Source organism: Corvus cornix, chromosome 1A (assembly GCF_000738735.6).
Source record: "Corvus cornix cornix isolate S_Up_H32 chromosome 1A, ASM73873v5, whole genome shotgun sequence".
In the NCBI taxonomy this organism is placed as follows: domain Eukaryota; kingdom Metazoa; phylum Chordata; class Aves; order Passeriformes; family Corvidae; genus Corvus; species Corvus cornix.
This window is the reverse complement of record NC_047057.1, coordinates 63907256-63968203: the sequence shown is the minus strand read 5'-3', so window position 1 is coordinate 63968203 and position 60948 is coordinate 63907256. Positions and strand designations below refer to the sequence as shown.

Below are 60948 nucleotides of genomic sequence, written 5' to 3'. Positions count from 1 at the left end.
TAAAGTGAACACAAGCAGAATTTTAATGGCTGCATTCAGCTTGAGGAAAGGCACCAGAGAGTACAGACCTATTTCTTTGCAAAGTGTTTCTCTGAGTTTAGGTTTAGCCTTCTTAACTTTCAGTCATATAAAAAGGCAATGTTCTCTAAAGTGTGGGGTTTTTGGATGAGCCTTTCTTTGGAAGCAAACATGATCATTTTGACCACTTCAAACAAAAAGACCATTTCATAATTCACTTGTGTATTCCTGCATTCCATGGGATGTTTATTCATTTGGTAGCAAACAGACAAGCACAGAGATAACTACAGCAGGATTTCTCATCCAGTTAAATAATTCTCTGCCACATAGAGATACCAACACTGCACCTGCAGTGAACCTGGGGGAAAGTATTACAGTGTTTGTCAGACATTAATTGCATCAGATTATGAACCTAAATGTCTCAAACAGTGGGAGCTGTTAGTGGGTGCTTCTTACCTAAAGAGATGAGGAGTTGTGTTTCATCTGCTGAGAAATAAATCATAACCAAAATATGCTGAACTAAGTTATCACTGGTTCTGTGGGAGAAGTAAGCTGGCGCAGGGGGTGCATTTTTAAAATCCTGTTTGTTCCATAGCCAGGATGGTGTTTCACAGATTACCTTTGACAGGAGCATATTTTATGAGCTGTCTGGACATGGTTCTTGTCCTTACAGGTTTATAGTGACCCCTCCTGTAGCTGCAGCACCCGGCTGTGAGAGCAACAGTGCAACAGCACAGGCAGAGGAGAGAGGAGCAAAGGACAACAGGAATCAACCAGACCCCCAAAGCTGCAGCTTCCCAGGCAGCTGCCTCGTTATCCGATGTGGAATTCCTCCCGCTGTAGCCTTTGGTTTCATTGAGGTGCTGCTTGCTGCTGTTCAGGCGAGGAGGGGTGGCCACGTGGGATAACACCTTGGCGGGCCTGGGGCTCAGTGCTGAGTGTGCAGTTTTCTTGTCTGAGCTGGTGACTGACCTGCTGCTTGTCCTCTTAGCAAAATGCTCATCTGCTGGGGAAGTTTCTGCCCTGGGATAGGCAGTACCTTCAGTTCTCTGCACTGTCAGGCTCCAGCTCGGGGTGTGAGTATTTGCTGGTAAGCCATGGCTCGTGGCTGCAGATGGAGCTCGGAGCAGAGGAGAACCTGGCATGGTGGCATTGTGAGGTTGGCATCTTCCCCACTCAGGGGTCTTTGTGCTGTGCTGCCTCTCAGGTTTACTTGCTAAGGAGTGAGCATTTGGCTCTTGGGATTTCAGTTTCTCAAAAATGAGAAGATCTGGATCAATTCCTATTAAATTAGAATAATGTTAGTTTATTGATAGCTTGCCTGTACACCCACAAAAAGGATCCATGGAGACAGGGGCAGGGCAGGGAGCCCAAATAATTCCCTTTTGGATTGGAGGTGTCACTGCCTCAGGTTATGGGACACTTCATGGGATGCAAGGGATGTGCATTTTGGGATTACACACAACTTGCTATGGGATGCTTAGGGAAGGAGCCCAAGGTGCAGAAAGGGTGGGATCTAGGCTACTCAGGGTAGGGAGATCCAGGAAAGCTGTGTGTGTGACAGTTTGCACCAGCAACTGGAGGGAGGCTGCACCCTGGGGGCTCAAACATCCCAGTGACAGCAACTGGGGAGACTGAGGTCCAGACTGGGCAGCCTGAGCATCTCAGCCCAGCTGCTGGGGGACTTTGCATTCTATATATGTGTGTGTATATATACATATGTATTTATAAATATACTTATTTTGACCCACAGAAAAAGCAGGATGAGGCTTTTGGTGCTCCCTGTGTTGGTGCATCTGCTTTATGTGTTTGTCTGTGTTACCTGTGTGCTTGTGGTGCATGTGCCTAATGAAAATAAATGTTCAGCCTTGCTGCTGGTTAGGTCTGGGGATGTGGAGCAGTGGCAGCCTCCTCTCCATCTCTTAGAGCTGGGAGGGTATTTTGGCCAAGGACAGTATTGATGAGGTACTCAGAGCATGAGTCTTGAGAGCAGGGTGGATCTCTGAGCTCCTTTCTCACTGAGTGGAAGGGAGGGGGGAAGTATTTTCAGAAGTAGGTGTATTAATGAAAAATGAAAAAAGTTTTCATCTGTTTTAGGGTTGTGTGTCACTGCAGGAGATCATTTAGCACAGCAGCTGACCTGGTATCATTTTAACATTTCCCATAGTTGCTGTCTTTTCAGCCCTTATAAATGAATCGCTTAATTACCTGTTGTGATGTTGTACAAAATGACATCAACCCCAGCCTTTAGAATGCAGCTTTCCAAAGCTGGGCAGGACATGTGCAGGCAGTTCTTGTTCTCATGAATGGCTCCATGGTAGAACACTGCTAGATTGCAGGAGACTGGAACCCATAAAGAACAAAGTTGAGCTTCTCAGCAGAATGACCATTGCATTTTGCATGATGTTATCTAACATCAGAAGTTCATTATATCTGCCCAGATCCTGTGGGAAGAGAGACCAGATCCTGTGGTTCTCTCATTATCATACAAACTAATTGAGCACACAAAAGAGAACTTATATTCTTATTTTACATCTGGCCTAGAACAGCCATCTGAGTTCTACACGTGTATCTCATTAAATAATAACTGATTTAAAGTCCTTTGAAGTGCCCTCTAATGTCTCTGTTCTAGTTAAGATTGTAACAAAACTTGCTTGACTATATAAGAACACAAAAAGGAGATTTTGAGTTACCATTTATTATCTCTGTAAGTATCCAGTCCCATACGGGGGGATATGAGAAAAAAGTCTGTTGTCCAGATAGGAACAACCTTGCTGAAATGTTTTTCTCACATCACATTATTTAAGACAGAATTTGATTCTTCCCAGGACTGCTGCTGGGACTTACCTAACTTATGTCACTGTCAGGTTCTCAAGGTCATACTTTTGCTCATAATTCAAAATACCATCAAAATTTATACTGACTTTTTTTAGTAACTGGTGCCTCACTTTCATCGTCCAAAACCATATCCAAATCCCTTTCCAGTCCGGAGAGTTTTTAACAATTTAGGCACCAGGACACATGTACTTCATGTATCCTCCTAAAATACACTCCTGTAGAGTAGTACCAGTTCAGTGTGATACAGATAAAGTACAAGGCTTAGGACAAACAATGATCTTGCTTATTTTTGCTCTGAGCCTGAGTTTACCAGGCTGGGGAAAAGGGGTGGCCAGCTGAAAAACTGCTATCATTGATTGCTAGAGCTTTATTGTTCTGGTTTGCACCAGAAACATGATGTAAACATGGAATAAGAGAGTGCTCTTTCCAAGGACATGAATGTTCTTGTATTTCAGAGAAGGACAAACTGTGTGTCCTCTCCACTTTCCCTCTCACCATGTCCTAGTCTGATGCCATACTCCATGAAGAGACTGCTGCAGGAATCACTGTCACTGGTTGTTCTCTTCAGTAGATGGGGATGAATACTGAAGAGTTTCTCTCTTTGTAACAGAGATCCAAAATTTCAAAGCAGACCCTAAGATTTTAATGTGTTCCTAGTGTAGTCTTCTACAAAAATACAGATTATCAATTTCCTTTCTATGGGACTGAAGTTGGGGCAACAGTTACAATGTGCCTCTGCTTTCCTGCCTCAAAAAAATTTACAGATCCTCCTTCCACCCCCTCTATTTCTTCTTCAAGTGAAGGACTGTTTATATAAACGTTACCCAAAATGTGGGGTTCAGCGTGTGCCATGACCCTGCCAACAAGCACTCACCATTCCTCAGAAGGCAGCAGGCTCTGCTGCACTGTTGGGGTGAGATTTCTGCATAACCCTTCAGCAGCTGGGCTCCCCTCCTCTGGGATTCCCGCAGGTCGACCAGGAGGCCTGGGAAGCGCCGGATCCAGCAGTTCTTGTAAAAGGCAGTGGGCGAGCAGAGGCACTGGGACTCCCCAGCCAGACCCAGAAGCAGCAGCACTTCTGCCACTGCCACCAGCAGAGCCATGGCCCCGTGTCAGGGCTCAGGGAGCGCCCCTCTGCTCCAGGGGTGCACGGAAGGCTGCACCAGCACTGCAGAGACCATCCCTGGAGGGCTGAGGATGCTGCCAGGTCTGCCAGGGGCGTGAGCAGGGTCTCCTCCAGACAATGCCCATGGCGCTGTTTGGGCAGCTGCTGGATGGAAGAAAGCAGCCATTTAATGAGCTACAGAGGACTGTAACAGTTATTATTGTTGCTCTCTAACTTAATTATTTGGAGATGGTTTTTGAGACACAAAAGGGACAGGTTGGTTTTAGTTGTTCGGAGAATTTTCTTGTTTCTGTGGTCCCCTTTTTGGGTCTCTTGACCTTCTCAGACCAAACTAAGCAGGCAGTCTTGAGATTTGGTGAATAATAGCAAGCTCAGCACATTGTTCCACCTCATTTTGTTCAGGAGCACTGTTACACTCAGCACAGAGAAACAGCTCTGTTTAGGATCTGAACACTTTGAGTTATCTGGTGACTGCAGATATTTGCCTTCTTTGCTAACAAATGAACCTCCAGCCAGAGGTGGAGGTGGAGATCTGTTCCTCTTCCCTACACTGTTTTGATTTCAAGAATAATACAATTTTATTGGCAAAGATCTAGGACCAGATGAACTCTCTCTGACTGGAGAGGGCTGGAACCTCCATTCAAGCTATGAGAGAGTTCTGCCCCTACTAAGTTTAAGAATATTGAGCAGTCTATACAAGGTTTTCTGCTTGGGAAAGGCCTGTCAGAAAGAAAACACAGCTGACATACAGGGAGATGATTTTTCAAGCAGCTGGTCTGAAAACTGAAACTCCCATGCTTTGTTTCTTAATAGGAACAAGTCTGATCCCCGATTCCCACATTATGCCTGTCATACAGAAAGGCTTGAAAATATTACAATACACGAGTTCATTTAAACACAGTGGACTATATAGTGAGTTTGAGAGAGTTAGGTAGAAGTACGGTTGTCTGCAATAAAAATTGGGTGTTCAATATATAAGAATATTTTACACTGTGTTTTTATCCTTCAAGATTAGAATCAAGGGATTTCCCCCTTTCCACATGAAGTATAGATCAGTTACGTGGAGTGGGGAGAACCTCAAACTCGTTTTAATTCTTCATTCATTACAGATGATGTTTGTTTTTGCAGAACTAGTCCCCCAGTTTGGAAATGAACTGACAGGTGTAATATTTTGTTCCTTACACAGCTCACTGGAAGGTTATAAAGCCCAGAGCAAGTTAACCCCTGTTGATCCATCAGCAAGACCAAGGCATTATTTTATTCATTGGAACTATAATTAGGAGGATTCCAAAGAAATGTCTGTTGTGGGGAATATGAGAATTAAACTGTTAGAAAGAGGGTAAGCGGGTAATTCTTCAAGCCTCTGTCCTGAAAACCAGCTCTTGGCACTTGTGTTGTTTTATTTAGTTTTGGTAGCTGGATATTTTCATTTCTGTGATAATCAGCACTTACAACCTTAAATACATTTAAAAATACCTGACAGCTTGCACTCAGTGGACTGCACAGGGAAGCTTTTAGCCATTTATCTACCATTGCCACAAGCGCTATTGACAGTGTATTTTTAAAAATATTTGTTTCAGCTTTCCAAATATCCCAAGGTATCACTTGTTATAGAACACATTCAAAATTTGGAAAGATATGCCTGTATTTTGGCATTACGTCCTGTGTTTAGTATGAATTTCAGATCTGTTTTGTTCTGTTAGATTTGCATGCAAAAATGTTGGTTTCTGATTGCTTTCCTCGCTCCTACTCTTCCTGTATCTCCAAGAAGAGAAACCTGGAAGACTCTGAATAACTCTGAAGCACTTAACAAGGAGATTAGAAGTATTCTTTCCTCCTCCTCTGTCTCTGAATAAATGGTAAGGACAGAAACAGCTGCAGGGAAACTTTCTTGTTAATGAAAGATAAAGAAATTTAAATAAGTGAATAAATGGCTGCTTTAGGCAATTTCCTTTAAAAACAGAAAACTTCTGTCTATTAAATTTCACAGTCTTCTCCAGCTTCCCCTTAATTTCACTTTGACTTTTCAATGGGAAATGTAAATTAGTGCCGAAATTTTAATTCACAGACTTTTTGCAAGAAGAAATCCCCGAGTCTTACCTGCAAACCAGTGGCTGATTTTCCATGTGCTCTGCAAAGAGGGACCAAGAGGCTTTCACCGATACAGGGGAGTGTCCGGCCAGTACCAGACCAGCGCTTCATGTTATTTAGCAACTCCTTTCACCCGGCTCCTCACATTTCCTCCTGGAAAACAAAAAGGCAGGGGCCTGTTTCCTGTGAGAGCATGGATGTTTTTGCAGACCTTTCAGTAAAAGAGATTTAAATGGACCTGCCACGCTGGAACAAAATGATCTTTTTCATGATTCTTCTTACAATCAGAAGCAGTCCCTGAAGTTTCCCACCTGGGCTGGCAGTTCGAATGGCACAATCCAGGAGCTTCCCAGCACAAAGGATTCATCATCAGGTATTAACTCTTCTTTTGCCAAACAGAAGCAAAAGCAGACACTTTTCCCATATGAAGTAACAGATATGTCTTGAGTTTTGGAACTGTATTTAGCTTTTACATTCTATTACTCAGAATATGTAAAGACCAGAAAGGATGTGTTTAGTTGTAGAATCATGGAGTGGTTTGGGTTAGCAGGGACCTCAAAGCTCACCCATTTCTACCCTCCTACCACTATCCCAGGCTGCTCAGAGCCCCATCCCACCTGGCCTTGAACGCTTCCAGGGATGGGGCAGCCACAGCTTCTCTGGGCAACCTGTGCCAGGGCCTCAGCACCCTCACAGGGAACAACTTCTTCCCAATATCCCATCTAACTCTGCCCTCTCTGTCAGCGTGAGACATTGCCCCTTGTCCTGTCACTCCAGGCCCTTGTCAGTAGTCTCTCTCCATCTTTCCTGTGGGCTCCCTTCAGGCACCAGAAGGCCACAGCTGGGTTACACTGAGCTCTCCTCCAGGTATTGTGTGACAGCAGCTGGAAGGTGACAAACTGAGAAGTGAGACCAAGCAGTTTCCCCGGTGAGGTATGAACCTGCCCAAGTCCTCCTGTGAATGTCAGTAATGAATTTAATCAAATGTGCAGCATAATCCCATGTGACATCAGCATGAAGTGCCCTGCCTGTGTTGTGCTCCACATAAATAAACTGAATTTCAATCCTGTATTAAAATCATCTTTATCTCATTTTTCTGAGATATGCACATGTGTTTTCCCTTTATTATAGCAGTGGTAAGGACAAAATTTTAAGTAAACCAAGTATACTGATAATTTCAGAATATGTCACTGTAACTCTGTTAAGGTATAAAAGTTTAAAAAGACTAATTTAATGAATCATAAAATAATGAAATGTAAATACATGGAAAAAAATTAAACCAAGTCTTTTTGATGTTATTCAAATAATGTGCTTGCTTTCTTTCTCCTTTAAAATTTTCCTTGAAATCAAAACACTCTTGCAAAATATCTAAAGTCCAACAAAATAGCATTTTTGAGAGAACTGTTTTGTCAAAAACAGTTATTAGTGGTCAGGTTTGGGTTTGGAGCAATATATCACATTTTTAATGAATCTGACCTTCTCCGAGGTTAGGGACAAATGAATCTAAAGATTCTGGTTTCAGTCCCATCCCAGCAACATGGTAAAATGAGGTGAAATATTACAGTTTCTGTTTCTGGGGCTTCATGCAAACCATTTTTTAAGCCCTTGTTTCCAAGGGTTGCCAGGCCCTGCGATTCTCTCAGAGCTTGGCTTCCGACTAATTCTGGCCAAAGCTCTGCCCCAAGGCTGGGGACTGTGTGATCAAGCAAACAGCAGATTAGATTCATAGAAATATAAATCTGCTGGCATTGCAGATCAACTTGAGCCAAGTTCCATGACAAAAAGCACAATGTTTATCAAACACTGATGAACAGATGCTGATTTGTGGCAGAACTTGAACTAAGCAAAGGAGATGGAGTTTCAATCTTGTGGAGAATTTTTATAGAGCTGGATACTGAGCGGAAGTCTTCCATGTGGATTACCATCCATCTTACCTAGTTATTATGTACTAAAATTCAGCTCTGCCTGTCTGCACCAGGATTAAAAAATATCTGCTGTTTTAAAAGCACCCAGTTTAGTCTCCTCCAGGCACAGCTGCACAAGAAATTCCTGGCTGTGGATGCACAATACATTTGTGCAGAGCAAACATCCCTAAGAGGAGGTACAGCAGCAGGCAGAGTGCTCCAGCAGCCTGACCCCCGTTCAGGTTTTGTCAGGGAACACTCATTTCACCTGAGGGAGTTTCAAAGAAATTCCTTACTGGGTCTGTGGTGTAAAAAATGGGCCAGGTTGAAGGCCATTGTAAGGATTTATACTCTCCCACCTCCACTCTGCTGGCCGGTGCCTGGACTTCCTCATGATCCACAGAGAATGCCCACCACACACAGACTCTTGGGCCAGCCTTTTTCCTGCCCAGAGAGAGCTCAGGAGAACACACTTTAGTATTAATCACTCAGATGTGACTAATCAGTACTTGATAGTAAATAATCTGCTTTCAAAAAATATGCCACTCCAAGTACCCTTTCAGTAGTGCTGCAACATACCTTTATTGCAAGGAATAAATTAAACAGCACATTAAAAGCAGAAAAAAACTAACAAAAAATTTTAGGGAATAAAGTATAAACAAGTGCTATTAGAAGTAACAGTGCTTTCCTTCTTTTCTTTTTTTTCTGTTTTTGGAACAGCATTGCTAATGGCACTGGGTAAGAAGTGCTTTGTTTGGCTGGGAATCTGAAAAGAGAAATTACCCTCGTTTAGCAGGTCATCCTTCACAAATCACAGAGTTCAGCTGAAGGAAAATTATGCTCTGGTCAGTTCCTCTCAGGAATGCCAAGATCTTTTAGAACATGGATATTTTTAATGCTGAAATACTGCAGGGTAATTCCTGTGTTCCACAGATGCGTACTTTGTATCCTGGGACAGGGAAAATGGCAGCAGTTGGCAAATCCTTTCCAAAAGACCAATTCCTGTCTTGAGTAGTTCCACTATTACTCAATACACAGTTCCCTGGCAGTGCAGTACAATTCCCTGCCATCTCAGAGGGCAGAATGTGGCACTTTATATTTTATATCAGATAGCATGGATATTTTAAATATCCCCAGATTTGGTTCCAGTTCACACTTTACACTAATAAGGCTGAAAGGAATTCAAATCTTCCACTGTTTTTTTCACTCAGTGTGGTCCTTTCCTCAGAGCATTCAGGTCGGTTTTACTCTCTGGTTCTCAAGTATTATCCAGTGTCTCTCTGGCTTTACTCTTCTTGTCTTTGTAGCAATAACTCCTCCTGACTCTCTGTGATTCCTTGCTTTTGCTATGTTGGGAAAGTCAGAGGGCTATAGAAATGTGTGCCCAGGCAGAGATAGGCTCAGATTCTCTGTGTCATGGTTGAATGGTCTGTTACAAAGGAGTTGCTGTATGAAAAAAGCTTCTTCCATTTCCATGTCCTTTTAAAAGAAAAGAGTGATCTCTCTTCAGCCTTGGAAGTAATTCAGACATTAACTACAAGAAAATAGTTCAGGCATCAGACACAGAGAAAAATTATGTAGCACAAATGGCCAATGCAATCCTGGAGCAAGAGAGACCTTACTGACACTCTCTGATGTCTTCACAGTCCCTTTGTTGGCACTTGAGAACACCTTTCCTTGGTATCAATTTGTCTCTCAGGTACTGTAAAGGTAGACCTGAACTGTCTAAAACAGCTTGAAGATTTTGCCCCAGGAGCCAAAGTCTAGAAGACAAGTATTGTAATGCTGAGCACAGTTACCCTCGTCTTCCTCTCTGTTTAAGTGTCTTGTTCTTCAGGGCATCATAAACTCATTTAACATCTACCATGATTGTTTTCATGCTTGATGCTTCAGCATGTTCTTGAAGGATGACAGATGGTCTTTCATACTTGTTTCAAAGATCATGCAAATCCTTCATGGCTCTACACTACAGATTTTGGCTTTGTAGCTCTAGAAATAGAGTTCCCACTCTGAAAAATACATTTCCTATTCACTTAAGGTACAACCAAGATGACTGCCAGTGAAACAGCAAAGCCTTTTCTTTGATTCCAGTATAATAACATGTATTATTGATCTTAGAATAAACCAGTAGAGCAGTAGACTGGAAGACAGGTGACATTATCTCCACAAAAGTGGAACAAAAGAGTAGCCCCTGCCTTGGTGCATTTGCAGTGTAAGTAGTCTATAAGCACATCACACAGGCTGACTGATGAGTGTAATAAAAAACAAGGGACCTGCCCTGTCAGCACACTCTGGCTTAGCACAGAGAGATGACAATCAGCCCAGTAAAAACAACTGGGTAAGGAAACAGGCTTTTTGCAGAAGTGGCCACTCAGTAGTGCTGACCCCTTGGGCATGTGAGAGCTCCTGCTGAATGCAGTGGGTGCCCTCGAAAGTTTGCTGGCAGGAATAAAACACTTACTAGTACATGCCAGAACTGATCCAGCTCATTAACAAGCCTCATGGACTGTGAGGAAGGAGGACTGGAAATCCCAGGCTGAGTGGCAGGCGCAGGCACATCTGGCAACATATGGCCAGAGAAGAAATATTCCATCCACCCAGGCTGTGGTGTCAACACTTTGAGGCTGAACTTACCATAAGTGACTACATGGAAAAAGCATTCACCAATTAGGAGCTAACTTACAAATCCATGAAACATAAGGGACTCCCAGGCAGATGTCTAAAGATGGCAATCCTGCTGTATTCCAACACAACAGCTTCCTGGCCATGCCAAACACGAAATCTCTGTTTTCCTCAGAAGTACTAATGATTAAAATTGCTTGAACTGTCTGCCTGTGGGATTTAAAGAACAAGAAGGAATTAAGGGTTGGACTCCTACTGAGGTGGTGAGACATTTGGTGTGTGTGATGGTCTTTTGAAGGGTGAACCTGAAGCAGAGAAAAAAACAGCCCAGTGCTCATACTTCAGCTTCAACTCTGGAAGAAACCAAAAAGCAAAATGTGGTGCTTCATCAAGGACAGAAGACAGGAAAGTGGAATTTGAATATTAATTAAATAATGAGAAAGACTGAAAGAGGAACACAAACCAAGCAAATAGTGACACACAATTAGTAGGAAAGAGAAGGCGAGAGGTGATGGGGACCCAGCTAGTGAAGGCTGCTGAAATTACCTCTTTGGGTCTGGTTGAGATCCTATATAAAAGGATTTCAGAACATGAAATGGGCCCTGCAAAAGCAAGATGATGAAGATGCTTTGAAGTGAGGTGAAAAACAAAAATGTGCAGAAATCTACCTCACCTCAAAAAATGCTTTTATAAAAGTCAGCAGAAAAGAACACCTGTAACTGAGACTGACATTTGCGTTATCCCTATGGCCTAGAGTTATGAACCTGAAGATCAACAAAACAGTGAGAGAGGATCATTTCAGAGAGGAAATGGTAAAAGGTAAACAACCCTGTCTTCCTTAGAAGAGAGGGGGAAAAAAACCCACAGAACAGACTAATACCACTGAAATGTTTTAATAGTGGGGGGAAAGATCCTTTCTGAGCAGTGACAATAGGGAGTTGTCTGAAAACTAAGCAGTCTGCACTAACTGGACATGAGTCACACTACTGCTAAAGGGAAAGATTTTCTATGGTCTGCAATACCCGAAGAAAGTATCTTTGTAAAGAATGTGTTTTGAACATCTTCATAGTAAGTATCATCACATAGGAATATAGGCATGGCAGACTTCTCATCTGTTTCAGCAGGTGGTAGGGGTTTTTTTAAAAAAAGGACTGTCACTGTATTTCAAGAATATAGCAAGGCAAACAGCAAATCTGTCATTTTACCCCTGCCCAATATGCTCAGTTGTTAATTTGCTCTTTCCTTGTTCGTGTCAAACAAACTCAGGACCCTGGTACGCAGCTCACTCTCATGAGATGTCCTGTTCCAGGAACTTAGTTTAAATAGAAAAGATGGAGTAGCAGAACAGGTTATGCAGTGTCTTCACAGGGCAAACCAGGGGCTGAGACACGCAGGGAGTCGGGAGGGTCAGAGCAGAGTTACGCATCGCACTTGCCATTCCCGAGTCCCACTGCTGCACTGGCCGTGCAGTGTGAGCTCCGGGAGGCTTTTGCTCGGGAAGGGATGCGGCAGTGCCGGGGTGCAATGGCACCAGGCTGGCTGTGCCGCTCCTCCGCTCTGCCAGTGCGCGGATCCAGGCACACACACGCTGCTTTTTCCCTGCGTGTGTGGCTCGGGAATGTCGCCCCTCGCCAGGGATGCAGCGGTACATTTATGGCAAGGGGTTAGAGCTGCGGCTGGAACTGCGATCCCGGCCCAAATCAGGAGAGGGGAGCACCAGGGGGGACCGCTGCGCCTCTGGGCTGTCCCCTGGAGCCCAGCATTGGCCTTTCCACCGTGTCCCTGACACCCACCCTGGCTGGGCCCGGGGATGCCCTGACGGCCCCCCCGGCGGGCAGAGCCGGAGCGCTCAACATTGCCTTTTTCGGGCTTTTTTTCTCTTTCCTCCCTGTGTGCGGTTGTTTTTTTTTTTTTTCTTCCCCTTGTCACTCCTTGCAGGGCCGGAGCGGCGGCAGCGCCTCCCCGCACCCCGGGGCCGCTCCGCCCATCCCATCCCGGCCCGGCCCGGCCCGGCGCGGCCCGGCCCGGCCGGCGGAGGAGGAGCCGGCGCGGCGGCTGCGGCCGGGCTGAGGCGCGGCCAGGCCCGCGGTGAGCGATGTCCCTGGCGGAGCGGCGGCGGCGGCGGCGGCAGGAGGAGGAAGAGGAGGGGGAAGGGAAGCAGGGGATGGGGCCGGTGCCGGAGAAGAGGTGGTGCAGATCCGGCTGGGGGACAAGTGCTACCCGGTGTGCAAGAGGAAGCTGATCGAGCAGAGCGACTATTTCCGAGCGCTCTACCGCTCGGGAATGCGGGAGGCAGGGCAGGGCCAGGAGGAGCAGCTGCTGCGCGGGGGGCTGAGCGCCCTGGGGTTGGAGCTGGTGCTGGACTTCATCAACACGTCCTGCCTGGCCAGGCTGGAGCAGGAGGAGGGCGGCGAGGAGGAGCCCCCGCTGCTGGAGGAGCTGGTGGAGGCCGCGTCCTACCTGCAGGTCACGCCCCTGCTGCGCCTGCTGCTGTCCCAGGTGCGGCTGGGCAACTGCTTCGAGCTGCACCGCCTGGCGCAGGTGTACGGCCTGCAGGACCTGCACGACGCCTGCCTGGACTTCATGGCCGCGCACTACCACCAGGTGCTGCGCAGGCCCGACGCCCGCCCGCACCTCCTGCTGCCCCCGGCGCTGCAGCAGCAGCTGCGCGAGCGCCGCATGAGGGGCACGGCCAGCCTGGTGCTGCTCGGGGACTTGATGGGCGCCTGTCCGCCGGGGCTGCCCGCCGGCTGTCACCCGGCCGGCTGTCACCCCGCCGGGGACGCGCCCTGGGCCATGCTCAGGTACGACGAGGAGGCGCGGCGGTGGCTGCCGCTGGCCAACAACCTGCCCGCCGACCTGCTGAGCGTCCGCGGCTACGGCTCGGCCGTGCTGGACAATTACCTGTTCATCGTCGGCGGCTACCGTATCACGAGCCAGGAGATCTCGGCCGCGCACTGTTACAACCCGTGCCTGAACGAGTGGAGCCAGCTGGCCTCGATGAACCAGAAGAGGTAACCCCTGCTCCCTGGGATGCTCGCGTGTCCCTGCCTGGTGTTGAGATAGGTCCTGTTGGGTCACATGGCACTGGCTCAGCCTTAGGGATACGATACAGACCTGTCTGTGCTCTGAACCACCAAACAAACCCGATGAGAAAATTCCTTTCCTGCTTTCGTTGTGGTATATTATGACTCCAGTAAAGGAAGTGACAAGTTTTCCTGCTCTTAGTGGGGATATACAGGCTATACCAGGAACTGGAGATGGCAAAAAGAAATTATTTGGAGCAGTTATCCAGTGGTTTATACTTCCATAAAAATGCAGATGTTTTGTAGGCCTGCACTTCAGTGAAATACCAGAAAAATGTCAGGAAGATGGTGAGAAATTTCTCACTTTATGTGAATATTTGGATCTGGGAATCATTCATTGTTTGGACAATTTGTCTTTTTAACCTTTATCCTTTTGAACTGTTCATTACACGTTGATGTTGTAGTTGGTGTTCAGAAACATTTGTGTAATTTGTACTTGAAAGAGTAATGGAGACCTAGCCCTGAGGAGGACCCGAGAAGAGAGGCCTTCTCCCTGGCCAAGGTTGTAGCTGCTCTACCTTAACCACACTTTGGAGTTATAAAAACAAAGGCTTTCATTTCACTGAAACAAGCTGGCTTTGTTTCCAACATGAACTTCCTCTTTGTTTCCATTTTAATAAAATTGTTTTAAATTTTATCTTTTCTCTCTGAAAAAGTATGGAGGCCAACATTCACTCTAGAATGGAAATTTTCTCTATCCAGTGAACTGAAAGAGCATGCAGAGACCCAAACCATTGGCATAAATGCTTTGTATCCGGGTAGTCAAAGTGCAGTCTCTATTCCTGTCTCCATTTAGCTTTTGCCACCTAAACCCACTCAAAACAGGGATTTGACCTAAAATTAAGTCTTTCCTATCTCACCTTTTTTTTTTTCCCCCCCCCACTTCTTGTGTTGTCGAGAGAGTTTTACTAAAATAATCACCTCCGTAATCAGTCATCACAACTGGTCAGGAACTGTTTTTTCAGTGTTTCTGACTGCTTGGAACAGTGTTGGGAAAAGTTTCATCTGTAAAATGAGTGTTTGGCTTTTAAATACTGAAAACACCCTTTGTTACTGACCTGTTTTTTAGAAGCTGAGCCTGTAGCAGAGTTCCTTGAGATGCCTGGGGACCTGAGATGTTTTAGCTGGCTTCATTCTACAGCAGGACCTATGTGAAAGGGGTTGGGAGCACTTGGCCTCGCTAGAAAAGGAGGATGGGATCAGCCCATGCAGCATCTCCTATGGAAATTAACTTCCCCACAGAAGTCCCATGCTGACCACGTCACAAGGTTCTGTTTCTGTGATGTGTATAGCAAGAGAGCTGTTACTATGTCTGGTGACTGCAGCTTGGGTTTTTAAAAAATACCTTTTCAAGGCTGTTTTTGCACCTTGCAGTTTGTGTATTCAAACTCTAGATCACCCTTTTTTCCTCCACCCTTGCCCCTTTTTTTTTTTTTTTTGCTAGGATCTATAATCATTATACTTGAAATATGCACATGGATGTTTTCTGCTAACATTACTGTTTTCAATGGAATTGCCATGCTAACTTAATCTTCAAACCCATCTCAGGTGACAGCAAGGCGTTCCTTTGAATGGAATTTCACATTGGCCGTTCACTGCAGAAAAGCAGCATGCAAATGGATATTTTTGGAATAATCTCTAGTCTTATATTCCATGGTGGTTATTGCAGGCCAGAAAGTACCCAGAATTGCACCCGCAAAGTAGCAGGGAGGATGTTGCTCCCTGAGTAACTGGGGGAGCTTTTTTTCATGGAAGCTCATCTGACCCCTTCACAAAACACATTTCTGATTTTATGAGCTTCATGAAGTCTCATCTCTGCAGTTGTTAATTGTTATTTTTTCTGTATGACAAACCATTTCAGCTCCCTGATGACCTGCTTGGTGTTTTGTGGCAGGGAGGGATGGCTTATGCCCTAGGAGCCAAGAGCAGGGTCATTTTTAACATGAGGGGTTTGCATGCTACATGACCAGTTCCGATGCCTGTCTGCAACACATCTGTCCTGCAATTAGAGCTGCAGTTTGCTTGGCATTGTATTTTTAGTTTGTTATGCTGTAGTAAAATAAGCAGGGTGGTTGCCCAGCCTTCTGGTTAGGAATTACAGCCATGTGACTGTCTGGCAAATGAATTTATGCCAGCTGATATAATTACATCCCGTGGATGAAATTGGACATACCTTCAGGGAGGGCTCTAGTTTCCATTGAAGTTGGTTTGACTTCAGACAGCAGAGGATCTGGATTTGTCCTGCATGAGTGACTGCATGTGTTGGCCTCGAGGGAAGGCTGAGGAGTTATGGATGTAATTGTGCTGCCCTTCTGTTCATATGAGAGTTTTCTGCCCTAAACAAACCTTTGAAGTTCTATGGTATTTTTATTGTGAATTATTTCCATTGTCGTAATAGAGAATCCCAGGATGCTGGGATTCTCTGCACATGCTTAGATGAAGCAGTCCTAACCTACTTCTGAGTAGAAGACAAAAGCCACCTGAATATTTAGCAGCCGTTCTGGTTTGGGTCATCCCTGTTGGCTTTCTTTCTAGGTGTACAGTTCTTATTACTTTAATTTCAAACTTGTTCACAATAGACAGCTCCTGTGTGTTGTTCTTGTGATGCCCCCAGGAGCCCGAGAAAGTGTTATTCCCAATTTCTGCATACACAAGGGAGATAAAATGATTTGCTCAGGCTCACAAAGGAAGCCCGTGACTGAGCATGGCATTTCTCATCGTCTGAGTGCTAAATCCAGTGCTGGTCACAAATAGTCCACATCAGATCACAGTTTCTAGACCTTTTCATTCTAGAGGTGTTTCTGTACTTGGAATTCTCCAGAGAATGACCTGAACTTTTTAATGGAAGCAGCTCCATGTAAGTGTTGCCCGAGACCACTTGTGGTCTTTGGGGTCAAGAAGGTAACAAAGTGCATAGGGGACTGTTGCAGTAATGTCTTGGAATACCTTGCCAAACCTTTTTTTTTTTTTTTTTTTTTTAAGTGAACAGTGTCTGTTGAAATTTGCTACTTAAAAATAATATAGGATTTCTACTGCATGTGCCAGTTTGAGCTGTATATTCCACTTCTATTTTCCTTCAGAACCTTCCTACTCATGGCAGGTAAATCTTCCAGGCTTGGAAGACCATAGTAGGACCCTGGCTGGAGTTGGGCGCATGCACGTGGAACATGATTTTTGTGAGCAATCTGAGCCTGAACTGCCGCCACTCTGAGGACTCCTACAGGAATATAGGAGATGATGCTTCTAGAGAATGCTACTTGTTTAGGAGACCTTCTCTTTCCTCATTGTATACTTTTTTTTAAAATTCACTCAAATTTCTTCTGTGCTGGTGAAATATAGACTTCAGAAATTTTTCAGTTACAGCCATCCATACCTTATTTGTCAGAAATGTATCACACACATCCAAAGCCAAATGTTGGATGCAGAGTACTCTGCAGACTCATGTAAGTAACTCATTGAAAATATGTAAAACACTTTGGAATTGCTTTGTAACTGTGCTTTCATGATTCCTTGTCTCTGTTGTAAGTGCTTTAACTCTGGTACAAAGAAGTCATCTGATTTTTGAGAAATTTTAAGGTTAAATTGATTATTTGGCAGGAAAAAGCAATGCTGGTTAATCCAAGGCTCAGGTTCTGCAGCAGGACCAAGGCTACCTTGCAAACAAATTCACATTTAGCTTGCTCTTGAAATCCTCCAGCAATGTAGATCCCAGCCTGCCTTGGAATCCTCCTCCCAGATGTCTTGTTCCCATGTTTAGCCACCCCTCTGATCAGAAAGTCCTCTCCAGTATCTGGGCTAACTCTTTTTTGTTGTACACTAAGTGAGATTGTCAGTGAACAAAAACCATGTGTGCTGGTCCTTTATAGCCACTGCCCCCATGGCCTCCTGCAGATACACCTAACACAATCCAGAGCCATGGGGGGGGTTTGGGAAGCTGTGGAGTGTTGTCTTGTGTGCAGAAAGCCGCTCTGACCTCCAGCTCCTCTGCATTCCTGTGTTACATTTTCCTTCCTTTGTGCACGTAGTGCTTTGTACTTTATTGAGCGAAGGAACAGATTTTGAGCAATGGTAAAACCCCATGGCTCCGACTCGCTGGTGTTCCTGGGGTTCTGTTCAGAGTGAATGGCGGCAGCAGGAGGCAGCTCATACCTTGGCTTGTCCCAGCAAGAGGGGACCCACTAGGCCTGGTTTTTGGAAAGTACATCTTGATCCCTCATGTTTCGGCAAGTCGCAGGTGTGAGTGGAGTTCCGTTGTGGTTGAATCTGACAGATTCGGCCTCGCTGTTTCCAGGCTGTAGTCCATGGAACAGTTGTTGGTTGTGGAGAGCTGGCTCCCTGCTCAGTGTTTGCTTTCCTTGGTTCCAGCTGCTCCAATGCATTAAAAGAGTGTAAAAATGAACTGAGTATTTCCTAATGTTCAGTCTCCGTAAAGACACCTGCTGTTACTGGCATGTAGAGGAGAATGGTAGAAGTTTTTCATAACATGTTGAGCCATTGTCCAAACTTTCATATAAAGTGTGCTGATGGATATTTGCAGCTACTTTTGAGTAAAATGAACCTTATTGTTAATGAATTCCATAAATCTGAGATACCTCCACTCCATTTTAATGAGTGTTTGGAAGTGGTTAAATGGCTGACACAAAGGTTTTTGGCCTCCTTTTAGAATATTTAAAGCTGGAAGTTGTGCTGTTTGTGTTTCAATAAGATAATATTCCCTGTGGTTTTGCCCCTTTGTTAATTTTTGGGTTTTTTTTTTTTTCTGTCCTAACTTTTACAACAGGTATATTCCTTTGAAAATCATAATTTTTTGCAAGTAGTTATCCTCATTTCATACCTGCTATTGATTGCTATGGTATTCTGAATTCTCTAAAATGGAAAGCATAATTGCTATTGAGGGAATATGAACAGACTGACCTAATCGCTCATGTCAGGGGAAAAAAAGTGCATAAAAGCAATTAATTCCTTCAAAGGAGCATTTTAGTTTCCAAAGCTGTATCAGGATGACAAGAACAAAGTGATTCCATCTGGAAACAAATCCTTTTTCCAAATACATTTAATAAAAAGAAGTTGCAGGGCAGTCTGCCGCTAGGCAGGGTTCATTTTGTCCAGACAAAACCCTGCAAAAGTACTTAGCAGTAAGTTTTGAATGTTGGATTCCCACAGGGTGGAACTCCCTTTGCTGCCCAGCAGGCCAGTGCAGGTCTGAAACATCATGTCAGTGTTACAGACACAACACAGTTCCCTGTTTGGCTTTGTGCTGAGCTGGTGCACTCCAGGGACTGCCACACATCCAGTTAATTGTGATACTCATAGTAAAGTCTCAATTGTCTCAGCAGAAGAGAAGGAACAACCTTTTTGGGCAGTGAGGCTGTTCCTGGGGAGAGGAAAAGCTCATCCTTTGTTAGACCAGCTTCCCTAGCTGGAAGGAAGAGCTTGAGCATCCAAGAGTTCTGTCTTCACATCCTCCGGTTTCTTCCTCCAGACCTGCACCTTTAATACCCATGGACCATTTGTTCGTGTCTGTGTTACCTTCAGGGTGTGAGATAGGAGACTTCTTGTGCTTCAGGAATTAGGAAGTTGCCCTTTGCCGTGTGTGAATTTTGAGAGCATAATGGAACAGACTAAGAAATAAATGACCAGTTCGGAGGGCATTGGTCATGGAGTGCAATGTAATTTTTGTTCAGCTATGAGTAGGACATAATTTACAGATAGATCTTGCTTCAGAGGATGTATTTAGTGATTTATTGCTGAACAGGGTACAGAAGATTCTCTCTTCTTTCTTTTGCAGAACAGGATTCAATGTGTTCCACTTTAAATTGCTTTTTTATTAGGGTTATTAAAGAGAATCCATAATACAGCCTAAAACAAGTATGCATTCATAGGCATCCATCAAGTCTTGTTTGAAATTTCTGCAGTTTTAACTGAAATTATATCCTTCACTGTGTGTCCATGTAATGCATTTTTCTCTACCGATGGCACATTACTAAAAGCCTAATAAAAACGAGCTGTCTACTGAGCACATTGGTTAAACCGAACATTCAGAGCTGAACTGGCACAGATATAAAACAAAATATTCCTCAGCCTCTGCAGCATCATCAACAACATCCAGAATGTCACTGGGTACTGTCCTGAGTAATTCCAATGTAGTTACAGCATTTTGGCCTTGCACAGAAGAGTTCAGATGCTGCAGATACCTGAAGTGATGGTGCAAACTGTGAGTGGTGAAGCGTGTGTCAGAGCATCAGAACTTTCCTGTGTATTTCTGTACATGATGCAACTCATTTCTGTGCTGCAATCTGTTCTTTCAGATCCAACTTCAAGCTCCTGGCTGTCAGTGGAAAGCTCTATGCCATCGGTGGCCAGTCCCTTTCCAACGTGGAGTGCTACAACCCAGAAAATGACTGGTGGAATTTCGTGGCGTCCATGCCAAACCCTCTTGCAGAATTCTCAGCTTGTGAATGCAAGGGCAAGATCTACGTTATTGGAGGATACACTGCACGAGGTAACAAGTTTGCTGTTATTTCTTGTTGGTTTTTACCTGATTGTTTCCAAGGCTCGGATAATTTTCTCTTGTTTTTCAGGAAAGCTTTTGAACTTGTGTAGAAGGCTGCATAATGCTCATTAAAAGACATAGAAATAAATGGCTGCTAGAAAATAATTGACAAACAAAACAAAAAAAATAGCTCTGTCAGGGAAGAATCAGGTATTTATATTTTTTTTCAGAGCCTGTGTGGACCTGGGGCTCTGTTATTTGGAGAGAACAAACTAGTGGGTACTTCAGCACCCAGCTTAGCTGCTACCCCTTTTCTTAGATTTTGGTCACACAGTAAATAGAGGTCTCAACAGATATACTTTGTTTACTTTTTAAATACCTGGTTTAGACTGTCAGAAGGAAAAATGCCTAGAAGATACCTGCCTGCATTAGTATTTCTCATGTACTAATAGATGTCATGGTCTTTTCACTACAGTATTTAATTGTTTTCACAGGCAAATTCAAGCTATACCTTAATAACTTAATAGAATAATCAAAAGCTGAAGCAAGAACCCACACTTTTAGCTTACTTGATTTCTATACCAGATTTTCTGAGGACACTGAACAAAGGGAAACATTTGAAGTTTCATTCTTTTCTGACAATTACTTTTCTTTTATCCAGTGAGCAAACAAGTGCTGTTAGAAAGAGCTCCCATTTGTTCATTCTTTAAGTACATAGTGCCATTTTTTGGGAGGCAGACCATTTTCTCAAAGCTTTAGAAGTCAGTTTTTTAAACATGTCAAATATTCAGTATTTACCAGGATTTCGTAAGTTTGAATTTGGCCTTTGCCCACTTCAGTTGACCACAGTAGTTTTAAGGGTTTTCTTTCCAAACAGAAAATGAAGTTAGAAGACAGATCAGCTTTTGCAGACAGTACTGCAAGCAAAGCTAAACTGATGTTAGAACAAGCTGTCCCTTCTAGTGTCTGAGCAGATTTGAGCTCTGAATCATTTTAAAGTTTATAAAAGACACACTGCCACCCCCTGTGGTCCTTTTGGTAATGAAAACCCTCAAACACATTTTGTCCAGACCACTCTGACCCAGAGCCTAGTGGCTTCTCTGAGAAAAATGTGCCAGTGTCTTATATGGAGAGCTGCAGTCCCAGTCCTCTGCTCATCCCCACTATGGCATCTTTTGGGGCCATTGTGCTCCCTCATGTCCAGCACTGGGACTCAGAATGCCTGGCAGGAAACACTTGTCATGCTGAGAAGTCAGATCCAAAGGGAAACATCCTGTGAGACAGGAGAACGAGGAGAAGGGGTTGAAACAGGTTAATGGGAAGTCTTGTCTCTAGAGACTGGAGTTAGCAGTTTGGCATTTTTATCTAGAGAGAGAGAAAGAAGCGGTAAGGTGAAAAACCTCTGACTTGGTTAAGAGTGCTACACAATCATGGGAGGACCAGCTTTTCTCCTACACCCTCTGCACTCTGCAAGTTCTTTTTCTGATATTTGTGCTGTTCTTTCATCAGGCTGCCTACTCCTGGTGTCATAAAGAGGAAGATTAGCACATTACTGATTCAGATCCCATTCCTTTTAAAACTCCTGCACAAGGCATGTGCAGTCAGGATTGCTGCCCTGTGTCAGGCTCCTGACTCAGTACTTGCTACCTGTGGGTTCAGCTGAAGGAGGGTAGTGAGTTACCTCTGGCTTCCTCCACACTCCAGGGGATTGCTGCTGCCCTCCAAACCTCTGTTGTTTCCTAGGTCTTTTCCTAAAAAGCCTTTTTTGATGGAAATAGGGCTATAAAACAATATGAAGTTTTGAGCAGTAGATAACTAACACATTTAGGCTGAAATGTAACCAGCTTTACAAATTTTATTCCATAAAACTTCGATTTATAAGATGAAATGCAAATCCAGGATCACTCAGGACAACAAACACCTGTGCTTGTTATAAATAATTTCCCAAACAAGGGTCTGGAATCAGTTTTTCTGTGACATCTTGGCTTAGGACAGGTAGCAGACTTAGAAACCAGAATTGCCACGATTAACTGATGATTCTCCTTTCAAATTATGCAGGTGTCAAAGTGTTAAGGCCTAAAGATCTAAAAAACGCTTAAGGTTTATTTGCTAGTTTGTTACATTTACTAGATAAAACACGTGCAGCAATTAATGGATTTTATGTTATGTTATTTTTAGTAATTTTTGGTATTTCTGTTTATACCTCAGTTTTGGTAGATTTTTGTGGGCTATTTTTTTAATTTGTGTAGAGCTTTCTCCTGAGACTGCACTTTCCAAAAGATGGCGGGATCTGGAATTCCCCACTGTAAATTATAATGACACTTCTTGAATAAAGTCCTTCTCTTGAGTTTGCAGCTCTCAGTTGTGAATGTAGATCCTAACAGAAATTCCATGTCAGGCACTGTGGTGTTCATGTTTTGTATTGTGGGTTTTGTTTTGGGGGTTTTTTTGTTGTTTCAGTGGATATAAAAGACCCAGGCTGTGGACTGAGCATGTGAGGGCCACATTGCAATGGACTTCTATTTCATACACCTCCTCTCAAATAGCACATTTTCCAGGGGAAGTTTACTGCTGTAGATAGTCATAGAAACTTAATTGGGACTTCTCCCCTTAATGAGTCAGTGAATGATACATTGTTTGTAGACAAAGGTCATCTATGTGTAGAGCTGCAGTTTCATGGAGCATTGACATGAAAAAAACCAGAGTGCAAATGCTGGAGCAGCACCTCCCTGGTCACACCACTGATGCACTTCATTCACGACAGTCCAGTTATATTTGGGGCTATTTATACCTGTGCCCTTATAGAACTCGTCAGTATGTCCCTGTCTGCTCTTCCCCTGGGAGCTCACTGGAAGTCATCCTGCAGCACAGACTGGTAACATGGAGCAGATTTAATAAAAGACCCGTCTGGAGTCTGCAAACCTGTTCCCGCTTGTCAGTTGAGGCTGGATTTGAGCTCAGGTCTCCAGAGACTGGAACTGAATTTACTGAGTCGTGTGCGTTCTGTGATAATTTAGTGAAACCTTGGGCACAGCCAGGGTCTTCCCTGTGCCATAAATCAGGGTGGCATCGTAACAATTTTGTGGAATAACACTATTGCCAACACAAGCATTCACTGAGCACTGAGCTGTGAATTATGGACATGATTTCAGCTTCTTTCTGAGCCTCTGCCTGATGGCAGAGCACAGAGTTCCTGGTTTTGAGATGATTTTGACAATGTGTTTCTCTCTTTAAAAGGTAGCCCTTAGGTCATCCAGGCCACTTGCTGAAATGTAACCAGCTTTACAAATTTTATTCCATAAAACTTCAATTTATAGAATGAAATGCAAAGTATCAAAGTTAAGCTTGGATGATAAATCATCATTTGACAGCCATTAATGAAGCATACTGTCTTCATGATAGTTTGATTCATCTGTGACCACTTCTGGAGAGGAGAATATTACTCCATTTCTCTTTTTGTAAAAAAAATTCTTAGGTATCAACCAGAGACAAAATTAAAAGCATAAGTTAAAAGGTAGGGATTATTCTGCTAAAATGTGCATGCCCAGAAAATTTACGTCATGTAATGTGCCAGAAGTAGCATAACTTTTTTCCCTTGTGCCAAGGAACAGAACATTCGAAGTTTTTTTGTCAAGGGCAAAGTTGTCAGTGATCACCATTTCTCCCCTGGCTTGCCCTGCTTGTGCACTGCAGTGTGTGAGCAATCTGCAGTAAAGGCTGGGACACTTGGTCGGGAAGAAAAACGCTCCCCCACGAGTGCCTTGTGACAGAATTACCTATTTGTGAATGTCTCCTCTGTGTTTCAGGCAGGAACATGAGCATCCTGCAGTACTGTCCCACTTCTGATTCCTGGACCAACTTGGAGCTGTGCGATGTGCACGTCCGCAAGCAGCAGATGCTCTCTGTGGAGGAGACCATCTACCTGGTGGGGGGCTGCATCCTTGACCTTGGACCAAACCAGAGATCCAGCCCCAGCGAGGACGTGCTGACAGTGCAGTCCTACAACATTGCCACCAAAGAGTGGCTCTACCTCAATGAGAACTCATCCAAATCCGGCCTTAACTTGACTTGCACTCTCCACAACGATGGAGTCTATATCTTGAGTAGGAATATTACTCTGTCTTCCAGCTTGGAGCAGCGCCTCTTCCTGAAGTACAACATCTTTACAGACACTTGGGAGTCACTGGGGCGCTTCCCAGCCTTTGGACAAAACATTCTGATCTGTTCTATGTATTTGCCTGATGGGCGAGAAGTGTAACAGCGCCAGGGGTTTTTTTTCCGTTCCTTAACCGTTCTTTGATGAAATATTGCTCCCTCTGAATAATTCCACTTTCAGAATGTAATGTGTTTGCATAATGCAGGCATGAAATACTGATTCTGTTCTCTAAAAAGATTTCAGAATCCAGTGTGAAGAGAAATGCTTCCAGAAACAGTTTTAAGATTTCAATTTGAAAATTTTACTGGTTTGGATTAAAATATCACCAGGTATTGTTTGCAATTTAAATGTAAAATTATTGTGTTGGCAATTGATATAGGAGTTCCAAAGGCAAAACTGATCAGTCTGGTTTTATTCTTCATTTTAGTAGACAGTGTAGAACAAAACAAACATACACATTTTCAAAGTGGAAACAATTCAATAAAGTAAATAATTAGTATAATCAAAACCACAACAGGATTTATTTCTTTCAAAATACAGTTTTTACTCAAGCAGTGTTCTGTCAAATGCACACTGTTTCAAATTGTTTGTACTATACATTTTTATCTCTTCCACAGCAGCAACTGAGATTCTCAAAGGTGCCAGCAATTAGGGTCCCATCAAGAAGAACTTCTTCTGAATTATTTGTGGTGCAGTGCTTTGCCAGGGACTGGTAGGAATTAGCTAGAGGCTACAGTTGCTGATTGGAAAGTAGATGCTCCTTTAGTGGAAGTTGGCAGCATTTCTTGCTACCATTAAGACAGAGGTAAAAAGGCTCTTTATTCAAAGGGTGGAGTTTCCTAATTGTCATAAAGGTTTAAGTTTAGTTACCTTGTTGTGTTCTGTAGTACTTAAAATTGAGTTATAAAGATCAAATTGTAGTTGGCAACAAGCTGCGTGTTATGAACGTGTCCCTGAGCATGTGCAGTGGTGATCCTGGTGCAGGCAGTCCTCCTCCAGGCACATCCTGGTTGGTAACACTCCTGTGGGACACCCATGGGAGGCTTGGCTCTTGTCAATGACTCCCTGACAACATCCCCCAGAGCAGGGGCACGTAAGTGTTGGCTCTTTCTTGTTTCACCAGGAGAGGTTGCCTCAGGTTTGCCACCCTATGTTGTTTCTCTCTCTAAAGGGCACTGTAAGGTGGGCACTGTGAGCACTCCCTTGTGAGGATTCTGGAGTGGTTACTCCAGGAGCTTCTCCCAGGTCCTGCCTCTTGCCTGAGAGAGCTGCAGCCATGACTGGCCCCTTTTCTCTTTGTAGCTGACAAGTGCAAAAGCATCTTCTTGAGGTGACTGCCCAGGTGTGGAATGTGTGTCCTCACAACAAGGAGAGGAAAAGCTTTGGGTCACCGTGGGAAGAGCCAGGTTAGATGTGTGCTAAACACATTGCAGGGATGCTGGTTCTGCTCCAGCCGTGTCTGCACATGATAAGATGAGATTTAAAGCACCTGAACAAGTTCCTAATGTGTGGAGATGTCTTTTTTGCTTCTTCATTAGAATTCGGGAGTCTTGAATCTTCTTTTGAAGACAGGTGTCTGTTGTACAGAGGCAGAGGCAGCAATAGTTCCCTCAAGGTCCTTGTAACTCCTTGCTTTTCCATGGTTTTGAATGAAATCAGTCCTTGCTAAAGGGTTATCAGCCTTAAAGTGCCTTACCAGTCACTGCTCATGCCTTAATCTTGGTGCTTCCAATCACCTATAGCAACCCAAACAGAAAATCCCAGGAAACTTCTCCAGAATGTGGGCATTTGTGTTTGAACATTTTTAGGATGAAAACAACCATGACACAAGATATTTTGGAGGTCTAAGATTTACCTTTTTGGGTGGAACTTTTGCAGCCTGGTGGAGAATGTCATACCTCAGCCCAATCTGGTGCCTGCCACTCAGCTCTGTATGACTTTAATTAGCTAAGTCCATGTGGATGTGTTTTTATTTCCTTTGAAAACATTGTGCAGCTGCTGTGTTTTGACAGCAGTATCAGACCACACAATTGCTCTTCTGCATTGGTAACTTTCATAAGATGCTTATTTCAGAAGTGTTTCAGAATAAATATAAGCAGGGTACCATTGCCTGGTGATAAATTATCTCAGTCACATTATGCTACTTGCTTTCCTAAATTTCTTTTCAGTTCCAGGTTCAGTACCCTACACTCAACTGTGACCAATATTGGTGGAGGAAATCACATCCAAGTTGCAGCATTCCACTTCCAAGCAAATTAACCAAGAAAACCCATCACTCCTGGGTTTGCAGTCGGGTGTATCAAATCAAGTCCTTTCAAATCAATTCATTTTTAGTGCAGTCATAATTCCAAAAACTATGACATTATCTTCTAGGTGTGATAACTCTTTTTCAGAAGAGGCCTTTCCACACTGGGTTTATCTTGGTTTCAACTTCCAGTGATCAAATGACCACCTTGAAAACCTGGAAAACCTGCTCAAATGCAGAAGACAAAGATGTCTCTGACTGTAAATACAGTCAGACCCTTTTGTCAGTCCATGGTGTAAATGCCTCCTCCACTGACATCTAACAGTACTGCAGTCACAAATCAAAACTGGTGTTTAATTTAGTGGTGGCATTAATTAGTGTAATTCTATAAATATACTGCATTACTACAGGCTGAAATAAAAATAAATGGATTTTTTTAAACAAAATCCTTTACAGAAAAGTATGCAATGTGTGTGTTCCCATACCTCAGGAAAGAACCAAACACTGTAATGACTGTCCTGCACCCCGTTCATTTTCTTTTTATCAGTTTTATACTTTGTATTCGCTTTTTATATTTTGGGGCAAGAAAAGTGTCTGAGAGCCACTAACAGAATAATTAAAACACTGCTTTTTGCCAATGGAAATGTTGTTTAGTGATCCAGTGTGCTCTCCTTTCTCTGGTGGTGGGAGGAAAAAGGCCCTTAATTTTAGAAGTAGCTGAAGAGTCCTTGCAGTCTGATCAACTGGAAATTCCCATGTTGTCCTCATGTTGCTCCTAACTTACCATGTGGGCATGGAGAGATCATTCCAGCTCCTGGCATCTTCATCTCCAAAAGTGTCACGTGAGTAGTAATGTTCATCCTGTGGGAGCACAAGGTTTGTCTGGTACGTAGTGTTTGAAAGAGTTGCAGAGCATGGGAAGAAGTGCATTTGTTCTCAGTGCTGCAACTGCTTCCTTGGCTATTCAGACTGCTTCAGCAAGTGCTAATTACCTCAACAAGTGCTAATTACTTCAACCTCTGCTAATTACCTGTATTTTGAACTGATGGCTATTTCCAGCCTGTTTCTTTCCTTCTTTCTTTTTTTTCTATTTGGTCACCCAACAGTCTGTAGTTCATCTAAGTTTCCTGCTCTTGGTTGTTCCCAAGTCTGTATCCAAGTTCCAATCCACTGCTTTCCTGCTGTGTCTGGGTTATCCAATGCTTCTGTATCCACTATTTATCTTCTCTGCCTCATGGATTGATTCCCCTTGATACTGACCAGCAAAAGCGGACTATGGTAGAGGATGATCCTGAGTTCAAAGTAAGAACAAGAGTCCCCAAAGCCCTGAGGGGGGAGTAAACGGAAAACTCTGGGAACTCAGTCCCTTCTCATAAAATGCAGAAGCATTTAAGAAGGTTGCTCACATCAAGGCTGAGAGGGAGCATAAAAGTTTCTTCCTTTCCGGGAATGGTTTGTGGTTTTCAATGTGAAATAAGAGTTGTATGGGGCTTAACTTTAATCTCTCTGGCTGCTTTCCATGGGTTTCCCTTTCTGCCCTGTCGGCTGACCTCTCTTGAGCTTAATGTCTGTGTTTTACATTCTTTGAGGATTTTGCCTTTCTACTTCAGTGTCCAGCCCATTTTGCTGAAACCATATGGTAGCAGTTTGTTGGTCTTTTCTGTGTGTTACTCTCCTTTTCACGCTCATCTGTGTCTGTCTATCATGAAATAGTTTGTAATTCAGTGTAACCATTTCATCAATTCAGTGTAACCTTTTTATTTAGTCAATTTTGGGCTCTGGGGAGAGAAAACTGCAAAGCTAAAAATGTTCAGGTTCCTTTCTTCCGCATTTCAGTGAGAAGTGATGTTGCAGGCAGTCACTTTGTGGGAATTGGTCTGTGTCAGTGACAGGATAGAGAACGGAGGGCACGGAGCGCAATGGCAACATTTAGCACGTAACATGCTCGAAGCCCGGCACAGGCAGAAATTACTCCTCGCTGCCATCCCTGTGAAGTAAGATACTCTCTGTAAATGGTGTTAAACCAGAGGCATCCTTGGAACAGCTGTTGGCAAGACCAGTGAATTGATAGGTGTTCATCGAGAGCCCTCCTCAGAGGGCAGAAGCTGTCAGTGTGCGGTTCTATTGATTTTGCACTTAGAGCAATGACCAAAGGGTGGCTCCCCAGCCCCACAGTAAGGCTTAGGAACCAGAGCTGATGCTCCCAGACAGAAAATGTAAACCTCTTTACTGCCATTCTTGGACTCTGATTTCTGTCTAACGAACTTTGAGCCTAGTTTAGTGCAGCCTCTGGGTTGGTTTTTTTTTCTTCCTCAGAAGGAGAATGGAGTTTGGAAAAGGAGTCTGGATTTTGTGAACTGATAGGGATCGTGCATTCACAGATTTAAAATTACCCTCTCAATTATACATGCTGTATGGATTTTTCTCTAAAAGCAGTGACATTACCAGTAAACACATGCTGTTATGTCCTGTGAATATCAGTATTTTCTAAAGTAAGATTCTGTTTCTTCATTTCAATTAGAAGAGTAAAACAGAAATCACTGCAATTACTGTACTTTCCTACTGGAAGGTGGATGGTGGAGGATCCATTTTTAGAGTACCCAGTTTTATGATGTGCTGCACATCTTCAACCCATGTATGCTTCAGGAGGAAAGACATTCAGCACCTGAGCAAAGATCTTTCCTGTTTGTTGGTACTTAGACCATTATCTAAGATTGAGCAGGGAACACAAACTCTCTGAATCATCCTTCCCTCACTCCATTTTTCAGTTGAGTTTATGATTATTTTCTCAGTTGATTTTCCACTCTCTGATATCCTCCAGATGTATTAAAGGGTGTGTCTTGTGATAAGACACCCTTTATAACTAATTTTCAGCATCTTCAAAATGACTTACTCTATAAACTTTTTGGTTTAGTTTTATCAGCCATGCTTTGTTAAAATGATTTTGTAGAATTTGGAGTACTTTCCTGTACTTAGTATTGACAATATAAAGGATTTCAACAGTGTAAGGGCAGGGAAGTATCTGTAGCTCTTTAAGGGCACGACTTAAGCTGTGCAAGGTCTGAAATGTAGAAAGTGTCATTACTTCATTTCCTTTGAAGCTTAGTCTAATTTACAGTTAACTAATTTGTGTTAAGTTACTAATTTCAAGTTTTACACCATTCACTGAGGTTAAAACACTTGCAATTGAACAGTGGTTTGATGCTACAAGGGCTCTGTGTTCATCTTTGGATATTGTTATTACAATTTACTTTTCCTGCTGGGGCTGTTATAAACATCTGGTATCCCACTGAATCCATTTTTTACTTGGTTGTAAGGGAATTTTTGCCCTCTTACAGGTAGGGCCTTGATTTATTATGAAGGCCAGAGCTGTGTCATTTGAGAATGTGTATTTTGCAGTTGTAAATTACTGTTTGATGATAACTGCAGTGAAGCCCATAAAAACATGATTTTGGGTGGTAGGGGTGGAGATAAAGCTAGGAAAGAGATGCTTAGGGACAGCCACACTCTAACCTCCAGGCATAAGCAATTTTCAATTGCAGAATCAGGCAGAAATGGTTTTAAAATAACAACTCCTTTTTCCCTCTTCCCATCTCTCCCACTGCAACTCAAACCCTTTCAGCCACAATAATTTGTGGCAAGGCATCTGTGCACTTAGAAGAGAATGTTGGCGGTGAGGTAGGATTGCACTGCTTGTGCAGGTGATCTCTTATCAGAACTGCTGCTTGGCAGGCCAAGAAACCTTCCTGCAGCTTTCCTGGAGGACAGTGGTGGCTCTTTAATGACATGTTATCTGCTAACGTGTGTGTGGTGATAGGTGAGGCAGGGAGAGGAGTCACAGAAGCGCTACTGTGTACCTGATTAAAAATGCACAATAGCCTTGTAGAAGAAGTTTTTCTTTTTTTTCAATAGGGCCTGATCCAAAGCCTTTTGATGTTAATAAAAAGAACCAGCTTGGAATGAGGCACATGTTTCAGTGAATTAGATAATTCTGAAAGAACCCAAAGGGACATTAGCTGCACAACTGGCTGGTGAAAGAGCCATAGGCTTGGAGAGCCTTGGTACAGCATGATCTCTGGAATGCCCCATCTGTGGTTTTTGAACTTGACTGTGAAGTTGTCCATCTCTGTTAACACTAGTTTATCAAATATACTGGCTCTGAAAAAATCAGGAGAATTATGTTTTCCTAGGAATATCTGGGGAGAAGGTGAACATCTCCACAATTATGCTGGAGGGGAGTCACTGAGAAAACATTGCTCTCATACTTCTGACTCTGACCAGCAAAGCACTTGTGGGTTTCCTTGTACCAAGAAATGTGGTGTGTGAGGTTGAAATATTTTACTTTATATCCTGGTGCTGTGAGATTTTTGGGTTTTTGTTTGTTTGCTTGCACAATAGCAACTCAAAAAAAAAAAAAAAAATCTTGTATCCAGGCATTGGATGCTTCTCTCCCAGGCTGTAATAATGCCATAGCCAACAAAATGACCTGAGTATGGTCATGTGGGACTGACAGGCATCATCGCTGTTTTACTGTCAATATATACAAGTACAAAAGATTTATTTGTACAAGGAGTAGAACTTTGGCTGATATTCCATGCAAGGTGAAACAGCTCCAGGAGCTTTCTGAGAATAAAATACCTCAGGGTAGTTTCCCTCTATAGGAAAGATAAGGGTGTGTCCCACAGTAGGATTTGAAATCCTTGAGGAAGAGGATAGACTTAAACCCAAATCTCCTGTGCTTTGGCAAATCTCCCAGTAAACATAGTCCCTTCTCTCTTCAGTTTGTATGGGTAACTAGTTTTTGTTACTTGCTTAAGCCAAAAAAAAACCCCAAACAAACCAAAAGTAAAAGAAACCAAAAAAACCCAAACCAAAACCAAACCAACCAAAAAAAAAACAAAACCAAACCCAATTGTCAGGCTTTATGTGGGATAATTAAATCGGTTTTTTTTCAGAAAATAAAATATTTACCCCAACATATCTGCACATCAAACATCTATATAACACACCAAAATCAGGGTGTTCAAGCTTGCATTTCCTATATATTAATTCCCTTCCTTTTTCTTTAAATCTGTTTCAGCTGCTGGAGCAGTGAAATGAATGTTGTTCCTGCTGCGTCCTCTGAGTGTTTGTAAACCTGCTCGTGAAACAGGAGTGTCTGTCTGTCCATCAGGAATAATTGTACCTGTCTGAGGGGAGCTGGGCAGGGCTTTTCTGGCAGGGTGGTTTCACTGGGAGGTTGGTCCCAGTGGGCTGATCCAGCTGTTCAAGACTGGCTGTAAAGGATGACTGTCACTCTGAGGAGTAAGAGTTGATCAGTGTGGCCATAATGCCCAGAGAACATCCCCTTTCCAATAATTTAATAGCATAATTTAATAGCAACTCTGAAATTGTTTCCTTCTGAATTTCTGTTGATCCATCCACCCTCCAACACCCTCAAATCAGAGAGATTTTCTTCTGCCAGCTGTGTTGCATAAAAAGTTCCACTCTCTCTATGGCCCCTGAAGTCCAAGGTAAACACAGAGGAACATAAACCCGTTCACCTCTTCTGGGCCCAGCACGCAGCAGCCTCCTCACCCCTCCAGTGGTCAATAAAAGTCAGAAGGGAAAAAAAACAACGGCAAATACTTCCATCCCACTTGGTATCAGAGACCCCCAAGTCCCTGGCAGCAAGAAAAATCACTCCTTTTCTGCCAGGCTTTCTTTGCCAAAGGCAGGCTTTACTTGGGAACAGTCGTCCTTGGCTCCAGGCCCCTCAGTCAGTCGCCATAAATAGCTGGAAATTCAACCTGTCAAGCTGTTCCCTGCCAGTCTAACACCTACTTCCTTCAGGTGCCACAGGGTGGGACATATTAGGAACTCAGCAGCCCATTAATTCTTTCCTGGTTTCTGTGGGAGGTCTTCACAGAAGTTCAAGACTTTCTTCAGAGGCAGAAAATTTGGAATTTGAATTCTACCCTCTGTAGCAACCATGGATGATATATATTAATGCTAAAATCTGTCAGTCCTTCTGTCAGGATTAAAATGCACTTGTGCTTTAAAAGTGAATGAAGGCAATGGTCAGGAAAATGTTGTGGTGCAATGAAAAAGTGAATTGAGGTGCAGAGTACCCTGTAATTTTAGTGTTCACAGGTAAGTACAGCAATGGCAACATAGGAAAAAGGGGCAAAGATTTATTTATGATGGTCTGTAATGCCTTAAACATTGGGGCATTAAATTCCAGGCTCTTCAGAATGGACTCTAATTCAAAAGTTCAGTGCTTTCTGCAGTGTTTCTAATTAGGCATCTTGAAGGTCTAGTCAATCACTCTGAGCTGTTTCTGTAAATTTTACTAAGCAGCTTTCTGTATCTTCCTCTTTTGAATGCTTTGCAACTTTGAAAGCACTGTTTGCGCAATGGAACAAATGAAATTGGGTTGGCTTCCCTCAAGCCATGCCATCTGGACAGAAATAGTACCTCACTTCCAGTGTGGAAGTGCAGTTCTTCCAGTTCAAATCTCCACAGTTTTTGTGCAATGCATTCCAGATAAGAAATTGCAAATATATTTTATTTGTCCTGTCCATTGAAAGCTATTGAGCAGTGATCAGCAAACAGGAATCGTGTGACGCAGGAGAACCACGCAGTGCAGTTTATTTAAGCATGAAGTGTAGCAACAGAGGAAGTGCATGCTCAAAGGAGGAGAGACAGAGAAACAAGAAGTACTTGGAAATAAAGGGTCTGTATCTGTACAACAAAGTGATAACCGGGGTTTGGATGCACACCACTTTTGTGCAGGTGTCTGTCCACCATCTGCCCACTTTTGTACTTCCTTTAAGTCAGTTTGTTTTCTCCAGTGCTGAGAGACATCTTCTCATTTTGCACCCTTTCACTTCCTCTCCCATCTCCTGTGTTTCCCGTGACTGGGAAATCCCTTGCATGTTGTCGATGATTTTGGGAAGAGGGAGCAGCCTTGCACATCTCTGTCCATTGCTTTCTGACAGCAGTAGCTGTTAAGGAATATTTAGGACCCAAAGTTCTTTAATGCACCTTTTACATTATTCACTTAAAACTGCCTTTCTGTTGGAAGTAATGATCTATCAATTTTTTGGCTCAAATCTGCAGAATGAATACCAGTTTTCATGTCATGTTGTGATGCTGACGGAATCCCACAAGGGCCAACAACTGTGAAAATTATTTAGTTGATAGTTTGCTACAAAGACCTGGTAGAATATTGCATAGTACTTTTTTGGTGATCTCAGAAAAACCACTTCCCAGGCTTTGCCATCACAGATCTCCATGGTTTGCAGGTGGTCTGTATGAAAAAGGAGCCAGTGGGGAATACTCAGAGCAGAAGTCTTAGGCTGAATCCTACTGATTTGCACCAGAGAGTGGATTTTTACAGCAGTAAGAGGTGGCTGGATAGCGGAGGGAAAGATGTGTAGCCTTTCCTAGAACCCTGTCAGGGTTTCACAGTGGACTTGTTCCAGGTGGGTTAAGTGGGTTGTGTTGCATTCAGAGGTTTTTGGTATGAAGAAATGTTCCTCAGCAAGCTCAGATCAAAATTAATCTCCCTCAATGGAACTTCACAGCCAGTAAAATTAGGAGTGAAAACTCCCTTTCCTGCATGTGTTTGAAGCAGCTCTGTTTGGCTATGGCACCAGGGTACTTTTGTGCCAGTCTGTGACACCTTCAGCTGCTCATCTGGTGAGAGCCTGCAGGGACTTGTGGTTCCACTGCTTTTGGTCTCTGTTTTGTATAAAAGAGTGTGTGCACACATCCAGGCCCCTGCTCCAAAAATCTTCCTGTCACTCTTACCTCTGCAAACCTTTTCCTTCAACTTTAAGGGAATTTTTTATCTAAAAGAGATTCTTTTCCAGATGGTCCCTCTCACTTGAGATGATTTTGAGTGCCTAATTAAAAAATTAACACTTCCAGCACATAAAAACCACAGAGTTAAAATAATCTTATCATTTGAAACATAAAAACTTATACATTCTCAAGTTTTATATGGATCTACACCCTAGGTAAGATGGATTTAATGACTTCTTAATGATCTACATACTCTGTCCTAAACTTGCAATTCCAAATATGATTTCAACACAAACTCCCATTTGTCACATGCTATAAAAGTGTCATACTTTGCATTGTTCAAGAACATTTCCAAAAGTAAACTCATATACCTAGGATAAACCCAATGCACTTATTCCACAGCTTTAGTTCACTGCTTTTGTGAAGCATAGCATGCATTCTATAAACATTTATCATATAATATATTTCCTTTAGTAAATATTTAAGTAGCTATCTAACCTATTCCAGCACAGATGCAGGCTTCCCCACGATGGGGGGAAGGAAATGTTGCTAGGGGTTGCTATACTAAATGTTATACCGCGTGCACAGCCTGCTTTTGCAACAGCAGTGCATCTGTTATCTAGAATAAATACATGGGTTTGACTCTGAAAAGATTATTTGTATGAAGTAAAAAGCTTCCATGAGTGGAGGCTTATTATAACTGTATCTTTTTGCAGCCCTTGATCATGATGGAAATCTATTTTCTTAGGCTTTTCAGTACCAGTGATAATTCCCTGTTTGAGGGGAGAGAGCTGTCTAGAGCACACTAGTGGGATTGGGATCTCAAATCTGTGTTCCCATGGCATTTTTGGCATTTGTGTTAGCCATGTTGTGAGTGTATCCTGGGTTTAACTGGATGTCTCTTTTCCCTGTCTGACGCCTCCATTTCACCTTGTACATGTAAATCCAAACCTCGTATTTTCCTCAGCTCAGGATTCATGTATTGCATGCAACATGTTTCTTGCTGCACTGTACAGCCTTCAAAGGAAATTCAGAGAAGGCCAGCTCTTGTTAGCTGTGGAAGATGAGAGATCAACTTTTCTTTCCCCTCTAGTCAAAATATTCCAGAGCCTTGAGATTCCTTACAAAAATACGATGGGTTTGCCTGCAGTTTTATCATGATGTCATTATGGGCTTGCAATAACAGCACTCCAGTAAGACACAATAATAACACACACACGGTCACACTCTGTTTAACTTTCAGTTTATTCTGCTTTTTGCCTCCAGCACTACTCCTGTCTGATGCTGTGTGATTTGAAAGCATTCCCAACAGGCCAGGAGCAAAGCCTGGCTCTGGCATCTCTGACGTGCTGGCAGAGCTGACGTTCCCTTGCTGGCAGAGCCTCTTTAATGTGAAGCTAATCACTTTCTTTTGAACTGTTTATGGCAACAAATTGGAAATGATATGTGAAATAATAAACATTGCCAGCTCTTTTCAATATTAAAGGTATCTCAGAGCTGGCATGAGGTCCTATCAGTTTCTTGAAGACAGACTTTTCTGTGTAACCTTTTAAAGCATTTTGTGTGTCAGTGAGCACGTTGAGAAATCTCCTGGCATCTTCCAGGACTCTCAGGCTCTTTTATGCATTAAAAGCCATGAGAAGCTCTGCTTTATTTTTTTTTTCAAATCTAGAAAAACTTTTTTTTTAAAAAAAGATAAAAATACCACCACTTTGACTAATTATTTGATGTCTGGTTAACTGGGGCAACACAGGAAAAGCATCTTCATTTTCTTGCTTCAATTTTGGAACTGATTATTCCTCTCCATTTCCTTCCCCGATGGTTACAGAAATTTGCTCTTAACCTACCCACACACAAGCCCACTCTGATAAGTATGGAGAGCCCTATCAATGCCTAATGAATATAAATAAAACAAAGTTGGTGTTATTATTTTAAAGTAAAAATTTGGACTTTTAAGCAGCTCAAACGGCTTGCCTACCATAGAAAGTGCTGTGGTGCTTAAACAGCTGGAGAATGTGGTTAATTGAAGGTTATTTCTTCCTTTTGCCTCCTAACTCATGTTTTCACAGTTTCTTATTGAAAACAATAATTAAAATAAGTTGTAGTAAAGCTGTGATGTTGTTTGGTAGAATTTTACTTTTGATGTGCAAGCAAACAAAGCAGGCAAATACTGTCTCACAGGGGGTTTGAGCTGGCTGAAGGTTATGTTAAATATCAATTTGGAAACATGCCCCAAATTCTGATCTCCTCCTTACTGCTTGGGAGATACTTCTTTTTTCCTCATTATCATTTTTAACACATTTCAAATCATTCCCAAATCCAGATAATACAAGAGCATTTATGATAACTGCACAAACAGTACATCCTGCAATTACTGATTTAAGATTTTAACCTTGAGGTATGAAGTGTTTGAGGTTCTGTTCAGATAGGGATGTAAGGGTAGACTTCATTTTCACGGAAACACAGGCTCCTTTCTATTTTGCTGCTTCTGTATCACTGGGACAGTGGCACACACAGAAGAAGATTGGTGAGCAGATGAAAACAATGTGAAACAGTGAAAACAAAAGTGAAAGGTGTCCCCAACTAGACTGGCAGGGTGTTCTGCTCCAGTTCTGCCATGGATTTGCAATGAGTAGCTGCTGACCAAACCACAGCAGCATTGAGACATGACTCATGCCCTGAGTGGCTTTTATGGGAGCCCTGTAGCTTTCACAATGACTCTGGCTGTCCCACACAGCAAGAAGGGTGATGTATGGCAAGAGGAGTAACATGGAGAGGCAGAATGGTCAGTGGATCTCTGAGGATTTGCAGTGATAACTGGGGTTGTGAGAAGCGAGGTGGCTTGCACTCCGTGATCCTGGCACAGAGAGGGAGAGCAGGAGGTTGCAAAAGGAGCTTTGTGGGCTGAGATTACTCTTTCTGTGTTGTGGGAAGCTCTAGCTGTAAACAAGATTTTGCCACAGCAATTGCATGGCTGCTTCCAAGTCATCCCTAGGCACAGCCTGTGGTACAACAGGATCAAGACACTGGTGGCAATCCTGGGCTGTGGCACTCAGCAGTGCTCTGTGCAACTTGGTTATGCCCAAAAATCTCTTACGTAGCCAGGCTATAAACCCAGCCAGAGAATCTAAACAGTGACTGCCAAGAAAAAACACCATGTGAAGGGGCTGCTGATTGGAAAGGTGACTGTTTTGTCTGAGGTTGTAGCTCTCTGAGATAGTCTGGCAGCAAAACTGGCTTGAAGTTTTTCCCTTGTCTCTTTTTCCACTTTACCACTCTTCTATACCCATTCTGTGGTGTCCTGACCACCTCAGTTGTGTGTCATTCATGTAGCCACCTGGAGTGCAGGCTTTCTTAATGCTCTGCAGGTACAAAACCCCCAATAAAGAAATAAGATAGGTGACATTTGCTCATGGCTCCCCATTCAGTACATAATGGGAGCCTACAGGAAAATCAGAGAGGAACTTTTTGTAAGGACATATAGTGATGGGACAAAGAATAATTCCTTTAAACTGAAAGAGATTTAGAAGTTTAGATTAGATATTGGGAGGAAATTCTTTATTGTGAGGGTGGTGAGGCCCTGGCACAGGTTCCCCAGAGAAGCTGTGGCTGCCCCATCCCTGGAAATGTTCCAGGCCAGGCTGGATGGGGCTCTGAGCAAGCTGGGATAGTGGAAGGTGTCCCTGCCCATGGCAGGGGATGGAACTGGATGATCTGTAATGGTCCCTTCCAACCCAAACCATTCTGTGATACCCACACATTTGGAGATTGTTGCCCTACCTTCCATCTGCTCCTGCCCCACGTCTCAGGATCCCTCCAGTCTCCTGGCAAACCTTCTGCTGGCAAACCCTTTCTGTTTCTCACCCCATGCAGCAGAAGCAGGATGTGTTCCTGCTGTCTGGTACTGAGGGCTGGCATCCAGATTCCCAAACTGCAGTGTGGGCTCCAGCCCCAGCAGAGCCAGCGTGAGGGATGAGGAGGGATGAGTTGTGAGTTGGGTATTGAGGGTACCATGGACTTACCCAGGTAAAACTTCAATATTTCCACAGTGGGAGTCCTGCTTTGTCCCACTGGCTTGAGTGGGGCAGCTCCCGTGGGCAGCACTGGGGCAGGTGAGGGTCCTGCTCCGCGTGCCACCCACTGCTCGATTCATTGCCCGGTTCACAGCGTCCTGTTTTTCTCACTCCAGCTTTCCACCTCCAGTTTTATGCTTTCTCTGAAGGCAGCACCGCAGTCTGCCCCACACATTTCCAGGTTTATTCCTGGTTGCAGTTGGTCTCACCAAGTAGGAAAGTATGAATTTGCAACCCTGTGGTTATTTTTATATAAGAATGTCTTAATACATGGTGGATGTTTGAGTCTAGCTTTCGATGTTTTTCAAACGGTGTCTGTATTTTGATTTTTAATTTGCCTCTGAGCAAGACTGTCTACAAACACTGGCCAAATCTGCCTATCTTGGACCTGGAAGGGGTCCCTGGAGAAAGTATTTCAAGTCATTTATTCAGCACTGGCTGCTTTTACATTTGGCTTGAAGTCTGACAACTTTCCACCAGACCAGCAGCATAGTAAAGCACATCCTCTCTGTGACAGCAGGAGAGCCAAGGAACTAGCAGGTTGCAGGAGCGAATGCTATAAAACAGATGTTATTAGTGGGCTTCACCAAGGGTGGGAGGCTGAGTACAGTAGCCCTATTACAACCTCCAAGGTGGGCCACGAGATTGCTGTCTTATGAGCAAGCTGTGCCTGCAGTATTTGGCTCGGCATCGCATCCTGAAAATTCCAGTGCTGAGAAGCACTTTTGCGCTGTGAGTAAACTGTAAGCTAGATTTGAAAGGAAAGATTTTGATTAAAATCAGCATTTCAGAGCCTTCGGCTGGCAGCTGGTGTGGTGTTAAGGATGGACATCGTTGGAGACTTCTGTGGTAAAGAGGCCCCATGTCTGAGTGTTTAAAACCAGGTTCCATCCAGTTGTGATGGTGGTTTTTAACAGTCAGAGGAAAAAAAATATTGCTGTATATTTACACATAGGGACAGATTCTGCTCCCCTTAAAACCTGTGGCAGAGTTCCCATTGATTTCCATGGGTGCCTGCCTCAAAATGTTTGAACAGTAAATATATTCTTCTGGGTGGGAAACCAGCAAAGAAATCCCTCTCACAGCCTGCTCCCAGCACTGCAAATGTCAGGGTTTTTCAGTGCTACGCTCAAAAACGCTACTTCTAATTTTAAAATCCTTTTAAACTTTAACAACCAGATGTGGCCATACTTCACAGCTGTCAATCAGAATCAACAGCCAGCGTTATATTAGTCTATATTTCTTCTGCTCCCTCTATGTAGAATTATTACATTGATATGAATATCAAATAAATCAGAGTAATTGAGAAATGTAGTATCAGCTACGAGCATTTGCTCCCTGAGTGCTTTTAGTAATATATCTTTTTAATAATAAAGCATTAGTTCCTTTGACACTGGATGAGCTGATCTGCTATGGTATAGATTTTTTTAGTGCTATTGCTTATGCTACATATGCATTTCCCAAAGAGTGTGTATGGCTGTGGGTATGTATTTTTTGCCTTTCTCTCCATGTCTGTCTTGTTTGAAAGCTTTAGAAGTTCAAAGGCATTGGAGATTTTTAGGGATACAGCATACAAAATTTATAAAAAACTACATAAATAAAAAAATCCCTGTCTTCTTCCCAGAAATCTGAGACAAAAGCCTTTCCTCAACATCTCTGAAAGCTCCTTTAATGCAGAGCATTCCCTCATAAAACAGCTGGCTCCGTTTTAAACCTGTAATCTATATATAGATTTCTGTTTCCAATTGTTTTCAGAGTCAACTCAAATTATGCAGAGCCAAAACTTTTGGCAAATTGCTGTCAACCTGTATCAACATTTGCATCAATAACACTTGGTATCAGTAGATGGAGGGTCTACATCCAGTCTTTGGAAATTGTGGTTCAATGGGCTGTTCACTGTCCTGACCACTGAAGGCTGCTCCTCTCCACCACTCAGTGCTTCCCAAGGACACAACTGCATAATGGAGAACCCGCATAACCTAAAATTCTGGGTCTGAATAAGATGGAGATTTCATCTGTGTTCTGAAATAGGCAGTAAGTGGCCACAACAACTGTCCAGAACGGAAGGAGGAACAGATGAGCAACAATCTTTGATTACCACGGTAATCAGAGAAAAAAAAAAGAAAGGGAAAGAGGGAGAGAGAAGAATAAAGAAGACATTAAAAGAGATTTTTAAAAAGCAGATAAATAAAAGGAAAATTTATAATAAAAATAAATAAATAAAAAGCAAGTAACCAGTTCAGCTGACATGTCTGTGCTTTTAACACCACTCAGGTATCTTAAGCCACACGCAGCTGATGGTAAATGGCACCACCCTGGAAAGGTTAACCTTGGAAATAGTTTTGAAAATGCTCCTCACTCCTTTTTCTTTTGTGCTAAAGGAATACAAAACAAAGTTTAATGCCTGTGCGAGCATTCTTAAGTGGCCCTTGCCTATTATTTATAGAGTAAAAAAACCCTCATCATCAGTTTCTCTGCAATTCTTGTGTTTTTTCAGTAAAGTGGTAATGTAAAGAAAGAACTCGCCTACTTTGCCATGCAAAGCAATGACCTGCTAAATATGCACTTTGTGTCAGAGATGGCTCTTCTCACAATCCCCTCCTGAGAGCAGCATCTTCAAATGTTTCTCAATCCTTTGCAGAGTCAGACTCAAATTTTCTTCCATCACTAACTGCATGCAGTCAGCAAAAATAACAAGATAACCTAGAAGGAAGAAAAGCTCACATTTAATTCCTTACTTTGGCACAAATTACTCACTAGTCAGAATTTTTGAATCTGTTCACCTTTCTGAGGTAAATAAATTGAGTGCCATGCGTCTTAATATGTATGGGGCTTTCATATAAGATGTTAAAAACTGCATTGTGTAGATAATAGATCCATTGATGAGGGACCAGGCTGGGAATTGGCTGAGCTGGGTTCACTCTGTGAGTAGCTGTGTGGGGTTAAGGAAGTGGCTGAGCTGGGAGCCCCCATTTGTGACAGCCCCTGTCCCAGCAAACACTTGAGGGTGGAGAGGTGAAATCACCCCGCAGGCAGGGTGCCCATGTCTGGGAGACCTCCTGTATCACGTACATGGAAAGACAGGACTTGAGGGGTTTTGCTTGTTTTTACCCTCAACTCTCCTTTCCTCTGCTGTGCAGTGTCTGGGGGTGTTGGAAATACACTGCTTTTCACTGATGTCAGTGTGCTGGACCAGTGTCCTAGTGTCCTTTTTACTCTGGGCGGTGGCAGCTTGGCGTGAAAACCCCTGAGGTGGCAATCAGAATGTCAGTGTGGAGCAGTCTGTTGCTGTTTTGTTACTGGCTGCAATTTGATAGCTAAAAAATAAAGGTATGTGTTGAGCTACACATATGGTGGGGTCTTGGGTTAGTTGTGATACTGAAAATGTGACCCTGTTTTAGGTCTGCCTGAAATATTTTACCTTTAACTTCTTTTTCTCAAATCCTGCTTTTATTTTTTAAGTGAAAAGTACAACTTTGAAATGTTTCAACCAGCGTCAGTGCAACACATTTCAGCGTTCCCACATTTTAATCTTTTTTAGTCAAAAGTGATTGTGAAATTCAGCAGAACTTCATGAATGGTTTCAGCTTCCCAGAACTACATAGTTCTGTGGATAAGCTACTCGCCAAACAAGCAAAGAAATCAATTGACTCGGTTCTATTTATAAACAAAAACTTTAAGAATTCATCATTGTTTCACAAAGCTGATTTTGCAGACCTGTCTCTTACGGAATAAATTGGATTAATTTTCCATCTTGTAGTGTGTCTGTCCAAAATAACAGCCCCAGGAACAGTGGCTGTTTCCCATAGTCTGGTATTTGTTTTCCACTGTGACAGTGACACGTTGTGCTGTTTGTTGGTTTTGTTGACGGGGACGTTTTCCATGCTTCTGGATGGTCCTTCCCGAGTGAGAGGGCTTCACACTTGTGTAATGTAGGTGCAGGTTTTTCTTCCTTGTGTTTCTTTCTCAAACATTTAACTTCCCTGGCTGTGCCCACAAAATGGCCACAGTGCTGCAAGGTCACCAGGGAACACTAAAAAAAACTCTCCTAGGGAAAGGCAGTTGGATTAATACTATGGATTAGAATATATTTGTGCTTGACTGATTTTCCAATATCTTCATTAACGCTGTTGTTGATAACATGGCTTTTAATAGCTTTTATAACCACAAATGTAGCAAGGAATGAAGCAAATAGGTCATTAATCCCTTAAAAGTACAATTTAATGCAATGCTTCATGACAGGAAGTTAACGGGATAATAAAACCTTTACTGTTTTAAGCCACACTTAATATTTTTATGGCATAGTTGGCTTGACAAAATACTCTTTGTGAGTCATCACTTCAAAGCAAGGTCCTGGGGACCAATTAAAGTTGTGTCTGCAAACCCCCATGCATAACTGCATGTAAGCGTGAGGTATTTCAAAATATCTCTTTCAAGTAACAGGAGTTGTACCAAGAAGAAGAAGTAAAAGGGACCTTTTGCTTCAAACCTTTTAATTTAATATGCCCATGTGTGGAGATGCCCTTGGGGAATGAGAAATCGATTTTCATTCTTTGCATGGATCCTACAGAAATTTACACTGTCAAAATAGTCCATGGAATTTGTCTCCCAAAAATTATATCCTTGACAGACAAACAATAACAAGATAGATTGTCCTTTATTTCAAGCTTTATTTTGAAAGAGACAAAAATGCCCCTATTATGGCTGATTAAAAAGGGAAAAACATAAAAGTAATTGCCTTGCATACAGTTTGGAATTTCTGGGCCAGTGGAACTGAATGGATTAAGGACAAAGAGAGGATCCTAGAATTTTCTGTTCTAGTTTAGTCTGTGCCAATGAGCTGCTGCTTAACTGGGCAAGGTGTTTAACCTCCACTCCCACTGGTTGATTTCCACCTGGAATGAATTGGAATAGGTGTTGTTCTGCCATTGCTGATACTGTCACATATCTGTGGATGTTCCCATCTGAATGGAAAAGTGAGCATTTTTGTGTGAATTGTACAGATTTCTGGAAAATCAGGTTGAGTGGGAGCTCTTTCAAAGGAACATAATGGCTTTCATACTAAAGCAAATGGCATCTTTTTTGTTGTTCTTGCTGTTGAAGGATCATCTGGATAGGATCTCTTTAATTACTCTGCAAATAATAACCCTGCAATGATAATTTGTTGATGGAGGAATGGGAAAGCAAATCTATTATTTTCATGTAAGTAGAGAATGAATATTAGATGAGCTGTGTTTTCTGACAGAGACCATATGTTCTGTTTGTGGAAAAATCACTCCCTGCTATAGTTGGATTTAATGTCTTCATTGTGCTTATTCTGCAAGAGATAATTCGTGCTTCAACAAGCTTACAAAAAATATTGATTGTTATTATAACAAATATTGCTGGTAGAAAAAAAGGGGGGTCACCAGGCAGAAAGTGATGTAATGAATCAGAAGTGAGAACTAGATCTGTGTTTCCTGGGTTGTAGCTTGCAGCTGTGTTTGCAGGACTGTAATATTTCAAGTACTGTGGTTTCTTGTAAGAAAATGCTACACTACCAGAAAAAAACCCCAAGCAACAAAATACTGAATTGTTTCAAGATCCATCCACTTCCCCCCATCAGATAATAATTTCTCAGGCACTGACATCCCTTTCTTTTTCTTTCAGACTTTCCTTGGATTTTGATTGTGCGATTTGTTTGTGGGCTGGATCGGTGAATCAGAACTGACTTACTGCCATAACAGATCATCGCATTTTTATGTGTTAGGATCCTGACAAGTTCAGAAGAAATGTCCTGTGGAGAAGGAATAGAGGTGCAAAGAAAAGGTATGGGCATGAGTGGTATAAATTTGGGATGTAGATGCACATGAAAAAGTTCACATGAGAATATTAAGATTTCTGTTTTCTGCCTGGGAAGCATTTTTGCGAGAGTGTTTCTGTGAACAACCAACTGCTTTTTCATCACCTTCTCCTCCTCACATTTCCTAATTATCTGTCACTTCCATCTCTTTTCCTGCATCTCCATTTAGTGCCCTAGAAACATCCTGCGAGCTTGAGAGTAGATAGCTTTGGTAAATGTTTAGCAATGGCTCATGTGCAGATTTCTGGATCCAGGGCGGTTCAACCCGTGGGAAAGTTTCAAGTCCCATCTTAGGACTAAGTTCCAAGTATTGTTAAATGGCTGAGGTTAGAAATAGTGGGAAAAGAGTAAACAGAAGCAGAGCTGCAAGTCAAACCTGTACACCCTTTCTTTTCCCTCTCCCCACAGCCTCATGCACTGTTGCTGTATGAGCCAGCCTGTTCCTCCCCCTGCAACCCCCCTCTAAGCGGGCAAGTGGATCTATAAAAACTAATAGAAAGGAGAGAGAGAAAAAAAAAACAACCAGCCCAACCAACTCTTGATCTTCAGGCTCCGAGACTTTGACTGAGAGCCAAGTGTTTCAGACAGCAGCCCTTTCATAGCGGGAGAGCCCGCGCTGGATCTGCTGGGCGCGCGGTGTGACCGCAGAGCGCTCGGCACATGTCAACACAACTGATAACCCAGTTGCACCTCCCAGCCCCCCACCCAGCACAGCCCTGGCAGGCTCTCAGCCCTCATTAACACGCTGCCTCACTGTGACTGGGAGGTTAAAGCCACAGCTTTATTTACTGCACAATTAACGGGTAAACATGACTTAATCATAACTTAAACATTCAGCATTTACGAGAAAATTTCAAAATCCTTTTAGGAGCTCTTTTGACCTCAAGCCTCCAAGCAGACCTCTTGTAATGTGGAATTAACCGCCTGTTCCACCAAGGGACGTCGGGGCTCTCTGTGACACCATAGCTTTGCATCTCATAACCAGTTAAAACCAGTATCAACTTAATAGGCATTCTTGTGTGTGGGTCCCGTCCTGGTGTCAGGGTTCTTCTGTGCTAAATCAGCATCTGATGGCATCTGAGCACTGGCTTTGATGAGAATGCCCAAGTATCAGGATATCTCTCTATTGTTCTTGGATCTCAGTAGCTCTGTCATGGCCCACAGTGACCCCTCAGCTTTGATTGAAGTACAGCAGCTTGATCCTGGTCCTGCAGAGACCTAGAAATGTGCTTAACTTCACATCTTGTGGCCTTGTTAACTTTAACAAACTAACCACTCACACAGTTCAGCATCCACGTGCTGTGTGTTTATCATGTTTGGAGATTCAGGTGATAGCTGGCTTGCTCAGTTTTAGTTTCAAAGGACTGTAGGAAACCCACCAATATAAAGTGACTCCAGCAGATTTCTTTTTGCTCAAGAGAACTGGTGCTTCCATATTCAGTTTATGGCTTGTCTCACATCCAGATAGATGTAATTCTTTCAGATAGACTGGATATTATACCAGAGGTGGGGACTCTCTGTGGAACCACCACAGTACAAGGGGATGGTGTTATAGGATAGAATCGTAGAATCATGGAATAGTTTAGGTTGGAAAAGACCCTTAGCATCATCCACCCACTAAACCATGTTCAGTGCTAAACCATGTCCCCAAGTGCTACATTTGGTGTTTTGAAGTCTTCCAGGGAGGGTGATTCCACCAATTCCCTGGGCAGCCTGTTCAATGTTTGACCACCTGCTCAGTGAAGAAACGTTTCCCAATATCCAATCTGACCCTCCCTGGCTTGAGGCCGTTTCCTCTCATCCTGTCCCTCGCTCCCTGGGAGCAGAGATGGACATCCCCTGCCTGCACTCTCCTGTCAGAGAGTTGTGGAGAGCCAGAAGGTCCCCCCTGAGTCTCCTTTTCTCCAGGCTGAGCCCCCCAGCTGCTCTTCATCACATTTGTGCTCCAGCCCCTTCCCCGGCTCTGTTCCCTTCTCTGGACATGCTCCAGCCCCTCAATCTCCATCTTGTACTGATGGACCCAGAGGTGAACATGGGATCTGAGCTGCAACCCCAGCAGCAGCATCATGGCCCACCAGCTGCACCTGCTCCAGGATGGATGATCTGGGCGCTTAGAGTCAGGCACCCATTCCTCATCTCCAGAATAAAGTGATTTATGTATCACCAGCTGTGCAGGCATTTTGATAACACCCCACTAGAGCCATCTCAGCAGGATATGTGTCCCTAGAAAGGATGGGAGGGGGAAAAAGCTTTCCCCTGACAAAAGCAGAGTGACTTCTTGTAGCTAAGCATTACCTACTGAAATGAATTATTTTCAATATTGTTCAGATTAACATGAGACAGTTGTCCACCGTGAAAAACAGTCTCCCTCTTCCACCTGAGCTCCTGATCCTCCAGTGCATTCATTGCTCCCAGCACACTGTTCCTGCCATGGCAGTGAGTGCTGAGCTGGAGGTTTCACCTCTCCCACCCCTGGTTCAGGCTGCAATGTGGAGAATCTTTGGCAGAAAAGGAGGTGAAGTAAAGAAGTAGCTGATTTCAACTGAAGTGAATCAGTAAAGGATTTTAAACACTCATTTAGATATATTGCTGTATTTTACAACCCGTAAGTTGTAATACAGAATGAAACTGATCAAGATAAAAAAATTGTTCATAATTTGTTGGGGGAGGAAGTCATTTTATAAAAGTCTTGGTGTTGTTGTTAATATCCAATTTTTTATTAGTCTTATGTGTTTCTTCTGGATACCAAAAATGCCACATCTTCTACCAAGTAAGACTTATATGAGGACATGAGAGAAGACAGTTGAATGAATAGGAGCTGGTGCTTCCAGTGCAGGCTGAGGGGAGACAGCAGAGTACAGTGATTGTGAGCTGTCAGGAGGCTGAGCAGCTGAGATGGGAAGAGTTGAGCCCTGTATTTCTTACCCTGCATTCCTTCTCCTCCCTGATCCCACGAGTGTCTCCCTCCCAACCCTTAAAGAGGTGTTTCCTCTTCCAATTCAGCCCATGCTAGAAGCTGGTATAGAGTGGGAGGAACTGTGGAATAAAGGGAGCTCTGTGGATCTGGAACTGGCCAGGACATTGGCAAAATTCCTGTACCCTCCTACTCACTGCTCCTGCAGCTGCCTGGGGCATTTGCCACCTGTCAGGGTGTGCTGTGACTTTGGGGTAACCATTGTGTTCTGCACTGCTCTGGATCTGCTTTCAGATGGTCCTAGGAGGCTGCCTTGCAGGGGTGAGAATGAATGAACAAAGAATTAGGAGTTTAAACTTCTGTCCCAGCCCCGCCACTGACTTGCCTGAACTCAGAAGGAAGCCAGTTCCTCTGGCTTCCACGCTCCTCAGCTTTCCTGCCTGGACAATGGTGCTTATCAAGAGAACACGAGTGACATGAAATATTCCTTGTGTTTGGAGAAAGCTTTCCAAGTTTCTTGGATTTGCTGTCCCATTGGAAGTGTCAAGTAGTTCTAATGTAGGAGAGTATGGTGGATTTTTGCTTCTTCTGACTGTGTTATTCCCTTCTTGGCGTCGGGAGTCATGTGCACATCCTCCTGTGTATCTGTGCCAGCGCCGAGCGCTGTGTGTGCCAAGCCAGGCTATAGTGTCTGTACTCACTATGTACAGCCTACATACCACCCTTGTGAGTAAGGATGGCAGCAAAGGAAGAGGGGAAGGGGGGGAGTATCTGTGTGTCTGTGGATAAGATCATATATTTGTACAAAGTGTATGTCTGTGGGCTTCAGAGACTGAAGGGAGTCTGTGGTTCAGACAGTCTGCCTGGTTTTTTCTCTCTTTTTTTTTTTCTCTCTGACGGCAGCAAAATATGTTGATATGGATTTTTTTTTTTTACAGGAGCTTTTTGTGTTTTGAGTTAACACATTTCCCTCACATCAGACCTTGCCAAACATCATTTGCTTACTAGTTCTGTGAAAGCAGGTTACCCGAAGGCAACACCGTTCCCCATTGTTTGCTTCCAAACTGCTCAGAGACAAACTGTAATAAGACTCCTGATTAAAAACAACAGAATATCAGCGTGAGCAGAAAAGTGGAGAAAAAATGCCTGTGCTTGTGCTTCATGTGTGCTTAAATATTTAGCTGAACTTGTGCCAAGGCTGTGAGCTTAGAGAGCAGAAATACTGCCACTGATGTGCTCTGTGACCCGGTAACTTCAGCTGTGAATTATGTCCAGGGTGGTATTTTTGTTCTGCATTCTCACTGGTGAAATGAGGCTTTAAATCAGATGAGAGAAAAAGAGGAGCTTCACACAAACTAATCTGCAAGGGAGTACAGGATTTTCATTCATGACAATAATGTTTGTGATTTTTTCTCCCAGAAATGAAATGCCTGCAGTAAGAAGTACAATAAAAAGGAAGTGAACTCTTCCTGACTGCTGGAGTTTGCAAGTAATGACCTCTTTTCTCTTTTTTCTCCCTCTTTTTTCTTTTTTTTTTTTTTTCTTGTGTTGTTACCAACTAGCAAGATTTCTCAGTGGAAATAAGCTATTTTGTCTATGGATAGATCGTTCATCAGAGGGATTGAAATACATTCTTCATAAGCATGCTGAACATACCCAGCCATTAATAACATTTTTAGTGGTGAATATAACAAAGGATATTACACATTGCCAGCAGGGAAATTGATTTATCTTGCTTTGGTTGGTTGTCTGTGTTAAGAAATGTCACACATATTCAAAGTGTTTTGCATACTTAGTGTCCTGTGTTTTTACCGTATCAAAATCTCTGCTAAACTCTGTTTTGGCATCTTTTTCTTGACCTCATGTCAGCAAGGAAACACTGCTGTTCATGAGGCAATTTTAGCCAATTAGCATATATACTTTTTATACGTATAGATGTATACATACATATAAGTATATATATAGTTATGCATGTGTTTAGGTATTTTGATTAATTAGACAAAAAAATTGACTTTCTTCCCCCCCAAAGGACCACACTGCAATGTGCACACACTGATTTTGTGTGCAATCTTCAAGGCTGCGTCACTGACACAGGGGAAGACTCGCTGCTTCTTAGCATGGCCCTTCAAAGAACTTGCACTACTGGAATTTATCATTTCCCCTTGGAATCACTGGGAATTAAAACTGGCTTTATGGACCTAGAAGACAACTGGTGCAGCCAAAGCAGAGCTGCTACAAGTGGAATTCAACTTCTCTGTGTCCACAAGGCTGGTTGGCACAATTTCAGGTGGAATTAACTCAAAGTGGTCAAACCCAATGTGCAGCCCATGATATACCCATAGGGACAGGGTATGAGGCATGTTATGCTAACAGGCACTTTTAAAACTTATTTTCGGAGCTGTGTGAACATATCCAGTGAGCACTGTTAGGCTAAAGGGGATGATGCCACTCCAACTATTTATAAATCTTCCCACGATTTCTTGAAAGACAGAAAGTACTTGCGTAACATCATGAAATTGAAATTCAGAAAACTTAAAAGACTCAATTTGTCAATGTCCAGGTTTGGCTTGGGGTTTTTGTATTTGTTTGTTGTTGGGTTTTTTCCTAAACTTCTTGTGGATAAACACAAGCAAAATTTGGAAGTTCCTTACTGTGGCTGATTTTGAGTTCATTGAGCAGAAAATATCTGATCAGAATATACATGGAAATATTTTTGTGTGGCATTTTAGTTTTCAGTGCTAACATAAATAAACTGTTTAACTGATTTTGTATAAACTTTCCAAAAAAAATCTCAAGCACGGAAAATTTCAGCCCAAAACGGAGTTTATTTGAGAAAATTACAAGCAACAGAAAAAGAGGGTTAGAATGGAAATCTGAACTCCTCATTAACTAGAGTTAAGTGCCAACTTAAATGCCAGGGGGTTTTTTTTCTGTTAATATTTGGTTTAAGGTTACATACAGGTTTGGAAGAGCTTAGCTCTTTTTAACCCCTTTTGTATTGCTGTCACTGACTTGGTTTTGTTCCAAAGTGGTGGCTTGGGTTCAGGACTCCATAGCTGCCTCCACCACAGCAGCAGACATGGGGTTGAGCTTTTTCTTTCAGATCATTGCTCTTCACACAGCCTTGACTTGCACACAAACCCCTCTCCCTAACCTTGGCTAGCTCTAAACATTCCGTGGCACAAGGCAGTGGGGAGCACCAGGCCGAGGTGGGCCCAAGGCTGTCAGATTATGGTTTCCATGACAGGTGTGGGGCAGGGGGTCTGGCTCACACAGCAAGAAGGGGGACACAACCCGCAGTGAGACACCAGGCAGCTGAAACACCCGTGTGCTCTGTTCCCAGTCCTCAGCTGCAGCAGAAACCCTGCCCAGCTTCGTCCCCAAAAGCCATGGCAAGCAAAGCTTTGAGCACGTCATGCTTTTCATCTGGAAATCTCAGTGCCTTTAGGAGACTGAGGAGATGGATGTTATGTGACTGGCTTTACTCTTGGTCTAGCTAAATATGGAGAATGCTGTGGTCTAAGGATAGGACCTGCATCTAACTCCTTAGCAAGCAGCTAACTCCATTCCTGGCTCTGCAGCAAATTCCCTATGTAACCTCTGGCAAACTTTCTCTTCCTTTGCTCCTTCCTTTGGAAAATTCCTCTGAATTTAGGGGGGCATTTTGTTGAGGGAAGGCAGGATGAGGAGTCGCTTTACCAGATTCGGAGTCTCTTTTGCTTTTTGAAGTTTAGCCAATGCATTTCTGAGACCAACAGTGAATGTCTCCGTTGCACTTCTTAAGAGAATTGTCTCTTTTTCCAGCAATGTAAATTTTGTTTACGTTTTTTGCGTCCTACTTTTAAAAACCTCCCTGGTCTGTCTTTGTTCCCATTTTTTTTTAGTCCAAAGATCTTTATTAGATATGCAGAAGAAGGGATCCAAGTATGTATGAAAAGCAATTATAAGAACTTTTAATTTAAAAATTGCCGATTGCAAGCGTTCAGGAAGCATTCAAGTGGTCAGTGATACTGCACTGAGGGTGGGAGTGCCTAGGTCTCTTAAGTTATGAAAATTATTAAGTTTTCTATAACTGTGAGGAAGCCACTGTCAGTCCATGCACCTGGAAGGGCAGGTCTACTACTCTGGAACTGCAGCTCCAAAATAGAGATCTCTGACACTTGAAAAGAAGACAACTGAAAAAGATTCTGCCAAAAATGTTTCTTTCTGTCAAGCACTGGCAGGCTGCAAACCATGCATGCAAACCGACTGGCAAGGAGCTGAGGCTCTGGTCAGGCAGCCTGATTCCCACAGTGCCAGCACCCAGTTTTTCCTATCAGCTGTTTTCCCAAATCTCCATTTTTAGTGTTCTTCAGCCCTCTAAGAGCCTTCAGAGATGCTTGGCTTTCTCCACTGAGGAAGCACAGGGACTGAAGTGTTCAGTTTTGAGCTCCTCTCTATCAGAAAAACATTGATGTGCTAGAGCATGTCCAGAGAAAGGAACAGAGCTGGGGAAGGAGCACAAGTCTGACCTGAGGGAGCTGGGGTTGTTTAGCCTGGAGAAAAGGAGGCTCAGGGGGAACCTCTGGCTCTCCAAAACTCCCTGACCGAAGGATGCAGCCAGGGGGGTCGGGCTCTGCTCCTAGGGAACAGGGACAGGACAAGAGGAAATGGCCTCAAGTTGCACAAGGGGATGTTTAGGTTGGATATTAGGAAAAATTTCTTCACAGAAAATGTTGTCAAGCATTGGAACAGACTGCCCAAGGAAACAGTTGGGTCACTGTCCCTGGAGGGATTTAAATGACGTGTAGATGCGGCACCTGGGGACATGGTTTAGTGGTGAAAAAAGTGGTGTTAGGTTAATGGCTGGACTTGATGGTCTTATGGGTCTTCTCTAACATAAATAATTCTGATTCTATGACCTCCTGAATGTGGTCCTCAGGATCTGGTCATGTTCTCACTAAATGATATGAAATTCTACACTGTTATCACTGAAAATTGAAGTGGACTTTGCTCTGTAGCAAGTTATTTATTAGTTAAAATTTACAAAACCTTAAGCTATTGATTGACATTTCTGATAAATTCAGATTCTTTAGCCAGACAACTCCCACAGTGGTTAAACATAATTCTGTATTTCTGAAAATGCCCTGAAACTCTCAGCCATTTCTTCACTAGCAAACTTCTCCTGCAGGAGACTAATTATGCAGAAAGCTTGAAAGTGTAACAAGCTGCATTTTGCTATTTCCATTTTTCAGTAACATGGATAAAAATACAGTCTAATGAGCAAAACACTTATTTTGGTACTGTATTCTTTCTACTGCTTAATGTTCTTTCCTTCTGGATTTTTTTCTAGAGTGCATGGTTTTTCACATTGGCAGAATGTGTGTTGACATGAGCTGAATGTATGTTTAAGCTTAAATTTGGGAGCAAGCACTAAATTATTGAACAACAATGCCTGCATGAAGGCAAAATTACATCAACCCAGTAGATTCTTATGATAAGGGAGACCGGGCCCTGCTCTCAAACAAGCTGGGTGTAGCATTTTCTGAAGTGGCATTACTGATACAAACACTGAGTTTGTACAGAATCAACAACCTGGCCTGCAGCCTTTCTTGGGAAGCACATGCAAAACCCCCACAATTGAAATGCTTTTTGGATGTATTTTCTTCCAAGTAATTGTAACATCTTGAGCATTCTCAGGGCTGCTGCAGTGTGTCGTGATGGTCAAGGTAAGCTGTGCTAGGAAATGAAGAGGCAACTCAGGGCTACAAGACTTGTGCTGATTATGGTGGATCTGGAATAAAAATAAAGCTATAAGCTCAGGCACTTACATGGACAACAGCAGGTCCCTTCCAGATGCAGATACAAACCTTGTTCCTTTTTTTTCCCCGCAGGAAGCCCTCAGGTTAATATTTGTTAGGAGAAAGCTGTTTGCAAGTGGAAGAAATGCTCTGTGTGTGGCTCTCCCAGAAATCCTCACAAATTCCAGCTAGCACGACATTGTTCTGTGACTGGCACTATGTAACGTTTGCATTTGAGATACTTCCATACTTTGACCAGAAAAATCCCAACTGAATCCAAGTCTTGATCTCCATGGAAGGGCCCCTTGCAAAGGTAATCATCCTCTTTGAGGCCCACCTGGACACAGTTACATTGGTGCCAGTCACTTAACATGTTCACTCCACTGCAGATATTTCCTTCTGGGGGTGAAAATTCCTTCTCACAATTTCCTCCTTTTAGCCCTCTAGGAGATACAAATGTCAATTAGCTGGGAGCCTTGTCCTCTCATCAGTTTGTTACCAGTCCAGGCACTACTTAATCCTTGAGGGAACAGTGAGTCCTTGTGCCCCAGGGACTGAAAGGGAGAAACGAAGAAGGTGACCTTGCAGGAGCTCGAGAATGAGGTGGGACCTGGAAATGAAACTCTGTGGTTGGTTTCATGTTTGTAAGCTGGAGCTCGGCTCAAGGTCCCTGCTGTAGGTCAAGGAGCAGGGAATGTCTCATTGTCTCTTCTTTTTCTGTCATTCCTACCCCTCTACCCCAAAGCTTTGCTGTTCTGAGAGGCTGCGATGCTGGTTCTGCTTTTGCAAATAGTGCTGTTCTCCACAACAAGCATTCTTGAGTTTTGGTTTGGGACGGTGGGGAGCTGTGGTGGAAGTGCTTTGACCTCCACAAGGTTTTAGCAACACCCTTTTTACTCCTTTCTTTTTTGCCCTTTCCCAAATGAATGGACATGCCGCAAGGCACAATTACAGATGGGCTTCAGAGAAGGAGCTCAGTCAAACAGAAAGCAGAAGGTAACCAAGCCCTTAGGCTTATTTGGTGAGATCTTCCATTTCTCAAAGGGGACTAGATTTTTTAAAGCATTAAAATTATTAAAAATCTAGTGATTTAAAATCCTGGTTGGTGTCTGCCTGCTCATTCAAGTGCTTAATTACTGTTCAAAATCTAGTTATTGGACCTGTCTTTCCATACAGATTTTGGGACAGTTTTTCCTGTATTGGAACTGTCACCATCCATTGTTTTGCTGTCACCTGTAAGAGAAGGATATGTCTGCTGCTCATAAATGCCAGATAACTTTTCAAAACCGTAAGGAAAGATGAAGAAAAATAATTATATATGGTCAAAACATGGTTGCAGTGTTGCTGTGAATGTGGGTGACCAAATGCCTGAAACCAAGATGTAAGATGCCTGTGAGGCTCTGAAGCTGACACTCCATTGGTGTAGGAAGGAGGCCAAGTAATATGACAAGTGAAATGTTGTGGTTCTGGGAATTTCTAGCAGGCTTATGGCTCACGTGTGTATTTCACGTGAAAGCATGTCATATGCCTGTCCTGGCTGATCTTGTATACAGCTGTTGAACGAAAGTATGTGGAAGAAAGCTTGCATGCAAATCTCTTCTATGTGTGCCAAGCAGAGATGTTTCTGTCCCAGAGATGTAATTATTGTGGCTGGGCAAGGAAGTCCTTTCAACAAAGGACTTTTGCTCTGAGGAATGGCAGGTTTTCCCCACGTAGAAAAATTCATTTTTAGTATGTCTTTTGTTTCTAGAGTTAATAGGGCAATTTGTAATAGATAGCATTGCTAATGAGTACAGAAAGGTAGGTGCAACAAAGCAAACTGCAAACAGAGAAAGGAAGGCTAAAAGGCTTCTAAGGTGCATTGGAGTTTAGCTTCCATATATCACTTTAGTAGGGCAGAAAGAAGTAGTAACCAGATTGTCACCAGAATAGAAACAATTCAGCCTTTAATTCACAGAATCATCAAGGTTGGAAAAGACCTCCGAGACCATCAAGTCCAACCTGTGCCCGATCCCCACCTTGTCACCCAGCCCAGAGCGCTGAGTGCCACGTGCAGTCTTTCCTTGGAAACCTCCAGGGATGGGCTCTCCAAACCTCCCTGGGCAGCTCCTTCCAATGCCTGACCATCCTTTCCATGAAGAAATTCCTCCTGATGTCCAACCTGAACCTCCCCTGGCACAGCTTGAGGCTGTTTCCTCTTGTCCTGTCCCTTGTTGCTTAGGAGCAGAGCCTGATCCCCCCTGGCTGCAGCCTCCTGTCAGGTAGATGTGTATAAATGTACAGTCTTTTCAATTGTTGCAGTGCACTTTATTACCTGAAATTTATCATGCCACTCATGATAATTGACATTCTACTTCCTACCTGTAAACTTGTTCTTTTCTCCATCATTAACATTTCTCAGAAGTGAATCACTGAAAAACTGTAGAGACACTTTCAGACACTACAATTCATTGCTTACTTTGCTTATAAGGAGTCTCTGATCCTTGATGTGATCTAGATCCTTGATGTGATATAGAATTGTAAATGTAGTGTTCAAGAGACTGCCAGAATTCCTGTGTCTGCGCAGCTTGAGACCATCAGTGTGGCCTGAACCCTTGAACTCTAAACAGTGAAAGCATGAACCCTCTCAGATGGAAATAAAGAGCTGGACTTGTAAGGAAGTTGCTTATTCTTTAAGCTTTTATGCTGATTGTTTAAAAATGGTCTGAGCTAATGGGAACAAAACACCCTCAAAATGGGGAGCATGCTTTTTCTTTGAGTTTTTGCAAAAGGCAGCAAGTACATGGAGATTGGAACTGTTGCTCATCAATGACCAGTTGGTTTTAGGAAGAGCAGGTTTCACAAACATCTGTGTTTACACTGGCTTCACATGGTGACAAAACAGTTGAGAAGCTGCTTTTATGGGAAGTCTGAGGAGGGAAGCCAGGAATAATAGAGAGGGAAGAACATACTAGTAGATCTGGTAGTTTGGTGACCTTCCTTAACCAATACATGATCCATGTTGAGCTGTTATCTTAGTTAAAAACCAAAAGGATTCTTCCTTGACAAGTTGGAAAGCCTTGGTTCCTTACGTTAAATTATCCTATGACTTCTCAGCTACAAGGTTTTCCTGTTTTCTGAAGTCAACAGACAAACACCATTCCCGAGTGGCTCAGCTGAACGGATCAGGAAGATGGATTAAGATGATGTTTCTCTCAGCCACCAGATGTGACAACTTGTTTTTATGTGGAGTCAGTTTTAAGAAGTCTTACTTAGGAAAGCAGAAGGAAGAACTGGAGTTTTGTCCGTGACACTTCCTTCCTTATCCCCCTAAATTTGTACTTTATAAATACTCCCTGAAATCCTTTCTTGGAGTGACCCTGAATGGGTTCTCAACCTTTGATGAATTGCTTTCAGGTTTTATTTCTGAGGAGTTTGCACAGTTAGAGAAAAAAATATTCCTGGGGGAATCCCTAGGAAGATCTGTCTGTCTTGTTATGGGATACATTTCTTGTACTGTCACAAGATGAAATGAGGGGCTCCCCTGACAAATATAAAAGTTATATGACAACCCATCTATTTTTAGATGATTTAAATCAGTCAAGAGGGAAAAACATTTGTTTCCAAGACTGTAATTTTCCAGATGACACCATTTTATTGCACGGTGCCATACCATGAGAAAGAGCATTCTTGTGGCTTTTGAACTGGAAATCCTGTAGGAATGCTATTTCTGGCATTTATTTGCTGTGAAGCCAGGCACACATGGAGAGCAGACAGACTGACCAGATACAGTTTGTGGTATTCAAGCATTCAGAAAAGTCCCTGCTGCACAGCCCTTTTCCAGTATCCAAAGTGTTGAGTGAAGTTGAAAAATTATCAATGAAGATAAAATCTGAACACCATGATCTGATCAGACAGCCAGACTTTCACGCTATTAATGTGTTCCTTCCTCTTGCAAAAATGCTATTTTGAGAATTCAGCTTTTTTGTCTTCATACGCTGATGCTTCTAAAATAATTCTTGGTAATGAGCAAGATTTTTGATACAAAGTGGGAATGAGGGTTGAATGCACACATTGAGGAAAAACCAAAAGCCATCATTCCATTTTAACTGGGAAGATTTTTTTTTTTATTTACCCAAGTACCACGTGTGAACATGCAAATTGATGTTGATTGAGGAATGAAACAAGAGCTTAAGCCCATTCTTTGGTCACCTTCTGAAGCTGGCAGGGATAGTGAATTCAGTGTGACTACCCATGCAAGGAAAGTTTTTGCATGGGTAAGTGCTTATGCTTAAGAATTTGTACCATCAGATACTTCCTGTAGTCAGTTAAACACAGTAGGCTGGATTTTTTTCTTTTTCATTAAAAAAAATGAAAAAAAGAAAAAAAGAAAAAAACCTAGGCTCTGAAATTTTTTTCTGAATATAGTTGTGTCTCTCCACAGCCACTCTCATAGGAGCAGCTCTAAAATGATAGTCTGCCTGAACGGAGCAAAAACCCTAATAAATATGGTGCATTCCTCTTTTAAAAGTATATTTATTTAGTAAGTTTAGAAACCACTCTGAGGTTAGGTTACAGCTAGTGGGATTAGAGGGCGTCTCGTGGGCAGTTCAGACATCAAGCTATAGGTCCATGAAGCAAAGCTGAGCTGTTTCTAGCCTGATGTCTGAATTATGAATTAGGTTCATTCTAATTCCAATGGGGTAAACCTCAGAGCAGTTTATATACTTATGGCTAAGTGCTCCTAAAATACAGGCTATTTATTTAAAACATACATGTAAAATGTAATATCTAAAAAAGATGTCTGGCCTAGTGATGCTGGAGCACAGCAACCCAGCCAAATAAATTCTGAATTCTCGCTTTGGAGCCCTGGGAAGGGGATGGCACAGCTGGCTTTATGCCACCTTCTGATATTCCCAGCTAGGTCAGATCCCTGCTTGGCGCAGGATGAACTGGAACAGCCACAAGACTAAATTAATTTGCCTCAGCCCAAGGCATTTGCCTCTTCCTCAGCCATGCCTGTCATGCCAAAGCTGGGAGAGCTTCGGGTCACGATGCCCTCCCTTGACCATTCAGGAAAGTTCTGTAGGCCAGGCACACCCTGCAGGGTTGGATCCTCTCTCTGATCACTGGAGCTGTGCAAAGAAGCCCAAATGTACTTTTTAGTCTGGTTGGATATTTGGGAAGTAGGATGGAGCTGCAGGGCGGGACAGAAAGCCCAGGATTTATTAATAGCATTAACAGCATCAGCAACTGCTTCCATGTGGAGCCACCCTGCTCTCTGAGCTCATTCCAGCAGCAGTGCCAGCTGTGAACCTCTCACCTAAACCACCATGTGCTTTTGACCCTGCTGCTGACCATCAGTGGCCATGCCAAGCTGGCTTTTCCACAGGGATTGCTCTCCTTGTGGGGCAGAGCACTCAGTGAGTTCCTGCAGGAGCCTAAGCCATCCCTCCGTCTACTCCTTTTGCTCAGGCTACCTGAGAACCTGAAGGAGACACAGCATCCAATGTTCCTGGGATGGGAGTGGAACAGAAACTACCCGCTATTTTAAGACATCTGAGCTGGCTCCATCACCATATAAAAAAAAAAAGAGTCAGTTTACACTCCGGTTCTCTCTTCCCTCCTCACCATGCTCCTTTCATTTCCATTCCAGGAAATAAATGGGACAAAATACCTCTCAAGTAAGTACTTCTGCCTTGGCATTGAGTAAGATGTAGAGAAGTCTTCTGGAAACAACCCTTCCCTGGTTTGGTCAGAAGGTAAAGATCTGTTGCAGATGCAGAAGCAGCAAAAGTGTAATGGACACAAAGGCTGGATTTCTTTGGACACTGAAGAATTGTCATAGGGCTGAAGGAGTGCATAATTAATTCATGTGGGGATCCTGAGGTCAAAGATCACTTCATACAAATTTCTAGGAGTTGGCAAAACTAAATGTCACAAGCAAGCCAGTGGGAGTTAAAAACTGAACATGGACAAAACCCGCTGTTATTGTTTTCTGCTTTCAAAGGAACTAAATCTCAACATTTTTTGTGGCAGCAGAGTGCTTACTCACAGTTCTTGGATGCCTGCAGCTGACCATGTGGCACTAAATATGCGTGAGTGTAATGAGAATATTGAACTAATCCCTCTCCCCCAGCTGCCCAAATCCATTCAGAGATGGTTGGGAGGCAATACTTCATCTGGCATAACTGAATTTTGGGTTGGGCTCCACTTAGTACAGGAACAAGAAGTTGAGTGCTTTCAGTGGACTGTCGGGATAGCAGCAAACTTCCCATGTCATTAGGTAACTAAGGAAGGATTTTGGAGAGTGAGAAAAAAGCAGTGAAAAACGTGAATAGTGGATCTCTCTGTTTCCCTCTGCTTTGACAGGCTGCTCGTGTGTCCTCAGAGCTCTCTGGATCAGCATCCCAAGGAGGGACAGCAGGTCCTTGAGGTGCAATGGCCCTACAGAGCAGACACAATGCCTGGGAAGGGGCTCAGATGTGCCTGCAATGTGTTAGAACCAGCTGCATGCCTGGGATGGTATTTTTTTTTTCGCTGATGACCAATACATATGGACAGAGGAAAAATTCTCCAGGAAGGTGTCATAGGAGAATATGCATCAGTCAGAAACAGGCAGAATTTCAGTGAAAAAAAGAAATGCTGTTGTAACAGATGAAGTACCTATCAAGTGACAACAGCAGTTTATTTTCCTTGAGCAAAAGTAATGGATATACTTAGACATAATCCTACCCTCAAGTGTTTTAATTCTGATGGAACTTCTTATTAAGGAGAGACATCAAAATGGAAAAGTGCACACCCTAATGGAAACAATGTCATAAAGCTGACAGCATTTCTACAAGGTAGGTTGACACCTAAATTAGCTAAGAAGGCTTGAAACACGATGGGAAAAAAAAATAAAATGGAAAGGAAAGAAAAAGTTTTGGTATAAGTCAGTATTTTTGTTATTGGTTGAGTGTTTTCAAGTCTGTGTTTTCACAGCTAATTAAGATGCAAAGGGTAAGAGAATTAAGAGTTTGTTTTGTTCCGCCTTCCCTGTCTGTTGAACGGCTAATCAAGAAATCTCCAGGCCCAGATGGGAGTTCATACCCACTAATGATTTCTCTTTGCCCCCATGTTTTACTTGAAAATGTTCTTTGTTAAATTTCCAACTCATCCTGTACCCTTGAAAACAAAACGACAAATGCAGTGGGTTCAGGGTTCCATGTCTCTTGACCTCTTGGTGTTGCAGTTGCAGATATTGCTTATCTGTACAGAATACACCAATACACTTATTTATTCCATGCAATGGCCAAAGTCACACTGTAGGCTGATCTATACACAATGCTGATATGACCAGACTTGCTTATGTATCTCCATAATTTCATTTGTAAGGAGGCAAGTTTTTTCCTCATCAAATATTTGTGGGTTATTAAAATCACTGAGCAGGCTAATGAGCCCCACAGTCTGTGTCTATGTGATTCCCAGTAAATGTTCTCAACTTAAGCAAAGCCAAAGTTGTGTAACTCCAGGAGCACCTGAGGGGGAAAAAAAAAAAAAAAAAGCATAATTTAATAAGGCACAGTTCCTTTTTTGTTGCCTTCTTGCTCCTGCTGGAGAAAGTCTCACATTTGTACTAGCCAACAGAATACATAGAAAATATAGAATATATAGAGTATATTGAGTCGTAGTATCACAGAATGGTTTGGGTTGGAAAAGACCTTAAAGATCATTTAGTTCCACCCCCCTGTCATGGACAGATTCCACTAGACCAGATTACTCCAGCCCTGTCAAACCTGGCCTTGGACACTTCCAGAGAAACGGCAAATAACTCTGCAATACTGCATGCAGAATATGGCACACTGTGAGGAAAGCTGCTTATGTGCAAACTGAATTTCTGGTTCATGGTTAAGTCAGACTATCTCGTATTTCAAGTCTATGGATTCAATAAAACAAAAGGCTTCAAGATGGGAGATGATTCTGGAGAGCTCAGCTTAAGTTCCTGGAATGT

General features: G+C 42.9%; 2 protein-coding genes across 3 annotated transcripts; one reads left to right on the top strand and one right to left on the bottom strand.

The window, feature by feature from the left end:
- Nucleotides 1-236: 236 nt before the first annotated feature.
- On the bottom strand, nucleotides 237-13591 carry MANSC4 (MANSC domain containing 4). 2 transcript variants are annotated; one of them, XM_039570693.1, is made up of 5 exons: nucleotides 13504-13591; nucleotides 6083-6226; nucleotides 3731-4126; nucleotides 2227-2361; nucleotides 237-1300 (listed from the first exon to the last, which is right to left on the bottom strand). In XM_039570693.1, the coding sequence occupies exons 3-5, from the start codon at nucleotides 3957-3959 to the stop codon at nucleotides 627-629; spliced, it is 1038 nt and encodes a 345-aa protein (XP_039426627.1). In that variant the 5' UTR covers nucleotides 3960-4126; nucleotides 6083-6226; nucleotides 13504-13591; the 3' UTR covers nucleotides 237-626. The 2 variants fall into 2 exon arrangements, with proteins under 2 accessions (XP_039426627.1, XP_010408535.1); XM_010410233.4 differs by lacking the exon at nucleotides 13504-13591 and having other exon boundaries at nucleotides 3731-4123; nucleotides 6083-6409.
- Nucleotides 12695-27223, top strand: KLHL42 (kelch like family member 42). The gene is given in 4 exon segments (XM_010410843.4): nucleotides 12695-12749; nucleotides 12752-13613; nucleotides 19994-20187; nucleotides 23985-27223. Coding segments are annotated over 4 exon segments (1563 nt in total). The 3' UTR covers nucleotides 24437-27223.
- The last annotated feature ends 33725 nt before the right edge of the window (nucleotides 27224-60948 follow it).

Excerpts from the sequence above, each read along its gene's own strand:
- MANSC4 (XM_039570693.1), bottom strand. The coding sequence starts at position 3,959 with ATGGCTCTGCTGGTGGCAGTGGCAGAAGTGCTGCTGCTTCTGGGTCTG. Across the intron at positions 2,362-3,730 it reads CTGCTGCCTTCTGAGGAATG|TCTCCTGCAATCTAGCAGTG; the intron begins GTGAGTGCTTGT and ends TATGGGTTCCAG. Across the intron at positions 1,301-2,226 it reads TTTGTACAACATCACAACAG|GAATTGATCCAGATCTTCTC; the intron begins GTAATTAAGCGA and ends CTAATTTAATAG.